The sequence below is a fragment of the Melopsittacus undulatus genome, chromosome 4 (genome assembly GCF_012275295.1).
Source record: "Melopsittacus undulatus isolate bMelUnd1 chromosome 4, bMelUnd1.mat.Z, whole genome shotgun sequence".
Lineage (NCBI taxonomy): Eukaryota > Metazoa > Chordata > Aves > Psittaciformes > Psittaculidae > Melopsittacus > Melopsittacus undulatus.
In genome coordinates this window covers 51,283,613-51,354,241 of record NC_047530.1, presented here as the reverse complement: position 1 = coordinate 51,354,241, position 70,629 = coordinate 51,283,613, and the positions used below count along the sequence as shown (strand labels likewise).

At 48.1% G+C, this 70,629-nt stretch overlaps 2 protein-coding genes across 2 annotated transcripts; both read left to right on the top strand.

The window, feature by feature from the left end:
- Window positions 1-7,704: 7,704 nt before the first annotated feature.
- On the top strand, window positions 7,705-11,319 carry INS (insulin). Its single transcript, XM_005149200.2, has 3 exons — window positions 7,705-7,733; window positions 8,281-8,489; window positions 11,183-11,319. Exons 2-3 carry the CDS (start codon window positions 8,303-8,305, stop codon window positions 11,317-11,319), a joined length of 324 nt encoding a protein of 107 aa, XP_005149257.1. The 5' UTR covers window positions 7,705-7,733; window positions 8,281-8,302.
- Window positions 11,320-31,657: 20,338 nt separating this feature from the next.
- Window positions 31,658-49,445, top strand: IGF2 (insulin like growth factor 2). Its single transcript, XM_005149201.3, has 4 exons — window positions 31,658-32,013; window positions 39,639-39,801; window positions 46,710-46,876; window positions 47,316-49,445. Exons 1-4 carry the CDS (start codon window positions 31,909-31,911, stop codon window positions 47,556-47,558), a joined length of 678 nt encoding a protein of 225 aa, XP_005149258.1. The 5' UTR covers window positions 31,658-31,908; the 3' UTR covers window positions 47,559-49,445.
- Window positions 49,446-70,629: the final 21,184 nt, after the last annotated feature.

Here is a 70,629-nt window from a genome sequence, read left to right as displayed (position 1 = left end):
ATGTGACTGCACCCCAGATGTGCTACCATATCCTTGCAGCACTTTTATTGTGCAGCGAGTAGGGTTGGTGATGGCAGGTCAGTAAAATGACTGGAGATTAGACATTTTTCAGACTTCCAAGTGTGTCTTTCAAATGAATGAGGGTTTCTTGATGTCTCTGTTAATTAATTCACTTAAACCATCTTGTACATGGTGTATGTCACCCTGGAGCAACTGGAGCACATGCACATGCTGATCTCTATACTGCAAGCCTTACTGAACCCTGTATGTCCCAGAGTGGTGATGCTCACCCAGACTCCTTGCGCATCCCCTATATCCTCTCCTCCAGAACTGTAGAGGGTTTGGGTCCTGATCTTAATTTCCCCAAATCCAAAATACTCCCTCCAGCACGAAACAGCCACTATCATTTGTTTCTGTACGTGACGTTCAGAGGTTTTGCTTGGGATGGAGCAACTGGCTTTGAAGCTCATGTGAAACACAGGTTTGAATTAGACCTGAACCACAGCGATGCAAGACAGGCTCAATGGTGAGCTGCAGCATTTGATAGGGTCAAGGCCCATCCTCACTGATTTTCCTGGAGAGATAACGATGCAAACATCTATTTTTTCACTCCTAACAATAGTTCTACTTGGTCTCTTTGCCATTATTTTCTCTAGGCCCAGCAGGGTGAATTGATCTACAAAATATTTGCAGGGATGGTGGAGGATTAAGTATCACACACAGATAGTTCAATGCAACAGTTGTTATGGAGAGAAAAACAGGGTGCGGTAAGGGAGTTGCTCATTTTCCTTCCACTAAGGTCAGCCTTAAATAACTCTCCCACCTCCCCTGGAGGCTGAGACAAGATAATAAAGACAAAAATGTCAGAGCAAAGCACAGGGCCCCTCTATTTACAGCAAAGGCCAAATCGCTAACCAACAGATCGGAGTTTGCATTCTAAACACCGATAAGCGGCAACTTTGAATTAACAGCCCCGGCTCTTCCACTGCTGTAAATCAGCCTGACCCCGACTGCCTGCAGCACCCCAGTGCCTACCCCCAGCCAGGGGCTCCCCAGCAGGAGAAGGAGGCTGCAGCCATGGGCTCACCCCTCCCAGCCCCTGGAGATCCCTGTGCCTGGCTCCAAACACCCCCAGCCTTCCCCTCCACAGCCTCCTAACACTAACAAGCCTTATCAGTAGGATTTACACCTCCTTGTCTAGGAACCCATAGGCAAGACTACAAACCAGTTACCGGTGTGCATCCAAATCCTTAAAGTAGCTTTAAGTGCTCAAAACAATCCACTTACCCGGTGATAATTAATGATATCAGACCTGGGAGTCCCCGTGCCTTGGCAGGGGATATCACAGCACTCTACTGTGGGGTCCAGCCAACCATGAGACTGTCAACCCTTCTGCAAGTCCTAGGCACCTCCCAGCCCTGGAGGAGCATCCCAGGAGCGAGGAATCACAAGTGTAGCTAGTGATAACACCAGGAAGATGGATACCTGAGAGCAGCCACTGCTCACAAGAGCAGTGGTGTGTTGGGTTTTATTCGCTGATGGATGCTGTGCTCAGAAAGACCCTTTGGCACAGAGTGTGCTGGTCAGCAAGCACCAGTTCCCATGTGGGTGATGCTGTGGGAGTGAGGGGGAAGGAGGAAGAAATCACAACTCCAGTCTCAGGTCCCAACCCAGCTGGAGGCATCTGAAGTGCCAAAGCTCAGAGCACCCTGCGAAAGAGAAGGAGTGAAAGACACCTCCAAGCCACATGTCCTGGAGAAAAGTGATACCTGGGGACAGTGGCATCAGGGCAGCGTTAGCCAAAATCTCCAAAAGCATCTTCATAGCAAAACAAGGGATTTAAAAGTTAAACTTATTCCAGAAAACAGGGTCTCGTGTTTAAACTTGACATGAAGTGTGGTGCAAGAATGAGTACATTGTTCTGCAATGTCCTGTTACAGTATCACTTGCAGACCCCAATTTTATCATTGGGGAAACTATGGCAGATAACAACAATACATCCACAGCTATGGAGATGAGCAGAAAACACAGAAGCAACATGACCATTTATTTTCAATTCCTGAGACCACTTCACAGGAGGGAACAAATCCAGTCTGAGCCACTGAAAACCATTCCTTCGTTTTCTGGCATTTCTCTTTTTATCCCTTTGCTGCCTCAGCTGGTTTTAGCACCCATCACTTTCTGCTATGTCTGCTGCTCTCTGGTGGCCTGCCCAAGCTTTCCAGCATCATGACCAAGGACCAGGTCTCCTCTATTTTACCAAAGGCTTACCCAGGTCATCCATGACTTTATTTCCAAGTGGTGCCTGTGATGCCACCTGCTGTGGAAGCCATGGTGGTGACACCATGAGATTTTGATGCCTACAGTTATGGACACTGGAAAAAGCACCCTGATGGACTAATGGCCGCTCTCATGGTTGTTCCTGAGGGCCAGGTTAAGATCCTATTTGGTTGTTCTTGTGGACTTTCACGACACGAAGAAGGACAGACATGGTACCAGTGCTGAAAATGTGTATTTTTTAATTGGTGCTGATCAAGTTACTTTTCCAGCACTTCTCCACTCTGAAAGTTATTTGTTACTTTTGTTGTTCATTACTTGTCCTCTAGCAGTGTGTCATCACCTCTTCTAATGTTTCTCTATCTATGCCAAGGATTACTTTTGGGCCATTAATAGCCACAGATTTCATCTTCTCCTCATTGATAAACAAACTAATTTGTTCTGCTGAGTCTGCTAATAGCTGTGTCTAGGAACTATTAGCAGCTCTTAGGTGCTATTTTCTCCTCTACCTTCTCAAAAAATATGCGGCCAGTAATATTTTAACAGTGTTAGAAGAAGCATACGTGTTTTTTCCATCTATATTTATAACCTTGCATATGCTTTTCCCGAGATGGATGGGAAAGATTTTTTGGGAGCTTTACTCTAGAGGTCATTAAATTTGGTCTATTTTGCTTGGGTAGCTGTACTTGTATAGAGATTTGAGCCTGCAGAAGCTGGGGAGGCCTGAGCAAGGTGCAGCCAAACGGATTTGCATGTTCCATGGTCCCCAGTGATCTGGGCTAGAGAAGGTCAGCATTTACCTGCCAAGAGGTGTGATGTGCTCAGGAGGGGTGGCCAGAGGGCTTGGGTCACAGGAGACTGTTCTCAGAACCACAGCACACCTGAGAAACTCCCTTATCTTCTAATGTAAGCTACTGACTCTTTGGAGTTGCTGCCTGGAGCACCTTCTGCCAGTGGGCTGCATCTTCAGAGGTGTGGATGTACTCAGGACCCTCTTTGCTGTTAGCAGCTAATCCAAAGTGGGTCAGACCTGGTTGGTTACACTGGGCTTTGGATTACACCCTCCATTTTGTGAGTGAACCCTTTGTGCTCTAAGTGACAAGATAATGTCCCTGGCCTGGAAAAGCCTGGAGAATTGTGAAATCCATAGTCTGGCAGGAGCCTGTGCCTAATATCTGGCAATGTGATGGGGCCAGCTCACATGCCCTGCACCCAGGCGGCCACCCGGATTAGTTTGTAGAAGAAGCTGAGATTACTTGTATCCCAGTGAGTGGCCCCCTTCTCTGCTTGCACAATGCCCCTTTCAAGCAAGGGCATCTCTTATTGTGTGCCTCCAGATAAGCCACAGAGCCTCACCCTTTGCTATAGCAGCCCCCTCTCCCTCCAGAGGCCATGACAGCTGCCCCACCTGCCACGGATCTTTGCAAGCATCACAGGATTTGGTTGTAAGTATTCCCATGATTACGGACCCTCTTTGGTGCCAGGTTCACATCCTTGCCCTTCAACTCACGCCTCTGCCACTGGTGGGGTGGTCACACGCTGCCACTCCATGGGTGCTTGGACATGCCAAGGGGAGCACAGCTGCTGGAAACCACACAGAGACAAGGAGCACCAAGGATGCCGACTTCCCCACTCCCATGCCGTGCGTCCAGCTATGAGCAGAGCAAAGCCTGGAGGTGACAGTTGCTGGGTCCCCAATTCCCTGTGCCGTGTGAAAAGCTACACCTCTGTAGCTCAATCAGCCCTTATGCTTGAATACACTGTCCCAACTATACATCCCCAGCTATTGGTGGCACCTCCCAGGCACTGGCAACCCCCAAAAGCTGCTCTTGGGCATGCAGAGTCCTTTGGGTGCTTCAGGCTGCTGGTGCAACACTGGGGTGCATTGGCAGGCAGTGCCTCCTTGGTGTGTCCTCTGGGGCTATTTGTTTCACAAGTCACCAAATTTACCCTGCAGAGAAAAGGAGGCAGGCGGTCACTGCCGTGTTGCTCTCTGCTCTGCTTTCCCGGCAACACACATCTGGGGACGGGCAGAGCAGCCTCAGTGGTGGCTGTGGAGTGTGAGAGCAGTGGCAGGGGGTGCCAGTGGAGTTTCGGGGTTCCTGGGTGCCCTCCAAGAACTTGCTTGCCTCCAGACCTGACCTTTGCTGTCAGTAAAACTTGCACAAACTTGTAATTGTTAACTAGTTCCCCTGTAGTGGGCTTGTTATTTTTTCAGGACAGGGTTCGAAAATGCTAGACATCTACAGTAGTAAAGATTTTATTGTGCTGGCAACTGACTATAAAACTTGATTACATGACACTGGGGATTGCCTAAACCTTGTTCCCACTGATGCAACCACTAGGGACTGGGGGGATGTGAGTGAAGGAGGTGGCTTCGAGTCACGTCTGGAGGTGGTTTAGCATGAAGGGCAGGAGTCAGGAGCAGCCCATTCCTACCCAGCTGCTCCCACCCTTTGGCCAAGTGAGCCCATCAGGAACCATCTGGGGGGGGTGTCACAGGAGGCATGCATAGCTGAAACAATGCATGAGTGTTTAGCTGGTCGCTGCCTAATCACATGAAACCCATAAGGAAGCCCAGCCTGGAAGGAGTGAGCTGAGATTTTTCTGTAGGAAAAGCTTTTCCATCAAGAAACAGGCTCCCCTGTTGGCCTTCTCTCTCAGTTCACTGCTGACATGGGAGGTTTCCCCTCTAAGAAAAACTTTTCCACAGTTTATATCCGTTTTATATCCATTTATATCACTGACAGCATTTTTCATATTCCAAAGGACCATTTATGGTAGGAAAATACAGTTTCCAATAAATAATCAAAGTGATCGTATTTTTGAAGGGGGAAAAAAATCATAGTAGGAAACTTCTTAAAAAAACCCAAAATGGTTCTTGCTAAAATTAGAGCCAGTGTGATATCTTTTTTCCTTACAGTAAATCTTCTGGCTTATTTCTGCACCCAGACTACAGCGAGCCAAGAGGAATTCCTGAACACTCGGGTACAGTCAGCCCTTCCCCTGCTGGGCCACACTGCAGAAATGCCATGAGCTTTTCAAAGCTACTTCCAGTATTTCGTTAGCCAAGAGTAAGAGAAGCAATAGACTTGGCACTTCTAACACAAAATAAAATAGCCATTTTTGTTATAACAGTGGGGTAAGCCCCAGGGAAGTGGTAAGACAACAGTGAAGCTGGCCAGAAGGGAGAAGATAGTGTGTAGAAGAGCCTCCTTACAGAGTCATACTGTCAGTAAAACATGAGTTCAGGTGAGCTTAGTTAATGTTCTAAAGTCCAAGAAGGGAATCCCTGATGGACAAATCTCAGTGTGTGATTAACTTGGGAACATCCTGCTCTGGAGCCTTTCCAAGTTCACCACTGGACTGAGGTCCATTGGACCTCACGCAGTGTGGTGACCACAGGAAAATGACTGCTACAGGGATCTGTGGGATGATTCTCTAAGTTGTTCTCTTCATGTGAGATGCTGGGTGGGGGCTCTTTGCTCTGGAGGAAATGTGAGTAGCACCAGGCTTTTGGTCCTGGCTTTGACAACCTACTTCAATTGGGGTAAAATGCTAGGCTTTATCTTGTGTGGCTGCTAATTCCCCATCTTCTTCTGGGAGAAAGAAGGTCTGAGTAAGTGAATTCCCTGTACTCATATCTTGCTGAAACCCAAGACCCTCTTCATGGGTATACCACTAGGTCATTCAAGTACATCCAATATCTTTTTTGAGGGGGAGACAGAGATAATGTTACACATAGTGCAGAAATGCTATTAACTCCAGTTGAGCATCACAACCTGGACTTATTAGCAGGAGGCCGAAATACCTACATGCCAGGGGATGTAACTGATAACCCTGTCTCGCATCCGTTTGAGCAAATGAATCCCCTTCCTGTATGCTCATTGGAGATTTAGCACTTTTCATGAGCCTTTTTGCAATCACAGTAATTTAGCAAGCATATGATACTTCACACTTAAAGCCATGACAGGGACATATGGGACCTCTGTCCTCCTAGATGCTGATGGTTGGAGTTGCTTTGGCTACTCAAGAAATCAAGAGTCTAGTTTAAGTACCAAGGCATTCTGCTGATTTTAGTGAATTTCCTTCTAATTTATACTGTATATGGGGAATCAGGCTTATACTAAGTTAAACAAGCAGCAGAGATCAAGCAGATGAAAATGTCTCCTTTTCAGGGGTGCTGAGCACTTGTAGTCTCAAAACCTAGAGGGGAAATTTGAAGATCATCTCATCCCCAGCACTTAAAATGGTCCTTTTCAGGCTGGGAAAAACAAAACCAAACCCAAACCAAAACAACCCACAAACAAGCATACTTTAAGCAGAAAAATGAACAAGCATATTGGTGACAGAAAAGTCAGGCACGGAGATATCAAAAAAATTGGGTAATGTTGTGAAAGAGAGAGAGAGACCTAAATCTGTTGCCAGAATCAGACCCGTGAAAGCAGTGGACTAACTTGTTTCATTGCCTCCTCTTAAAAGTGAGCTTCCCAGCCAGAATGGAGATAATCAGCTGTCTCCTGGCTTTCACTGGGATTTACCAGAAATGTTTCTTGGTGTTGAAGTCACAATTTCAGGCAGAGCCCCAAAAAGAAAAGCTGAGCTCTCACCTGCAAATGTCAGAGACTCAATCTCTGCTCTGCTTAATCCCAAACAGGAATTTGCAGGGGCACCTGGCAGAAGAAGGAAGGGACCTGTCTTTCAGTGGGTGGAGGGGGAAAGATGTATTTTTTCACATACAAAGCTTTAAATGCTCTAACTATGGCACCATGCTGAGCTAAAATGACCACCCAAACATCTGCTAAATGCAGATGCTATTTGTCCCCCCAGCCCAAGCTGTGGACACGTGTCTCTCACTGCGCACCACATGGCCAGGGAGAGGGGCTGCAGATAGCCTCAGCACAATGATGTGTTTTCCTTCTTCTAACACCTGACAGCGGCATGGTCTCACGACAACTTGGTCCCATCACTGCATACTTTCCAAGGTAATATAAATCAAACAAATTAACATGTTTTCCTTTAATTTGACATTTTAGAAACAGCTGTTGAGCTACCTCATTGACAGCAGTGCCTATTGCCAGCATTAGTGTCGTTAGTAATCATTGTGGCTGTAATAACACCATTATCTCCTGCTAAAAGGGTCACTGATGGCTCAGGAGGGAGCTTCAGGGAAGCAAAAACAGGTCAGATTAAATGAGATGGAAACTGCAAACTGTTGCTTCTGTCTTAACTTGCATAAGGATCTGTGGATGCTACGTAGAGGGAAATTGATGTGCACAAGCAGCAAAAAAATTGTCTAGATTGTCATTGAGGAGGTGGGGCTCGCACAAGTTCTTTGTGTTATTTGGGCTAATGTAAAGCGTATAAATATGGGAAAGAGACAATAGGGATGTTACTACCAACCAACCACTCTTCACCTCTCAGAGCAAACTTCTCTCCATCTCTTGTGGCCACTTCTTTGGGTAAGTCTGATTGCCACCTTTTTAGCTTCTGCCTGTTTCTTAGAGCTGTTTCCTTAAGCTGACATAGCTGTGGTGGTGACAAGTGCTAGCTTGTTAGATCAAGTCTCCTCAGGTCTTTGAGCACATTGGGCTGTTCTTGGGCCATCATCAGAAGTAACAGGTCTTTATGACTTCTCAGAGAGGGTTTTTCTTCTGAAGGTCTCTGCTGATCTCAGCTCTCCTGGGCACATGTGCTACAGAACTTGGTGGGATGGCTTTTCCAGTCCAACTTGGCCTTTTGGAGAAAAAACAGCAGGGAGGACAGGACTAATGTGAGTGTGTGAATAGAGGTGGATTTCTGATTATGATCATTAGTCACTTACTGTGACTTGTAAAGCCTGATGCAGAAAGCTTTCCTTTCCCCTCAAACTAGGGCATCTTTATAAAGTCTGTTTGCTACTTTGGTCTCATTTTCCTGCCCAAGGAGTTGAAGGACATAATTTGCTTGATAACAACCAATTTCTTTCTCCTAGACCTCCCTGTGTCTCCTCTGCTTCTTAACCTTAGGCCTCACGCTGCTAATCATGGCTCTCTGGATCTTATCACTGCCTCTCCTGGCCCTTCTTGCCCTTTCTGGCCCAGGGACCAGCCATGCAGCTGCCACCCAGCACCTCTGCGGCTCCCACTTGGTGGAGGCTCTCTACCTGGTGTGTGGAGAGAGGGGTTTCTTCTACTCCCCCAAAGCCCGACGGGATGTTGAGCAGCCTCTAGGTAAGTGAACGCAGTTGTATGCTATGTGATGCAAAATATAACAACCGCCTATCTTTGACAGTGACACCAGGAATGTCCTTGATGGGGAATGCCAGGAATACCTTTAGCATACCAACAGCATCACACTTCCAATGAAAAGCTCTTCGGGTTAAAAAGGCAGATGGGAGGGCAGGCAGGGAAAGATTTATGAGGCAAAAGGAATTGCGCCTGAAAGCTCAAACTCATATATTTCTTTGTGTGGCCATTACACTGGCCTGGGATCATTCATAGAAAATGAAGGTGGAAGGAACTCTTTTTGCACCAAGACAAGATCAGTTGTCCCCATCCTATTCCTGACCCATGCTTGTCTAGTGTGATCATAAAAACCTTCAGTGAGAAAGCTTCTTCTACCTTCTGAAACTGCCTGTTCCCATGTTTAACTGACCTTCTTCTTGAGTGTTTCTTCCCAGTATCAACCTGATCATCCCTTGCTGTAATTGTTTCTTGTCCTCTCCATAGTGGACATGCAGAAGAGCCTACTCATTTCTTCTTTATGACTGCTTTTCAAAATATTTGAAGATGTTCCCATGTCTTGTTTTAACCTGCTTTCAGCTAAATCCCCTCTATACACTCCCACTACCTTCTGAGGTCATATTTTCCAGATTTCTGTCCATGCAAATTGTTCTGCACTTGATCCACATCCTTACTGACTGGTGATGATGCCTAGAGAAGCACACAGGATTCCAGATGAGGCCTTGCTATTGCCAAGTAGAGTGAGAAAACTGGAAGAACAATATTGCATGTTTTTCACACCATGTTACTGTCTACACAGGCAGCTTGCTTTTTTCAAAGCAGCACAGCACTGTAGATTGACAGTGATTACTGTCTCCCTTGGATGCCCTAGCCTGCCTTCAGGTGGATCAGCATTCCTTGAAGGACAGCTACCACAGTCAAACCTTCATCCTGAATGAGCAACAGAGTTTTCCTGCCTACCTTTAGCATCTTTCCCATTTCTTACTGAACAGCATCCTGTCTTTTCAGTGCTTTCATAGTTTTTAAGGTAATTTTTAGTACTAATCTTTCTCTTCAAGAGGCTTGCAGCCCTCACAGCTTTATATCATCTTTTATTTTATGGTGGTGAAATGCTGGTGGAGCTGCCTTGGTTCCCCTTTCTAGGACTCCTGGACCACTGACAAGCGTGAGCCAGGAGGCAGGAGGAGATGACAGACATGCCTGCACACATTGTGGTGCTGGGTCACTGCCTCTGGTTCAGCACCTTATGTCTGTCTGGCAACACAGGTAGGATGAGGCAGCCCACAGAGCTCCCCTTCAGTAAAGTGTTGGCATCTAAATGGGGACAGGACCTGTAATGCTCCAGCTGTAAAGCAAGGATAATGTCTCTCCTAGAGATGGACACCACAGCTCCTCTCAGCTTTGGCTCCTCTAAGAGCCTAACAAGCACAGGGGTTTGTCATGATTTGTTTTGAATAGCCAGCTGGGCTGTTAGTTGCTCCCTTCCCTGATTACTTTTTTCTGAAGACCATCATGACTGGGTTGGAAGTTTTGTTACCCAAATATGGAGAACTTAATTAAGGTCAACCAGTCTGAAAGTGTTTGAGGACTCTCTGGTTTTGTTTCCAGGACTTTTGACTGAGCCACCACTTTGTCACAGAAGCTGGTTGTGTTTAGTCTGCTCACAACCAGCTTGAAGGATGGAGACAAGTAAATCACAAAAAATTGACTAGCTATTTCCTCTTCCACTTAATGTTGGACTAAATCTTTCCTAACTTTTCCCTCTAGCACACTAGCACAATGCTTCCTTGCTACTCCTGTGCCTTGTTCATTGCATCATGCTTTGGGGGCTTGGGGATTTTGCATCTTATGCTGTACTTTCATATTGCCCTAGAAACCACGTCTCATTCTTGTTTTCCAGGCATATTCTTTTTGTTGTTATGGTGTCTTCTCTCCCTACAGGAAAAATCACTGGTTTATTTGCCATTTTCTGTATTTTCGTTGGACAACTAAAACCTGAACAATTCGGTTCACAAGTTTTCCAACTCCCACCAGCAAACGGGGCATTTTGTTGAGTTTTTTCTATACCCAGATACCCCAATTCACCATTCCTTCTAAAACCTTGTCCCCAGATGTGAAAATGAACATACACAAATTCTTATGCCATCAGCTCGAGGCTACATCCAGACAGGCATCAGGAGCAGGCTGTTCAGGACCAGCTGGGAAATGTATCCAGCCCCAGGACTGGCCTGTCCTTGCAATCCCAGGGACATCCCAGTTGTTTGCCTTGACTCCCAGAAGAGTGGGTAACTGCCTGAGATGGGGATGCAGTCCCAAGGAACTCGTGTCTCTGGAGCAGAACAGCCCATTTTATCATCTTACTTACTTGCCGCTCACCCCAGGGAGGGTGCGGGGTTTCTCTTCTCCACACAGATTCCTCAGTAAAGCCCCTGTATCCCTTTGTATCTCATGTTGCTATCCACTCCATAGGACTCTGGGCACCATAGGATTATTCTGGGAGAGGAAACACAGAGCCTGAAGGTGCTTCAGCAGCATCAACCCAGGGAATCTTTTGCAACTTCACTTTTCCAATTACCTCTGGCTTAAAAATCTGGTGTCTTCAAAAGGGGTGTCTGCAGGAATCAACACCCAGAGATGATGTTGTATGATGTCCCATGGCTTACCCTTTTCTTCCCCAGCAGTGAGTGGTCCCTTGCACGGTGAAGTAGGAGAGCTGCCCTTCCGGCCGGAGGAGTTTCAGAAAGTGAAGCGAGGAATTGTTGAGCAATGCTGCCACAACACCTGCTCTCTCTACCAACTGGAAAACTACTGCAACTAGCAGCAAGGCCAGTGGCAGGGAGCCTGCAGGCCACAGGTCGAAACATGCACTTATGCTACTGCACCTTCCAGGCAATTGAATAAATGTTGTGGATCTATTTGAAGGACTGTGCCAATACATGTGTATGAGTCTTGGGGTGGGGGAACTGATGTTTAATTTAGGGTATTGTCCTCTGTGCTTGGATAAGGCAGTTTTAAAAGGTACTGGAGACACCCATCATTTCACACTACCCTTCTGCCATCCAAATCAACTCCCTGGGAGGGAGGAAAGGAGGAGGATTACACAGCACTGGAGTGGGTACACATTGCACCCAGAATCCCTAATACTGGGGAGACAAGAAGGAGAGGGAAAAGAGGTTTGAATGAGGTTTCTCTTTCCAGGGAAATGTTACAGGGAAATATCTGTGGCAATATCATGCTGATCAACTTCCTGCAGTTCACAGCCCAAATATAGCCAGGCAGCTGGGAGACCAAACTTCCTCAGCTGCGTAATGGAAACAGTTCAGATTAAGCAAAGAATGAAGTCACCTATTAATTGTACCCAGAAAAATCATGGATGACCGCCATGACCAATTTAGAAAGTGTGTCCAGTTCCCCCTTCTGCTTGTGGCAGGCCCAGGCAGACTCCCTGCTGTGGGACGTGCTTGTCATTCACAAGTATTTGACAAGTCACATGCAGAAAGACAATTTAATCTAAAAGGAGTATTGTGTGTATTGATCAAGAGCTGGGCACCTCAGGACAGCATCCCTGCTTCTGTTGATGCAAACTTCTTTCAAGTAACTGCCCCCAAAATCTCTGCTTTCTGAGGGAAAGCTGCCATGGAATGCCACCTGGCTGGGGTGGCAGACAGTGTGGGGAAAGGTCATGTCCCCTCTGCTGAGGGACTCCTGGGCCAGTGTAGTGGAAGCCATGCAGGGTCCATGTGGGATGGGTGCAATCTGGCAGAGGTGGCAGCAGTGGCCAGGGCTGTATTTTGCTGGTGGCAGATTTCGAAAGCTGGTCTCAGAGGAGGCTATGAGTTTGAAAGCCTCTATTCCCAAGCTAGACCTGACTGCCTCTATTGGAGCCATGCAAATGGAAGCTGCCATCTATCCCTCCCAGGATGCGTTGCTTCTGCTCGTATTATGAGCACAAAACTGGCAAAACCACTGTAAACTGGAAGAGCAGCTGGAAGAGCTGTTGAGAAGACACAGCCATAAAATGGGAAGGAAACCAGAAAGCACCAACAGTGGTGACGCTCCATATGGGCTCCCTTGGTGCATTCAACAGTCCATGACAAGGGCTCCCTGCTGCAGCTGCCACACCAGTGTTGCTCTGCCAGTGCTGCTCCCTCTTGACCACCCTTCTTCTGGGCCCTGCCAAATATTCCCAGCAGCACAGCTTGCAACTATAACAGGCACCCTTGGGCCAAAATCTTGTGGTTATGAAAGATGGCAAGACACTTGCTGTTTCTGAGGTACTTGGCTCCCACTGAGTAAGCCTCACCACATTCAGTTCTGGTGGTTTCTAAAGGGGACTCCCTAGAAACAATTCTCCTACCTGTCCTGGTGCCCCATGAGGTCCATGTGTTACTGGTGTGTTACTGCAGTGAGAATAGCAGAGACAATGCTCATGGTAAGACCACCATCATATTCAACATGTAGCAGAGTTCCGGCAATCCCATACATCTGTCCACTGCAAGGAGATGCCACTCTGATCCCAAGGGCAGAATGTCAGGTCCACTTGCATGGCCTGAAGGGAAAGCACATCCAAGAGAAATGCTGTCTTCCACAGCTGAAAACCCAAGACTTGTTGGAGTCACCCACACTTGTCCTACTTTACCTAGGACTAAGAACCTGCACTCAGCATCAGGGGTCCATGGAAAGCAAGGGAGGAGAGAAGCTATTCTGAGACAAGGCTGAGAGTTTCTAGTGCAAATCTGAGATTTCCATCCATACATACCTAAAAAATTGTACAGGTCTGCTGATGAGAAAGGTTGGAAGTATGAATACTGCTCCTACACCAGGAGCAGCCTTACATGACTGACTGCCAGACTGGTACTAGCACTTCTCCAAGTGCTGCATAGTGGTGATGGAAAAAGCTAGAAGAGGATGGATCTAGCCAAATCTGTGGAGATACCTCTGGCTTCTCCACGAATGGGGAGCATGGGTCATGCCAAGGACAGGCACAGTGTGGAGCTCTCTAGAGCCCTAATTCATAGTATCAGAGCTACATTTTGCATTACAGAGGTGGCCTACATGTGTTCAGCACCAAAGAGACCAGCACTCACTTGCAGTGAAGTCAAGCTCCCACAGCAGAGCATGGTGGTTCCTGAGTCCATGGCAGAGCTGTTTATCTGCTGGCACTCGTGCCCTGGCAGTGATGCCTGGGCAAGGAAAGTGCTTTGCCGATGCCCAGCTCATTTCCTGCTCTGTGTCATTGTTTGGTTTGCTCATTTGTTTGCTTTTTCTGAATACTCTCTATTAGGACTGGTTGGGAAATTGTAAATGCCATGTGTTTTTTTCCTGGAAAATGTTGATTCATCAAAATCAGGTCTTCCCACAGGACTGGACTGGTTTAAGCAAGGCAGGATTTGAAGGGATGAGGGGACATGGGAGTTCAGGTGCCTGCTCTGCAGGCATCAGAGCAGGGATTTCATCCTTTGTGCCTGATTTCCCAAGACCACATACTAACCACCAGGCTCGGGTCTACCCCGGGGTGGACTCTTCTTCTGCTGAAAAATTCCAGTAGGTTTTAGCAAATGAGAGTGGGAATTGTTTTGAAACCTCAAGATGGGGCAGGACCATCCTCTCCTACCCAGCTCAAGATGCAGCCCAATATTTCTTGGCAGATTTGGATGGTAGGTGAGATGGAGGTCTGGGCACATCAGAAGCCCAGCTGGGGATTACCTGGAGCTGGAGCAGAAGAGAGGAGCAGAAAGAGGCTCTTATGAGCATTCCCAATCTGTCCTTGTGCCTCCTTGGTAAAGCAGTCAGCAGGTCCCTTGGTAGAGAAGGGAAGAGGATGGAGTGGTGACCACCTAGGGTCAGGGAGGGAGGCATGGCCCCACATCCACTTTGGGGACACAGTCTGACTGCAAAGCACATGCAGATGCCACTGCTCCCTTCCTCCCCAAAGCAAGAGCTCTCCAGGAAGCATTAGGGTGAGCTACAGTGCTCTCTGGGAGCTCCAGGAGAAAATACTGCACCAATTTAAAAGCTGTAGGAAACCTAGAAATCAAAATAATACTAATAAAGTCCTTACAAATACACTTCGCTTTCCAGAACTGAAACAACATAAAGGGACAGCTCTTAACTTTCTAAAAGGTAAAGGCCAAGGGAGAATAAAGGTACTTTTTTCCCTTTTTATTGGGACTCCAGGGAAGGAAGCCTGAAGGTAACCCTGCATGCTTTCCACACTGGAGCACACGGCTCCTCAGTTTGCAAACGGGACACTACCACCTCACTGCCCACCCAACCTGAGGATGGGCAACAGCCCAGGATGTCCTTAATGGTAGCCTGGGATTGGATTTCTTTATAACGCCCCCCTCAGACCCCTGTGCTCTCGCCCAGGCCATCCTCTGGTCTCAGATATGCTTGGGAGATGCCAGATCTTATGAATTCCTGCAGAAGTAACTCAGGGACAGGGAATGCTGCATCCATTGACCTCCCTCCTTACCCCTCCTCCTGCTGGGCTTTGCATTGTGATCTTTGGGAAGCAAATGCATCCAGCCCCTTTTCTTCTGACTCAGCAGCTGCTTTGAAGTGATCTTTGCGGTAGCGGTGGGGCATCATGCCTGGCTAAAATATCTTGGCTCTGCTACTCTCTCAACCAGCATCCAAAGGTCTCATGCTAGCGGTGGAGGGCAATTTGAAGAGAATGCAAATAAAGGTTTCAGTTCATTCATGCTGCTTGAATAGAGAATAGAAAGCTGAGCCGCAGAGGAGTTTGCAAGACAAATTCTTTGGACTGATGAGTTGTTAACACTGCCTGAAAAGAAAGGACCAAAGTTGCCCATTTCCTGTGTGTGTGAACACTTACTCAAAAAGGCTCCACTCCAGCTTTGAGGAAAGGGGAGGGACAAGCACAGAAATGGGAATGGAGGGGAGACACTGTGGAGCACTGACCAACAGGGTCACTGGTGGTTGGGTGACAGGTCCTGTCCTCCAGGTTGCTGGATGGGCTGTGCTGCTCCAGCTTATCTGAAGAGGAAGGGAAGTCTTCCACTTTCTCAGGGCTAATCTGACTGTATTATTTCCTTTTCCTGGAAGCCACAGATAGGAGAATGCTGTCCATTACCCTGGGAACACACAGATTCACTTTTATGTAAGAAAGAGCCAGACTATACTCTGGGTTTTTTTTTTTTTCTTTCTTTTTTTTTTTAAACCATCTTATGAGCTTTTTAGGAAATTTTAAACCTGCTTACGGCCCCTCTCCTTATCTGCAGCGTGATTCCTTAAGAACTGGCTTGCAGCGATGACTTGACTTGGAATGCATGTACTGAGCACATTCAGTGTTAACAACCCACATTCCCTCTGATTTAGACTGACCTCACCAAAGACACCTATTTTGAACAAAAAATAGCCTTTCCTTCTTCTCCTTTCACCCTGGGCAGGAAGAAAGCTTTAAGTCAGGCTATAAATTGATCTGGAAAGTCACTGCCAGCACATTGTCTCTGGGTAAATTATTCCTGCGTGCCGCGGGGAGGAAGGAGGTCGTTTTTTTTCCAAGCCCAGTGCCAGGCTGGCTCTGGCTTTCCCCCTGGTCCTGTTGGGCAGAGAGGGTGGGAGCAGGTTCGGGACAATAACGGGAAGAAAAGCAAGCCTGTAGGAGCACACAAGGAAATGATCTGAGCCTCAATCCTTTCCCTCCATCCCCAGCCAACTTCAGGAGCAGCAGTGGGAGGTGAACAAACCATTTGGGCTCCTCTAACCTCCTTTCTGTTGCTGAAGGAATTGGCCAAAATATGGCCTTTTTTCTGCTTGGTAAATGCCAGGATTTCCGGGATAAGCATAGTTGTTCACACTGAAATTTCCTACTACATGTTTTCAGATTTTGGAAGAAAATAAAAAACATATATATATTTGGCTTTTGATTTCCAAGTTGTTGTCATTTGGGCTTTGTAATGCTGGATTTTAGGGATGTACAAGACTCCAACTTCTCTTTTCATCAGAAAATAACACAGCTTCCTGTTTTCTAATCATAAAGTGGAAAATCAAATACAAATGACACCACCAGCCCTGCACTGATGATAAACCATTCTGTGGATGTTTCTACTCTTTTTTAACACTTATCAGAAACCTCCAGATTGGAGTCTGGGACCCAGCAGGGTCCTGGCTCTGCAGACATGCTTGTCAGCAGACTCAAGTTTCCAGCTTTTCCTACCTGGTATGGGAACATTTGGGGGATTTTTAAGACTTACCCTTAATAAAGTGTCCCTTGGCCCCTGGGCTTCTGCTGATTCCAGTGGCAAGAGACAAATCATGGTGAAACATCTCAAGACCTGACCAACAATGCCAACTGCAGTCTGCTCCTCTCCTGCCTTTGAAATTCCTTTTCCAGTAACATTTTAAACATCTGCAACCTAAAACTGGCCACATTTTAATGAATGCTGACATCCTGTCCTGAAATAATGAATTTCCCCCTCAAATGAGGAAAAAACCTGACCTCACAAAATTCCGATGCAATGTAGAGAGTTATTTTTCAGTCCTAGTCCCAGCACAGATATTACAAGGCAGGTGTTCAAAGTGCATCAGTGTGCACCCAGGTGCATTTTGGCTGACCGAAGCATGGGTCTTTGTCAGTGGTGAGGAACCGGTGTCATGCAGCCGGGGTGGGGAGGGGGCACCTGGCTCAGCCAGGCTTACACCAAGGAGATGGTTAGTCCGCCAAAGGCTGAAGCATCTCTCAGAAAGCATTCCTGCAGTTGCACCTTTGCTCCTGCAAGATTACTGACCATGGGGACATCGAGCGGCACCGAGCACTGATGTCTTGCCCAGCTTTCCTTTATAGTTTTGACTACAGAGCCTCAATGTCATTCTCAAGATGCTTGACCTTAATCTTCACCCTGTGGAGCTGTTGCTTTGACTACCCCGTTTCACATAGGGCTGGGAGTGACTTTCAAGCCATTCACCTTGGCCCTTGCTAAACTTGCGTCACTGTGACTTCTTCATCTCCAAAAAAGCTTTTTACATCCTGATTTCTCCCTTTAGCCTGTCTGCAGTTTTAGTTTCTGGAACCTTTCCTGAGGAATTCATCTTCTCCTGTTGGGCTTCACAGTCCTCACAACCTGGAAAAGATCCTGAGGTTTCATATATCTGTTCAGAGCAAAGCAATTATCCACGGCTCTGGCACCGGAATAGGGCACCACAGAAATGATGGGAATCTGTAAAAGCCAGATTCCTGTGACGGCTATTCCTTCTTCTGCAGTCCCAGCTGCTGCCAGGGGATGGAGCGCAGGGTGGCCCACAGCTGGATCCGGCACTCCTGCCTGTAGTGGTCTGCACTGTCTAGGACAGTGAAAGGTGACATGGCACCAGGGACCCCAAAAAATAGGGGGGGAAGATTAATAAATACAAACCATACAGGGTGTTGGAGGAAAACTCACTGGAGATGGGATGCCAGAGTAAGACTTTGCACCAATGCTATGGGACTAATGGATCTGGGGCAGCAAGGTGATAGCAGGAGCAATGCAAACAAACTGCCTGTTGGCCCGTGTGTGGCTTCTGACAATGACACCAGTCCTTGCTGGCATGGCCGGTGACCTGGAGCAATGATGACTTGAGTTGCTGCTCCTCTTGCTCTGGTCTTTGTTTAAGGTTGCATTTCTCCAAGAAGGATTTTTAGTTGTCTTTCTGAATCTCTGGGCTCTTGAAGCTGAGACTGTGAGTGTGGCTCTCACTCCCAGGGTACCCCTCACCCCTGTTCACTTGCCAGCCTGCAGTGCACTCTGCCATGTACTCTGGGGAAGCTTTACCTGCCCAGTATTTCCCCTGATACAGCATGTAACTATGGAGTGTTTGGGCTGGATGAGCATCTGTTTTCAAGCCAGAAATCTCCTTTTGAGTAGACTTAGGTTTAGGTCTGCAATAAACTCCTGCCCCAAAGAGCTTGTGTTGTGCAACAAACCCCTGAGCTCTTCTGCCTTTCCCTGGCACTAAAGGACTGCCAAAGCATAAATATATCTCCTGAATAAAAATATTAATATTTCAAACAAATCTGGAATGTCTCTCCACCCAGCATTACCACTGGTGCTCAGATCCTTACTTCTGCCCAGCTCACAGCGCATTTCATGGGATCATGGGCCTCCTCCTTAGCCGTGACACAGCTCTGATCTGCTGTTCTGCTGGTTGGGATAGGCATTACCCCTGCCAGCACCTCTCCCGCGTGGGGATGAGGCCCTAACGAGGGGTAATGAAATTATGAACTGATGCTGCAGCCAGCAGAGGGAGCGCTCAGAGTTTCAGCCGAGCACTGGGACAGCTTGGATAGCGATGGGACAATGCATTAAACCCTGGCTGGAGCGATAGGGAGCTGAAACAACGGTTTGCCCGAGCTCAGCCACCTGCCTGGTGATGCTCAGTTGTGAGAGGATGAGGGAATGGATCTGCCACAAATTCCCAGGTGACCCAGAGATAAGGATCGCCAGGAAGGGATATGGTCAAGACTCTTAGACTTTAGTCATTTTGCAGTGCCTGCTTCAAGCTGTCAAGCAAAATTCCATTAATTCAGTTCTGGCTTTGGGTTCTCACAATTGCTTTCCAACAGAAGATGTTGCTGCAAATCAATTATCAAGGAATTATTCCTATAGCATTGTATTTCCAAATGCATTATACCTCCATCCCAACACCAGCTCAGTCCATGTGTCTCATGTTGGTGTCAGACCCAGGAGGAACGCAATGGGCTGGCAGTTGCAGGAAGCTTGAGCTCAGCTCTACCCATTACCTGAATGTTTTAGGTAGAGCTTCATTTAAATTTAGGCCAAACAGAGCAACACACAACTGATTTGTATTACTTTAGTGAATTAAATACTTCACACCTGGCAGCCTCTGTAACAGCCCCTTATCTAAGCAAAAGGGTCTAAATTATTCTTCATTAAATGCCTCAGTGGTGGGGGGATCTCTCCACTCACATACAGTAATAGAAATACAATTAGTTACCCAAGTGCACATTGGCAAATGCTTGTGCCCAGTCCCCTTCTAACTGTGGGGATCCCCCAGGTTTTTAAATGAAGACTCTTCAAGCACCAATGGGCAAATTTTCAACTCGTCTCTAAGCAGATCAGTAATGTAACTAAGTCAGGTGTCTGTAGGATTGAGTCAGGACAAGCCCAGGAGGGAATCCTGATGTGGATGAGATAAATATGTCAGTAAATCACTTGCAGAGTGAGGTTACCTAGGAAAAGCAGAGTGCTGAGTGTTGGGAAGATGTTGTGTATAGTGAGCACAACCACGGGGTGATTAACACCCCTTGTGAAGCTTATTGCAAGCCTGATAAAAGACAATGGGCCACATTTTCACTGCTAAATACATCAGGGATGAAAGAGAGCTGGGGAAAGAAGCAGAAAAGAGCAGCGGGAATGACCTGACCTGCCTAAAAGCTCCCTTTCTTCTGGAGAGCAAAGAAGCTCACTCATCAAAAAAAGGTTGAGAGAGACTTTGCCACAACCGAGATGGTGGGTTTGAGAAGAGTCCTCATGGTGCACAGTGGCCAAATGCCTTGCAACATTAAATGTCTGGAAGGTGAAGTTAAGCCCGTTTTGATTGGAATAGTGTTTGGTGGGCAAGAGGCAACTACTCAGTGAGATAATTCAGCTGTCCAAAGGAAAGATTTGTACTCCTTGAATCAATGGAAGATGAAGCTTGTTCAGTGGAAACTGGTTGCTCACCTCAGCATCAGGTCCTTGCTCTGAGAGCAGCTGGGTACAATCTTCTGGCCATGGCATGTGGAAAATCCCACTTTCTCCACTCAAAACCTGATGTTACTATTGTTCCTTTTCCTTAGCCAGGATCAAATGAGGAGAATAAACCCCAGGAAGGAAAAGTTCCCTTCTCCCTTCACTTGCTTTCTAATTAATCTTCCTCCTGTCTCAGGAGAAATCTCATGCAGCTCTGCAGCAGAAGACACTCTCTGCCTTAACAACTATATCGTGTGCTGGTCCCAGCTTTTAGGTGGTGACACTTTGACCCAGGACAGCCTGGTATTTCCAGTTTATAGCTACTCATAAAATCTGAGATGAGAGCCAGCACTTGCTTGTGATATGGGTGACTTCTTCAAAACCTGAGCCTGTCTCACTCACAGCAAACAGGGACTGGGAGGCCCTCAGAAACATGGGATGGCAAAAGCTGCAATGGGTTCAGTAAAGAAATAGAGAAAAAAAATCAGTGCAACAAGGCTCTAGCAGTGATTTGTTTGGACTTTTGTTATAGTTAGCTTCAAATCAGCAAGCACAACCATATTGTTAGCAAATCAGTTTTAGATATGAGCACCCCTCCAAAATCAGTCCTGCTCTATAGTATCCTCCACATGTGCTAATACACATTCCCTTTTTGGCAGCACCCAGTGCCTGGTGCAGAAGCAGGAGAAGACTTCATCTCCCAGGGCTGTGGGAGAGGGATGATGCCTTTCCCCTTGGCTACCACATAGTGCCCCTGTAATAAAACCTGTGCTGCAAACCACTCTATCCTACTATTTCTGATCACCGAACTGTGTACCCTCTGGGCAGCCCAGTGGAGGTATGGGCACTCTTCCTGGGCACTCACCAGGGCACAGCGAGGTTCAACACACCAGCAAAGGTTCTGCAGGAAACCTCTTGCCAGGGCTACAGGTCCCATGACTTTGTGTCAGAGATGGGGATATAGAGATGCTGCTGTCTGCAAGGGAGCTCCAGGCTCCCTCTGGGCTAAAGAGGTCACAATGCTCTCCCTATAGCACATGGTCTTTTGAAAGCATCACGGGATCAATCCTGGTGCTGGAAACTGGTAGGCAGAGTGAGGTAGGTCACAGGGGATGGCATATTTGGTACCCAGAGGCCATGTGTCACTGGCAAAGGGAAGTCTAGAAGGTGGCAACCACCACCAAAACTGTCTGAGCATGATGGAAGTCACTTCTTTTGTCCCAGGCTTCTGCAGTGTCCTTGTGCAAAGCCTACTTTCAAACTATTCATGTTCCCTGGCTCTTGACTTCCCATGAATTACCCATCAGCCAGGGCAGACCCTGCAATGTAATTAGTGAAGTTCAAGGGCTGGCTTCCCATTTTATTGTGGGAATCTGGGGCTATTTTGACTCCCAAGACCAGAACCTGTCTCCAGCCGTTGCTGTCCTGGCAGAATTGTGCCCAGAAAAGCATGCTTAATTTAAAAGCCAAGTGCCAACATCCCAAGCCAGTTGTTTGGACTAAATGAAAGGTTTTCATAAAAAAAACAGTCTGACTTAAATTCCACCCCACTTCCCCAGGAGATTGCTCCCTATCTGGTTGCCTCCCTGAGGTGGGAGCAAAGGCTTCACAGTGAGTCATCTTTCACTTTGTATACCCCGACAGTGCTATTACTGCTTTCATGTGGGTCTCCGGGAACGGTGAGGGTGGCTGTGGGTGGGAAAAGAGGCTGTGAAAAAGGCATCAGCCACGTGGAAGGGTTTTATGCCCTGACTGCATTGCTGGGAGGGGGGATGACACACCAATGAGGTATATCCAGATATATTGCCCTCTCCAAGATGGGTCTGGCTTGGGGCACAACCTGCAAGAGTGGGGTCTCCACCAGGGATTAGGATGGGAGCTCTTGAAGCACCCCAGTGACTCAGGCAAATAGCAGATGATGCCCAGGCAAGTCAATGAGGGAGCAAGGGCAGTACTCAGCCTGCCCAATTGAGCCTGAAGACGGTGCGCTGACTCCCTGGAAACTGAGGTTCACCCGGAAAGGGACAGGGAAATGGTTTTAAGAAACAGCAGTTGCAGGCACTCATCACCTCTGTTGACAGGAGCCCTGGAGTGGGACCCAGCAGGTCTGCCCTGAAATAATTCCCCAGCTCCGACCCTAAGGTTTCTTGGAAGAAAAGCAGCTTCCCTCTAAATGTCCCTTTTAGGGATGTCTGCTGTTCATTGTTAGATTTTTCTCTCTCCTTATATCAGATACAGAGACAAAGGAATTCACTCTATCTATGGCAAACATCTTTTTCTTTTTAATTTTTCCCCCCTTTGGATTAGGTTAGTGGAGAAGAGGTTGTTCCAGTCTGGCACCTCTTGTGGTTACTGTGCTTGTTTTGACTAAAAAACACCCGTGTGATCTGTACATATTTGAAATGGTTGCCTTTAATGCAAATAAAAATGAAAGAAATCTAAACAAAAATCTACTCAATGTACTTCCAAGCAAAAAAAAAAACCCAACCCAAACCAACCTTCTTCTGCCTGAAGATCTACTGATGGACTGAGATGTCTCAGCAAGAGACCCACCTGGAAAAATAAAAAGAGGACTGGAAGGCAGATTTGAACCAGGGATGCAATTTCCATTGCTGTAATTACACTTATTAATCATCAATCATATTCAGGTATTTGTGTAGCTACAGATGCTCACTGCAGCCACCTCTCATGACTAGGGATGCCCTAAACTGGGACCTACCGAGATCAAGAGCATTACTTTCACTCATTTTTGTGTTGTCTCACCAAACATTTGTTCATTCAGGTGTTTTAACTACTCTCTGGCTACCATGGCATAAGCAGCGTGTTGTTGCATTCAGCGCAGATACAGGCAGAGGGTCTGTTGCAGGATGAGGAGGGGCCATGCATTGCACATACACAATGTCACAGGGGATGAAGGAGCCACCTTCAGCTCGTATGGGTCAAGGCATTAGGGGGTTGATTGTAGGGGCTGCATCCCACGAGCTTCACAGGGGTTATAAAGCTAGCGCCATGGGTGGTGGCTGACGGTGTGTATATCCACGTATGGATTGTGCAGGGAAAGGATCGTGGGGGGTCTCTCTTCGCTGTAGTGATATCTTGCTTTGCAGATTTCTTTAAACTGTGGGGAAGTTGAATTAGGTGAGGAATTCCACAATTTCTTAGCTTTTCAAATAACATGTCTGTGATATCACCCAGTCTGACTTGCGCTCCCACCTGCCTTGGGAATTCAGTTAACCCTTTGCCTCTAGACTTTGGAGCTTGCATGGAGGCTTCGTGGAGGTCCTATTTGGAGCTTGTTATCTTCAGCTGATGAACAGGCAGGGACTCAAGTGGCATCACCAAAGTGGTGCCAGAAATAGGGGGTAGCATCTGAATCACCTGCCATTTGGCTCTACCTACTTAGCCAAGCACTCTCTCCCCCTCAGCACAAAAATACATGTGTGCACACACACGCCTGCACATGCTATGCAGGCATACCACCTGCTGTTTTGAAAAGATACATGCATTTCTTTTAGTGGGGGTTACCCTCCTAGTAATTAGTCAGCTTAGCATCCGAAAGGATCCTATCCTGTCAGGTCTCCTGCTCCAGCTGGGAACTGGGATATCTACAAAAGAGATCTCCACAAAACCTTTGCTTCTCCTATCAGACCCTTTCTAGAGCACAACCACAAAACACCTTCTCTCTCCTCACCCTACCCCAAATTGCACTATACCTGTTTGCCCTGCAGCACTACTTGGAGATGCCAACCCCATCTATACACCTGTCCTTGGAGGTTAAATAGCTCCCATGGCCGACAGAAGACATAGAGATGAGGCTTTCAAGGGTGTGTGATCCCAGGTGGAACCACAGGCAAGAAGCAGGAAGCCCAAAGCAGTCCCCATGTACTTTCCCCCAACCCTCCACCCGTTGTCCCCATGTGAGAGACCCTGGAAGCCTTCTGTTAGGATGTGCTGGTGACTTCCCCAAGCCCACTCTGGCTGGGGCCTGGCTTGGGGCTCAATCCCCAGCTCGGCTGCCTGTGCTCTGCCAGCACCACACCACACTATCACCGCACTCGGTGGATTTTTCAGCAGTACAGTATAAACATTGCTAGTGAAGTGCACTTAATGTAAGTTGCTTTGCCAAGTGCTGTTGCCTCCCTTCCTTCGTTATGATTACAAGAGAGTGTTTTGTTTAAGCAAGAAAACAAATTGCCCACACATCCTACCTCCCTGTGGGCATCCATCACCCATGGCAAGAATGTGGTCTGGAGGGGATGCTGGCAGCACTGGTGGGCACAGTGTATCCCTATGTCACCTGCTTCAGGAATGGGAAAGAGCGGAGGGTGCAAACACTGGGGACGATATTGCAAACTCCCATATACCCACTGCCAGCCATAGGTATTGGAAGTCCCAGCCCCTAAGCAAATGAAGCAACAGTGGACAGATTTATTCATGTCCTCAGCTGATGATGGGGATGCAAACCAGAAGGAAATTAAGATGATATATGGATGCAGTGGCAGAGGAAGGCTACACCTGGGGAACAGGAGCCCTGTGTGAGTCTACACTGCCCCTTCTCTGCACATCCACAGCCACCTTCCCGTGGGATCCCAGCCCCTTTGAGGTCTTCACTGCTCAGCTCAGACTGCTGAGCACCAGTGGCTGGGCCTGGTAGCCCATTTATCCTGCCCAAAAAGCTCCTGGCCTGAAGGAATGAGGGGGTGACCCCCACCACTGCAGGCAATCAGAGGTGAAGACATGGGTCCTGATAAGGGATGAAGCCCTGGCCTGGGGTAGATGCTGCCACCTAACCTTCTGCCCAAAGACAATGAAAGCTGTGAACAAAGACTTGCACTGAAGCACAGCAGAAATGCAAGAAGAAGAAGAAAAAAACAGAGGAAGAAATGCCTGAAAGATACATAGCTGGGATTCCTGAACCCCTCAGAGGTATTTGGGCTTAGCCAACAGGCTCGGGGTTTTTTTCAAAGCCATTAATTACACAACAGAGACATATCTACACCACTCCACCTCTCCACAGCAAATAAGTGCCCCATGTATATTCCCTAAAATGCATCACCCTCTGTGCTCAGTGCCATTGTCTCTCTCAGGCTCTTGGAAAAATAGCCCATCACAAGGGGATATTTCCAGCTGGCTCTTCCATTTGATTTTCTGCAGTCTTGAATAGGTGCTCAAAGCGTGTGAAGGGTGCACCTCCAAAGGGTGTATCTGAAATATGTGAGCTGCATCAGTAGCAAATGCCAGAGGACACAGCAGAGGGTTGGAAATACCATTCTACTCACCTGGACAGCTTTGCTGAGTGAGCCAACTGCATGATGAGGCAGTCATAAGGGGAAGCTCTCCAAGAAGCTTTACCAAGTTAAAATCAGTGCAAAGACTGCATCCATCTCCAGCAGGGCCCATCACAGGCATCTCCACCGGCCACTCAGCAATGGCTGCTCTGTTGAAGCAGCTGGAGAGGACCTCAGCAACAACTGCTGTATCTCCTTTTTTTTGAGGAAGGAGAATTTGTTAAGAGCTCACCTGCTTTTGCTTTTGAATCCAGCTACACGCAGCCAGACTGACTGGTTCATACTGATGCTCCTGGGAGCAGGATGAACCCTGAGTTTTCCGAGTGAGGGCAGAGCAAAGCAGTATGTGAGGGTGGTGGTGGGAGTGAGTGGCTGAGTGGTACTTAGTTGCCAGCTGAGATTAAACTCTGACAAAGCGCCGTGCTACCCTTAGTGGGCATGGTGTGCTCCCACTCAGAGGCAGGTGGCATCCCTGCAGCCCACCTTTCCACTGCTCAGCTCCTCCCTGGGGGACATGATGATGCCTGCTAACACTGCCATACTAGAGCACACTCATCAGGCTGTCCTTGCAGGGCGACAGCTATGCAGCACAGCCTTCACCTCAAACTGATTCTTGTCAGAAAGGTTTCCCACTGCCTCCCACAATGCATTTCATTCACAAGCTGTTTTGGCTCCGAGCTTGCTCCGTAGACAGACCCATATTTGTACAATGCTATAAAGAGCTAACTTCATCTCCTGGTGCTTGGAAGACCTAATTGTACCTGCTGGAGATTTTATTGGTCCTTAAACAAGCTTGGCCCTCTTCTTCCCCATGACATTCCAACAAGTATTTTAATGGAAATGCTTTAAAAAAAATAACAAAAACAGGAAATGGTGATGTACTTAGCTGTTAATATAGGCACAGACCCATCTTCCTTCCCTGGTACTGCATTTGTTGCACATTTTTGACACAAAAAATCAGACAAAACTTGGAGCCTTCCAGGCTCCCTCTGCAATGAGAAGTTGGGAGGAGGGCAGGCATTCCTCCTTATCTACCCTATTCCACCTTTCTCCAAAAACCCTTCTGGGAAGCTGCTAGCTGAGCTGGGGTAAACTTTGGCAACCAGGGATGACCCAGAGCTGTTTGCTGTTGCACAGGTCATGGGGAGAAAGGTGACACTTCTCTCCCTTTCTGGGATCATCTGACCCTGGGACCCCTTGGCCTCCTTCTTTTGTGCCATGCCGTAGACACCATCCTGACAAGCAGACCCACCACATTTCACTTGCTGAATGTCATTCTTACTTGAGCAATTCTTACCTCACACTTGGACACCATGACACCACCTTACATCTTGAGCCAAGCGAGGCTGCTCAGGCTGGAGCTTTTCTCTGATTGCTAGGGAGGTTGAATTTTAAAAGATGCTACAAGAATACCAAGTCTGTCTAGCCCACAGAAATGCATAGTTTGTCTTCCGCATAAACAGGGGTGAAAACACTTGTGCCTTTTACCGCTGTCACAAATTCCTCTGGCACAGTGTAATAACTTACCTTGGAATAACTTCATTTGTGCTATGCTCAGCACCTTCCAGGTCCTCAGGATGCATCTGCCAACACCCCTCCTGAACACCTAAGTCCAACAAGTGCTCCAAGGAATTGTTAGACCTGGGCAGAAGTTGCTACAAGAATCCCTCTTTCACTCTGAAGATACCAAAGAAACATCCTCTGCTGATTAGTAAGGGCATCCTGCTTTTCCACTGCCCATATAACAATCCTGCAGCAGGGAACCTTTGGGTTACAAGTGTGGCCCCAAAATGCTCCCCCCGCCCAGGGGTGACAGAAGCCATGAGCAGACCTGCCCAGACTCTGCTCTTGCTTGCTCCTTTTTGACCAGGGGCCCAGGTGAATTATTTCTCCCACACTTAGTTCTTTGACTTCAATTTCACACAGGGACCTTCTATATATCACATCCCCTTTTGCCAATGAATCTCTCCTGTTCCAACAGTTTAGTGTGCCCAGAATCAATATATTTTAGCAGCATGCAAGGACACGGTGTTATTGCCAGGTTCCTGAGTTGTACAAAACAAAAGGTATCGCTTTCTTAATGCCACTGAAAAATCCTCTGGGCCAAGTACAATTGCTCCTCTGCCATTAAACAGCTGTATATAGGACTCTGGCTAATCACTCTCCATTCTCATCAGGGATGACTTTTTCTCCTAATCTTCAATGACAGGAGACCCAAACCCAGGGACCACCCTCACCCTCCTTTTGTCTTGTTTTTGACATCTCAACCTGCAGTGCCCAGATCTGTTGGGCACACCAGCAAAGCAGTCTAATTTATCCTGATTGTACCCACTCTTGACGTATGAGAATATAAGGTGCTTTACAAACTGGGGTACCCTTGTAATACTGTAGGTACCTGAAGCAAGCACCTCAAATCTCTGTTCAGCTCACCCTGACATCTGTGGCATAATTGTGAAATAAGTCAAACGAGCATCACAGGGTGTCTTGGTTGGCTGGTATTAGGTGATCTCTTCCTTCTTTGGATTATAGGTGGAGAGAAAAGAAAAAGTCACGTAAATGTCCCCATTCCTGAAGGCATCTGCCTGGCTCAGCTCCCCGACAGCATTGCTAACATCCACCCTGGCCCACAATCACTGCAGTTCTGCAGCTATTTACATTCCTCTGCCTTTGCTGAAGCTCACATCCCTGCCTGCAAGGTCCGGGCTGGCTCAAGCCTTCCTGTTCTTCCCCCTTTCCCTGGAAAGCTTTCCGGCTCACTGCCGTGTGTTGGTGGCCACCCACGATCCGCTTTGATCAGCTCAGATGGGCAGTGCCATCAGGGGCCTTTGCCGTCTGTCTGGACACTTCCACAGCCACTGCAGCAGCAGAGGCTTTCTCTCGAAATCCCAGGCATCCCCTGCTTGTTTTAGGGCACCTTTCAGATGTTGCTTTTATTCCAGCTCCTGCTTAAGTTCCATTTAGTTTCAGCTTACTTTAGCTGACTTTGCTTTGTGAATGCTGTCCTTGCTCCTTGTGAATTTAATGGGAGCCCATAACCATGGTTTCTCTACAGTTCCTCTCCCAAATTGTGCTGATAATCATGGAGGTCTGACAACTGCAAGACATGGTGGGCTATTTTTACTGCATTTCCAGTGTTTTCAGGTGATGCTTTGCTACAGCCCATCTACTTTCAAACCAAAATGCTTCTTGGAGTGCTGTGTTTTGGCAAGCCCCTGGTGGTCAGTGCTGTGATCCAGAGGCCTTGCTCTCCCTCCTGCCTTTCTGTCCTTAGGTTAGCCATGTCCTTGGCTTTACTGGTACTCCTGCTTTCCTTCCACAAGTCCTCCTTGCAGGCAGTGCCAGGGGCTGGAGTTTGGGGTGGAGGCAGCTATTGTTCCAGCTATCTGCAGTGTAATGTTCCTTATGACTGTATTAAATGAAGGGCGGAGGTCACACATCCCTGGCTTAAATTAGGTTTAGGCTGACCTTTAACAATATTACACTCGTGGATCCTCTCATAACTCACCGAATAAACTCCCAGAGGGTTTTACCACCTCCCTCTTCCTACTGTAAGGATGCCCGAGGCTTAATGCGCTTCTCTCCAATTTCGCTTTGATTTCTAATCCTATCCCCTTCTCACTCCTCTCCCCGCCAAATACAGATATATTCACTCCTTTAAAGGCGGGGGGAAAGAACCTGTTCCTTTTCTCTTCTGGGCCACAGCTCTTTCTTTTGTGTCTCTTTCTTCCCTTCCCCGCCCCCCTCCTCTTTCTTGACACAATGCACTATTTATTTGCACTGAAGGATAACTAAGAAGCAATTAAAAGATCAAAAGGCACAAACACAAGTAGATCCAGTGGCAACTTGTGGGGTTTATTTTGCCGCTGCTGTTGCTGCAGCAGCTTCACCAAACTGCTGCCTTGTTTTTCGCCCAGCCGGAGAGACACCTCTCTTGTTGGGTCGCCTCTTCCTCCAAGGCGACTTTTTTATGATCGCTATTTTTCACCCCCATTGTTTGCTATTGCAGTTGTTTACTGGAAAATCAGTTGTTTTTCTCAGGGAGATTAACCCTCCAAGCTTTCTTTTGTCTACTCTCAGGAGGTCCTTGTGGTGAGCTGGGGGAAGGGAAAGGAGCTGGGTTCCTCAGCTATTAACAGTAGCTTACAGCCCTGCTTACCCCCCTGCCAAGGTTGGGTCCTTCCCTTTGATGGGGTTTTGCTTTTGCACTGAGGAAAGGTGGTTAATCTTTGTTGAGGAGACCAGCTCTGCTGAGCGGTTTGAGGACCCACCATCAGGGTTTACTAAGTCCTGGGCATCTAGGATAAACTCCTAAAGCCCTCGGTAAGCATTGATGGAGATGCCTCTTTTCAGGAAAAGTCTGGAGCCCCGACACATGCCAGCAGATGCTCAGTCTCCTTGATGGCCAGGTCACTTCTTTACATGCTTAAATATCAGTGTAGGAACTGAGACTCGATGCCTGTTTGAGTGTGGTGTGCACAGAACCGATTCCTCAGCATCACCTCTCTCTCCCAGGTGTGCAGATGTTTCAAAGCCAGCAGCCGTGACACCAGGTTGGCTGGGTACGATACCCAGCGACCCAGGCTGGAGAAGCACAGCTGAGAGGACAGCTCAGAGAACAGAAGGATGCTGGGGAAGGAAGGATGTCCAAAGCCTAGTGAGAAAGGACATGTCCTGCACACATTTTCTTAGGCATGTTTAGGGCAGTTCATGTTTGGACATGTTCAGAGATGCACCAAGCCCCCATCCTTGACAGAAAAAAGTGTAAACTTGAAAAAAAGAGAAAAAATGTTTTCCTTATTGCACTGGCTGCTGTACCCTTGGCCTTTCACACCACTAACTATGGCAAGTGCTGCCCGAGATGGACCAACCTGCTGATCGATTTCAGGCAGCTTCGCTCCTCTCCACACCAAGGATGGTGTGTGCCCCTGCAGAGAAGCACCCACCCAGCAGCAGTCAGCCTATGGGCACTGGGGTACTGGCCAGAGCTATGAGTGGGGTCCTTTCCCTTGCAACAGCTGCTTACCCAGTGGGGCAGACTTGGAGGGCAGGTCTTTGGGAGAAGGTGAGTTTTGCTTAATGTAGCACAATGTGACTGCCATGCAGCACGGGCAGAGCCGCTGGAGCGCGTTCAGCCCGCGCGCTGCTGTACACGCACGGGGAAGCCTGGGAAAAGTCCCTGTGCCTTAAAGGCAACTGTGCTCGCTTGCGGGAAGCAGAGGTGACCAAGTGAACAGAAACCTCTCCCGCTGGGGCGCTCTGAGGGGTGCAACTGCTGCCCTGTGGAGGGGCAGTGTCCGCGCTATCCGCACGGACACACACGGGTGGATGCAGGGCTCGCTGCCGCCGCTGCCTTCCTGCACTGGGGCACTGAGCGCGGGACAGGCGTGCAAGCCCAGAGGAACCCTGCGGCCGGCAGTCCTGAATGACTGAGCCCTTCGGAGCAGCTCGGGGCCGGTGCGGAGCAGGACGGACGGTGCGGACACCTGTGCCGTGTGCGCACCGAGAGAGAGCCCCGGGAGCGGGACGGGCAGAGCAGACCTCCGCTGTACCCTCTCATCTCACCCCCCGCAGGGCTTGGGGCTCGCTAGTCGGCAGCGAGAGGCTCTCAAACGGTGTCCCCCAGTATCTGGGGCATGGGCTCGGAGCGCAGCCCCCCACCTCCTCCCCTCACCTGCGGGGATGGCGGGGGATGCTCTCAGCCTCCCCCCGCCTCCACCCTCCGGGACCAGCCGGGGTGGGTCGAAGCCCCCACCCGGGAGCAACCCGCGGAGAAACCGTGCGGCAGAAACTTTCTGTCCCCTCTTCCCTCCCCGAGCTGGACTCCGGAGGGTTACGAGGGAGAAGGAGGGAAGAAAGGAAGGGAGGGAGGGAAGAGAGGGGGTTAGACCGCTCTGCAACATTATTGGCTGCGTGGCCGGGCTGGTGCTCGCTGGGGACGATAGAGCATGCCCATTGGGGGGGTATAAAAAGGGGGCAGACGGAGCGCCCTGCCTGTCTCCTCGCTCGTGGGGCAGCCAGCCGGGAGCAGCGGGCAGTCAGGCAGCCAGGCCCTCCGCCCCAGCCAGGGGGACGTAGTCAGTAAACACAAAAGTGAGAGCCACCCAAGGGGCAGCCAAAGCAGAAAGAGAGAAAGAGAAGGGGAAAAAAAAGGAAAAAAAAAGAAAAGAAAAAAAAGGAGGCGGGGGGAAACCGGAAAAAAAAAAGAAAAAGAAAAGAAAAAAAGGAGAAAAAAAACCAAAAAAAACGGAAAGGAAAGCGCTCGCTCGCTCTCTAGAATAACAAGATACCTGATCGTAACAAAATAACATCCTTCAGACAAAATCCAGCAGGGACTTGACATACCAAAAGGCAAGGCGAGAAGAGCGAGCCAGGGCGCGGGAAGGCGAGCCAAAGACGCGATCGCTGCCAGGGCAGGAGAGCAGCAGCATGTCAAGCGCCGGGGCACACACGGATGAGCGCTGCCGGCAGCCTGCCTTCCTCCCCGGCCCGCCGCCGCCGCCAGAAGTTGAGAGTAGCAGCGGCAGCTCCAAGGTAAGCGCCGCTCCGCTCCGCGCGGCTCCGCGCAGCTTCTCCGCGGGCAGGGACAGGAGGGCGCCCTGCGCCGCGCCGTGCCGGGCAGACCCGTGCCGTGCCGTGCCATCTCGCACCGTGCCATGCCGAGCTGCGCCGTCCCCGCTGCCCGTCGTCCCCACGCGTGTCACTAGAGGGACCCCGAGAGCCGGCCGAGGCGCGGGCTGGCTGCGGTGGGTGCGCGGGGCATCCCCGGGGGGCAGCCGGCGGTGAGGACGGTCTGCACCTCGGCTCCGCACCCGGCGCTGCGGGTCGGGACGGGGGCACAAGCAGTGGGACCCCTTGCGCACCGTCTGCGCGCCCGAGCAGCGTGGGGAGGCGCGGAGGGGCGTGCGGGGTCGGGGCTACGCGAGGTCATGCGGGGGTGCGCGGACCCGGGCGCCCGTGGCGGTCCCGGCGCTCGCCGGGCGGTGTGGGGAGCGGGAGGCGGTCGTAGCGGCGTGGTCCCGGGCAGGGACAGACAGTTCTGCGGCCTCGGAGACCGGAGGGGTTGTTAAACTCTTGTGCAAAACACTGCGGTGTGTTGGGTCTCGGAGGGATAAAAATACAGAGAGGAAAAACAAGAAAGCGAAGCCAAAATGGAGTGAGAGTTAATGGTTGGCATGCAGCCTTCGACTTTGTGCGATTTTTATTTTTTTCTTCTTCTTCTTCCTGCCCAATTGCTTTCCCCTACAGTAATTGTTTTAAGAGCACAACTTGGAAAGGTTTTAGCACTGTGTTGAGCAGTAGGGAATTGGGGCACATGAGGAAACTCGGATTTAGCGTAACTGTACCAGCAGATGTGGCTGCCTTGCCTTGAGCCAGTGGTACTTTAGCAGGGTTTCTGGTGCCCCAGGGCTCCCTCCGGCAGTGTGGAGCAATCAAGTGTAAAAACAAGGGTTGTGGGGGTGGTTTTAAATAGACACCTCGGGAGAACCGCTGCTCTCAACCCTTGAGCTGAGGCTTCCTATACAAAGTCTGTCGTTCTCTTCCATATGCTGGGATATGCTTGGGAGGCCGAGGCCTGGTTTTCTTTGGGTTTGTTGTCAGGTTGTGTGTGAGTGTGTGTGTGTGGTTTTCCCTTTCACTTCACAGGGTTCAGCATGTTGGTTTTTTTATTCCTCTGCTTGCCTTGGTTTAGAGGGGAGTTGAGGAGCCAGGGTCGCGTGGTTTTGTGAGGGTGACTTTGTGCTAAGGACATCTGGAGGAATAAAACTGACTGACACTTCTGATTTGAGCTTCACTGAGCTGTTCTGGACCTAACTTGACAATTTTGGTGGGGGTGACTGGGTCAGAGCTGTAAATCTCGTTCCATGTTGTCGACACCCACGCAAGTTCACTCAGCCTTTCAAAGGGGCTATCCCGGCTCCTGTGAAAATTCATTAAGGGATAAAAGATTTGACACCATGGGTCCCTTCCCACCGCCGCATGAAACTTGAGAGCCAAAATGTGTCTGCGTGTGTGTCCCAGCGTTTTTTCTGACAGGTGATCCTTTTTGCAGCCCGGCTGGAGGGCTGCTGCTTTGACCATGCAACCCGGAGGTGTCAGTGCGTGTCTTCCCATTGATTCCTATGGGCTTCAGCGCGAGCCCAGCTCGCCTAACAGAGCACCAGAGAAAAGCATTTCTGTACTTTTCTTTTTTTAAATAAAGCAAACACAGCAGGTGAGGTCTTATTTTTAGAGGGACCGAGGAGCTGGTGTGTTTCCAGTAGTGCATACGAGCACTGTAAGTGGCCCACCCTCTCCCTGCTCGTGTCCTGGGACTGACCTTTCCGATCCTTCTTTGGATTGCCTTTGCTTTTAGAGGCTGCTGCGTAGCTTAATGGGGGAAAGAGATACCGGCCTCCCTCAACGCATTTGAGTAAGGGGTCAGGAGAGGTGGGGGCACCAGGGCAAGGAATCTGTCTTGGAGTTGCAGCCCAGCTCTGAAAGGGTTAAAACCGCTCTGCCAAGACATAAAGCAAGTTCAATGTGTTGTGGGAATATCACTTGCCAGTAGACTCCAGTCACCACAACTTCTGATTTAACAGCTTAACTTGCTGTTAACTTTCCCTGATATACTCCAGGTTTTAGATGGGAATGCAGAAAGGAGAGAGGAACAATAAAGAAAGGAGTTAAGTGAGGCTACTAAAATGGACTTAAATCCCTGCACTGGATCCTGCCAGCTGTCTTTAGAAGAGTTAAGCAAGATTGCGTTTCCTTTTTTTTTTTTTTTTTGCAATAAATCAAATGTTTCTGGGCTGCATACCAAAATTTGTGCAATACAGCCTTACTCCCCAGTGGGGTGAGTAAATGGTACTGAATACCCCATTCACCTTTTTCAGCTTGATTTTTCCATAGCTATGGTAGTTCTTGCTGCGGCACGTATAGACACGGAGTGTGGGCAGAGCTCCCCTGTCCCCAGGCAGAGGAGGCAGGTGCCTCTCCCCTCTGGCCTGGAGAGAGGCTCAGAGACGGGAAGGTGACCCCTGATGTGGGGTGGGCTGCTGATGGGGATGAGCAGCGAAGACAAAAAAGTGAAGGCTAAAAATAGTGGCAGCATTGCCAACCTCAGCCATATGAATGTCATGCGAGCCAGGTGCCAAGGATCGGGAGGTTTTTATTTTTTTCAAGCCTGAGCTAAACAGCAAAACCTCTGGTCCCGGGTCGGTTTTGTTTGCCTGACAGCTCCATGGTTGAAAGTTTTGTGTTTTGAAGCTTGCTTCTTCCAATCTGTGGGTTGGAAATGTCCTCCTTTCTCTTTTAGATGGAAAGGAAGGCTCTTCTGCAGCACAGCACGCAGTGGCTCCTGTCCCTCTGGGTACCTCCTCCTGGTGCCTCTGCCCAAGATGCAGCCTCTGGGTGTTTTTCAGCTGCCAGGACACCTGCCTCTCCCTGCTGGCCTCCAACAGCTGTTTGCTACTTGGCACCTTGGGGTGTTGTGGCCCGGTGCCATGCGTGAGGTTGCCTCTGGGCAGGGGTGGCATTCACTTGGCACGTGTGAGGTTGGCATGTACCACTGTCCAGCCCCTCCAGGAGAGCTGAGCTCAAAACCGGGTCAGCTGCCTTCTCTGCTGAAGCTGCCCACCAAGAGGAGTAGCACAGAGACATAGATGCTCAGTGTCTCTCACAGGCAGTCATCAAGAGGAGCACAACCTCAGTCTGCCTGCTTTGTCTTAGAGGGGTGGAGGCTGATGGAGGCTGGGATGTGCAACCTGGGGTTTTCCCCTCCTGCACACATCACTGGGTTCGGGTTGATGACTTTTAGCTGTGCTCCCTTCTAAATGCTGCACTGCTCCACAGAGAAGTGAGATTATTTTTTTTCTTTTTGCTGTCCAAATCCAAATTTTGCAGACTGGGCCATCTGTCAATTCCCTCCTACGTTGTTCTGTTCATATTAAATTGTAATGAAGGCCAGACTGAAGAAGGAATTAGGTCAGACAGGAGGTTTAGTCTCTGTTTTTGGGGAGATGTTTGTTGCCCAAGAGAGGCATCGTGGTTTGGTTGGCTCAGGACAAGCCTGGATGCAAGGGATGCCTGAGCTGTCCTCTGAGATTTGGCAACTGGGCTTTTTAGCACATTGTGGCCTCTTGGCCCCTACTCCCTAGCAGCTGGACAGAAATCGCAGATCCAGCTGATTCTGCAGCAAATCCTGAAAAAATCCTTTAACAGCCTCAGGTGGGAGGGTGGCTCTGCTGTACACCTGCCCCTTGGGCTCCCTTCAGGAGTGCCACAGCCACTCCAAGAAGACCCTCTCTGTTGGAGTGTTCCTGCTGGCTGGGTGGCTGCTAGAGGTGTTTGGGGGTCCCCAGCCGTGGGTGCAGCAGTGTGGACTGCAAGGGGGGAAATACACAGGAGTCAAGGCAGCAGCAGCATCCCAGGTATGGCAGCTCAGCTCTGAGCTGGCTCAAGTGGCAGCCTGGGGTCATGTGGGGACTTGGGGACATGGGAGAAGGTGAGAGAGGGACACAAAGGATGAAGAGCAAAGCAGATACTCTCCAGGCAAGGAGAGGTGAGTGGTGTGCTCCAGTGGCTTGCCTTAGCCTCTTTGGCACCAAGACGGCTACTCTCAGACACGTGTTCTTTAGAGGAGCTTTAAGTGCAATTCCCAGGATAGTAAAGAACACCTGTGCAACCAAGAAATTCCTCTTGCATCACCCTCCGGCACACTGCATGGGGTTCTAGCCTTCCTTGGGAGGAATTTGGCACTCAGGTTGTTGGGGATCCAGCATATCTTACACCGCTATTCCCACCGCCCATGGTTAAAACTGGATCCTGAAGCGTTTAAGCTCTCTGCATGCACATGAGTTGGAATGGCAGCTGGCCCTGCTGATTCAACCCATTTTGGCAAGGACAAAACTTCGGTGGGTGTAGCCTCTCTCCTAGCAGAGACGGGACCTTGTTCTTTCGGAAAGCACCCTGCTGCCTTATTCCTGTTACGTCTCACATGAGAGAGGCGTTCTGATAAAAATTGAAGGGTTTTCCAGCCATCGGTGTGAATTTACTGCTGTCCCACAGCTGAGGGGGCTGTCCCTGAACAAATGCTTGGACTAGAATCCAAAAGCAGTGCTGTCACACGTTTCCAGTGGAGAATGAAAGCTTGGATGGTATCACAGGGCTTTGATTCATGATGCTGAGCAGGATTTGGCCATGACAACAGAAGCCGCATGCAACCTGTGCAGCTGGCATGGTGCTTGCACTGGGTCACAGGCTGCAGGTGCCCAGCCTTGCCCTGCCACCTTGTTTTGGGGAGCAGAGCCTGCTCCAGCAGCCATGGCAGGGTGGGTGCAAGCTTTTGTGAGTGGGATGCTGCTCATGCTTGCTAAAGAGGAGCAGGAGTGGGAAAAGATCAACTGAAAGGTCATCAGGATATGCTGAGCTGGTGATGGCACCACGGGAGCCTCTCCAGACTTTTGGGTGAACCCTGGGGCCTTTTTTCTGTAGGTCCAAAGCAAGAGGGAAGTGTTTATGGGGTTGGGTTGGGTTGCACCTCCATCAAGCTGGAGAGAAACTGCAGCTCTGGGTAGTAAATAAAGATGTTTTTTGATTTGCTGCCCAGTTTCTTGCTATACAGCTGCTGGAGGGAGTGGGGAGACACCAAGGTGACAGCGGTGAAAAGGACTGGAAGTTGATGCATGGGCAAAGGGGGACATCAGCGCGTCGCATACCTCCATGTTGGTCTGGCTCTGGATGACGGCGTTGGGGCCATACCTGTCCTTATGGCTTCTAGAGGACTTCTTGGCCAGGGTTACAGGGTGCCTGGTCACCCTAAAAGAGCTCACACTGGAGGCAGAGAAGGCTGCCAGGGGCCACCTTGTGCTTGTGGTGCAGGTTGTGCGGGAGCGGGTATTTTCCAAGGAGCACAAGATTTTTTCCAGAGAAGGTATCAGGTCTCCCCAGCATCAGATATCGCCCCGCTGACAAAAATGTGTTCTCCCCTTGCTTCAGAGCATCTCACCCCTTTCTTTAGACTGAATGTGGAAGAAAAAATGCCCTTGTCACCTGTGCCACCCAGCAAGCCCCTTCTGGGCGGCCGTGTCTGGCTTGGGGGAGGCCAGCAGGCAGCCTGCTTGTTAGCCACAGTGCTCACAGCCAGCATGAGCCTAATTGGGGATGAGGGATTATTTGGGTGTCCTGAAGTACCGTGTCAGCAGCTTCAACAGCGGCACTGGCTGGCACACATCTGCTGCCCCAGCAACGAGCTGCCAGTGCTTCCTGCACCCTGGGGACACCAGCAATCAGAAGCTGCATGGAAAAAAAGGGGGGAAAAGCATCACTGGACTCTTGTCAGCTGGAGATCTGGCTGCCAATTCTGCTGCACCAGAGGCATGACTCAAGCAGTGAAGGTGATGCTGTGGTCATAATGGGATGCTGTGGTCATGCTGGGGAGGCCCAATATACACTTGTTGGCTGACCACTTGATAAAAACATCAAGGTGAAAAAGTGTTGGTGGCAAAACACTGCAGCTAGGAAGTGTGGTACAAGCACAGCCTAGTGCTATCCCTCTGCTCCTATGTAATACAGATCAAAGCCCCCCCCCCAGTGTGCTCTGGGGACTGGTGCTACTGGAAAAGCTGGTCCAGGTCCCATCACTTGCTGGTTTGAGCCCTGTTTGTTCCTAAGGCTGCTGCCTCTCTTGTCCAGAGCCCTGGAGGGGTTTTTCCAGCCTTGCAGGTCTGTGCCAGCACAGGCTGAGCAGTACGATGGGCATTGAAACACGTGCAGGGGGGATGCCCCTCCCTCCCCACCCGGACAAAACCTCTGTTTTGGCTTTTCTCACTGCTGATCCCCATCCTTCCGCTGCTCAGAAGAGTTTGTGACTTGTAAGCACAGCACATTTCTATCAGCAACGATTTGAGCTATGTGCTAGTAAAAAATTGGTAGCAAGGGTGGCTTTATTGCTGGCAGGACTGTAGCGGTGCCCCGGGGGAGCTGGGCTAATTTCCTGGCTGCACTGCAGACTTCCCCTGTGACCTTGGGCGAGTCATTTAATCTATCCTGGGCTTCGGCTCCATCTCTGAGCATCCCGGGGGGGTGAGGTAATATTCATTAACTGATATTATTCTCGAGTTGCTCAGATGCTATGGTGATGAAGGCTGGATGTGAAACCCAGCATCTTGTCTGAGTGTTAGCAGGGAGCGGGGATGCTCCACTTGAGATTTAGCATTACCCCATGCCAGCTGCTATCTTACCATGCTTCCCCTCTTCGTTTTGTGTTCACCTGTCTGGCCACCATCGTCATTTGGCTGTATATACACAGTAATAGTCATCACTGAGGGACTGTAATGCCTTGATACATCCAGGGGTTTTGCCTCATCCAGTGAGGCAATAGTACCCTCTCTTTACACCTGCAGAAGCTGACATGGAGGTAAAACTGTTTGCTGGAGCTGAGTCAGGGGAAATCTTTGGGTTAGTTAGGAAATATCCAGGGAGTTTCTTTTGTAATCCTTCACACCAGCTAATACCCCCTTGGCCCTCCTTGGTGATGCCTAAGGCAACTTTCCTGTGGGACTGCTTTGCTTCTGAGGGATGTCTTCTTGGTCCCAGCTCTCATCAACAAACACAGCTTGTGCAATCAGCCCCTCGATTGCCTGAGCCTCGGCTGTACAAGTCTCTTGCACGCCTGGGGCAAAGGCCACTCCCTGGCAAAACCCGGCTTTCCTCAAAAGCAGCTCTAGGACAGGTTGAAACTTCATTTCATTCTGCTTTGGGTGAACATGTGTTCATGTGGGTCATGAAAACCTATAATCAGAAGTGAGAAAAAAAGCCCAAACCTTCCAATAATCATTTGAATGATCTCTCATGAAAAAGGGGTGAAAAATAAAAAAATCATGCTGTTGAAAGACCAGGGGGAGTAAAAGCCTTTCAGAGGTAGACTGAAGTGGGATTTTACAATATAAAAACTGCTTCAATCCAGACCTTGTCTGACTGGAGCAGCTGACTGGTGGGGCGAGAGCAGGGAGCCAGCCTTGCACCAGTGGCCAGCTCAGCACTGCAGGTCCTGCCCTGCAGCATCCTGACATGTCTGGACATCGAACCCCAGGCATGCTGTGGTGGGGTGCTTTGCCTAGTGTAGGTGGCAGAGAGGGGTGTCTCGTGCCACATTAACACTGTGCCTTTGTCCTCAGGTGCAGAGGATGTGTGCAGCGAGGAGGATGCTGCTGCTTCTGCTGGCTTTCTTGGCCTATGCACTGGATTCAGCTGCAGCGTATGGCACGGCGGAGACCCTCTGCGGCGGGGAGCTGGTGGACACGCTGCAGTTCGTCTGCGGGGACAGGGGCTTCTACTTCAGTAAGTGCTGGGCAGCTGTTGGCAGTGGGCACAATGATGCTCCCACCCCATGCCTTGCTTCAGTGGAGCTGGGATGGGAGGGAAAGGAGGGGTTTCCCAGTCTGGCTGGGAAGGCTTTTTGTGGTTTCCTTCTGCATGGTGGTAGGCCTGGAAATGAGTGAGAAAAGCAGTATGCTCAGGGTGACATGCACCCATCTTGAGCTGATTCTGAGGACTCTCTAGTCCCATGAGGAAAGTGGGTGCAGCATTTGATGCTTGGGAAAGTCAAATATCGCTAGGGAGCCTTAGGTGGTTGGCTTACCGAGGATGTTAAAATAATGAGGATGTCTGCAGCCAGCTCTCTGCTGAGCTTGGGCTCTAGCTTATTTTTAAACCTTGCTGCCTATGTGCTGCACCTGAGAGCAGGCAGGGATCTGGGCACTCCCCCTTTCTGTTCAGGCTTTGTTTGGGAATGGCAGCAGTTTCTAGGCTGCTCCCAAAACATGCTTTTGTGGCCTGCTGGGTACCCAGTGGTGAACCTGTTGCTGAAAAGTGATGTCTTACCATTTTTGCAGCACAGCTTGTGCAAAAAATGCAGTGTTTCAGTCATCCATAGAGTGCAGGTGGCTTCAGGACAGTTGGCTGGAATGGGCTTTCCACCAGGATGCTTAGGGGTTTGGACTGTTGACATTAGCAATACAGTGGCTTAGCTGGCAAACAGGGAGGAAGAGAAAATCACTAGCAATGGACACTCAGTAATCTATCAGCAAAGGTGTCTTGAGTTTCATGCCTTGTTCTGGTGTTTCGGACCTCTGCTCATCTTGGTAGAGGGAAGACCCTGTGTCTTGCCACCCCCTGAGAACTGAGCCACAGAGTGACTGACTACAGGAAAGATGCAAATGAAGCAGGGGGAAGAGGAAGGTGATACCAGATGTACATGGTGCTGTCTTGGCAGTCTTGCCTCTGCCTTGGGAAAAGGAAATAAAAAGTCATTTTCACGTAACAGGGTGTTTTTTGAGTAGTGGAGTTGAGAGCCAGCCTCCCTCTTGTCCCAGTGTGCCTGTGCAGAGAACAGGGTACTGCAGGAGACTACCCTGGATGGCCCTTCCCAGCCTAGGTCCTCAGGCAGACTTGGCTGAGGTTGAGCAGGGAGCAGCACAGGAATCCTCCATCCACCAGCAGCTGTGTAACTTTGGGCAGGTGGTCGGGCTGCAGGTGGCTTTGCAGCTCACTGGGGTGATCCCCCTGCCCTATCCCAGCTGAGCAGCAGATGTTCACACTGTGCTTGGGGTGTTGCAGGCAGGTGGTTCTTTTGGGGACACCCTGGGAACGCTTCCTTCCTCTTGCTGAGTGGCAAGGGTTTGCATGTCAGCTCCCCTTCCTCTTCTCGTCTCTCCCTTTCACCTTTCCTCTGCCAACAAGCCCTGTGCAGTAGCTCAGACAAGGCAGTAAGTCCAGGACTGGCCTTACTGATGCATTGAGGAGGCAAGCTACTGTCCCACTGTCACACCTCTTCCTCTCCCTCCAATATATAGAGGAGAACCTGTCTCCCTCCCATGGTTTCTCTTCCTCCTCCCCCTCTCTGGGGATGAAAGGGAATGGGGCTTTTGTTTTACGGACAAACTGACCTCCTTTCACCTCAAGTAACCCAGCAGTCCAGGCCAAAATAAAAACAACTTTTGAAGGCAGAGAAGTTGCTTGGTGCCAAGTGGCCAATCTGATGCTTGCAAGGGAATTCTTGCCTTTTTTGGGGGTTTTTTTTTGTCCTCTCCTGTCCCCCCTTTTTCTTTCTGCGTATTTCTGCAGAGCTCAGGTACTGCGGGATGAAACAAAGTCCCATTTTAACCACTTCAGCATCTGACCAGCCTGTGCTGTGCAGGACTGAAGACATTTGGGTGATGGCTCTCTTTGAAGGGTTTGGACATCCCCAGCTTGCTTCACTTTTTCCCCTCTACCTCCATCCGTTGTCCTCATAAAGTGATCATGCTCCTGACCATACTCATCTTTGCTCCTAAACCCTCATGGCTGCACTATTGTCACCATGTAGGCTCAGTAGGGCATCGGTTATATTACATGATCATGGGCTTACATCTTAAAACTGGACCTGGGTTTGTCATGAGTACTTCACAGCATGGGACATGTGACCTTGTGTTAGCATAGGCTGCTCATAGTCGTTTGTACAGGAGGTAGATTACTTGGGCAGCCTTGTCCTGCAAGTACAGGTGGGCCCTGCTGGATAGGGCTTGTTGAAAGTATCCAACTGTTAATTTTGGAAATAAACCCCAAAAATGATACAAATATGCATTATCAGTTTTCTGCTGCAGCAGTGATTTAAGATCTTACAATGCTCTACATTCTTATAAGAGAACACTCAGCTGGCAAAGCTACCTCTGAAATGCAGCACTGTTTGCACCCATGCAAGGGGATGCAACGTGCTGACAGTGTGCCATTCCCCTGGCATCTGGCGACGGGGTAGTATGCAGCCCAGACTGAGGAGGGTGCACCCCCTGATAATGGGGGTGCCCATGTGTCTGCTGGCTTCAGGAGCAAGTCTCAGCCCCCAGGTGCCCTTGCAGGTACCATGGATAGCTAGTGCTCAGGGCTGAAGATGTTGAAGCTGACTCTGAGAGCTGCGGCTGTAAAAGGACTACACCAGCAGGGGAAGGAGCGGGCAGTGCTAGTGTTTCTTGCCAAGGGACACAGGGTGAGCATGGCAGGGTGCACCACTCTAGCCCTGTACGGCATCCCAGGGGTGCCTGGGCAGGCTGCAGCTGGAGCCATGCCTGCGTTGTTCTCTGCCCCAGCTGTGATTCCTCCCTTCTGTGACTTTTAAGGCTTTGGGAACCTGATATGCAGGTACCAGCAAGGTGGTAATATCCAACTGTGGCTTTGCTCTGTTGGGACCCCCTGTCCCTGCTCACTAGCACCCATCCTGGGGATGGCAGCATGGCCCACTGAGGGATGCTGAGGGCAGACCGAGAGGAAGCCCTGGCCGCGAAGTTGCTGTCATGCAGTGCTGGCAGGGAGGGGAGAAGGGGCTGCAGGGGGAGAGGCATCAGACTTCTCTGTAAACAACAGCTCCCGTTTCCTCCTTTCCAACAGCTGATAAGAATTTAGCTCTTTGCAGCCGCTTGTGCTGACAGGGCACATTCTTGCGCACCCGCCGCTCCTCCGAATAATACTAGGAAAAAGCAGGGGGGAAAGTGTGGTGCCGGGATGGGGGAGGGACAGGCCAGGGGCACTGGGACGGGGCCCGGTGCCGCACAAAGGCCCCCTTGTTGCTCCCAACATTCCTGCGACAGGGGCGCAGGGGCTGTTTACACCCAAAGTCCCCTTCCACTCGGCTTGCCGCCTGATTGACCGGACAAGAGGGGACCCAGCCAGGGTGGCACTGGCACCACGCACCCTTCCCTGTGGCCCTGGTGAGAGTGGGGAACCTGGAGCAGCAGGGTGGTGATGCCAGGGAAGGAACTCTCCTGTCCCACTCCAGTGCAGAGGAATAGCTGTGCTGCAGGTACGCGGCCACCGGGTTCTCCCAGGAATGGGTTTGGCTTTGTACTCCCACTGGGATGCTCAGCTCTCTCTGTCAGAATAGCCAGCTGCCAGATGGGAATAACCCTGGGCAGCCAGAGGGCTTTGAACCGTTGGACTTTGCATCACTGGGCTTTGCACTGCAGGGCTTGGCCCCTCAGCAGAGCTGTGGGAGGCTGTGGTGAAGCACGACTTGGAGAAAAGAGAGCATAGCCATTCATTGAAGGCCGAGAGGAAGCACACTTCCTCAGGAGGAGGCGGTCATTGCTGCAGTGGGAAGCGGCTCATGTGGCGATGCAGACCGCTGCCCGCACAGCTCTCCCATGTGGGCAGGGGACAAAGGAGCAAATCCTTCCCTGGGTTTGGCAGTGGCAGTAATGCAAGATGCCACCCATGGGCAGAAGCCAGGAAATTCAACCTTTAGTCTGTGCGTAAGTTGTGTTACAGAACAAGTGTTTTTCCCAGTCCAGGTCAGCAGCGATATTGCTGTTAACCACCTATGTCCTGGCATCTCTTCCTGGGGTTGTTGTCTCCAGGTAATTTCAGGAACTAAATCTCTGTTTTGTTTGCCTTGGTTTTTTTTCCTAAAGTAACTCTCCCACAGAGGATCGCATTGACATTTGGTGAGATCTGTATGAACAATTACGTAATGGAAAATGTGCCCTATCGGACCATTGTGGTGGAGCTGGCAGCAGTGCCAGCAAGGGGAACAGCATGCAGTGGCTTTATGCAAGAGAAGGGGCAGTGCATGGGGCTAGTGGCCGTGCGTGTGCCCACAGATCTGGCAGGGCAGTGAGTGGGGAGGAAAGGGCCATGCCACCACAGTCATCCCTGCCGGGAGCTCAACCTGGTGGTGCCACACCGGGGTGTTTGCAAGCGTGCTGCTGTGATCTTCCCACGTGCTCCCATGCCACAAAGTGCCCGTGTTGGCAAGGTGGTGAAATGGTCCCACTTTCCTTGGGGTTTTTTTCCACCCTCTTCTTTCCAAACAAACACGTAGCTGCGAGCGGGCAACTTCTGTTTTTGAGAGGAGACGTGTAACCTTTCAAAACCTCAACTTCTCCCCAAACTGTGCATGTTGTCACTTGTGCAACCTTCTGTTCAGCGGGAGTGTGAATGCAGCCCTGTGGGGATGTGCTAGCAAGAGGGGGTGACTTGAATTTTTTTCTCTTTTCCTTCCAACCTCTCCTTCTGCCCATGCTCAGGATGCCTTTCTGGAGCAACCTAATGCTTCAGCAGCCTGCCACACACACAGATTTGGGCAGTGGGGTCGGTAGGTGATGACTGGGGGCCATATGTGTTGTGGGATGCAGCAGCAGCAGTGCATGTCTCCCATACACCTTGCTGGGCATCGCATGCGTATAGAAGAATACATGCACCTGCCTCTAACCTCATTCCTCTCCCCCATCTTCCTTGGGCATTGCAACCTGGATTGCCTTCACTGGTATCATTCATACGGCTGTAGGCACCCAACACACCTGCCCTGCCTTCAAAGGGAAGGACTAATTTAGTGTGCTTGTTGGCTGCAAGCATTTACAGAGAGAAAGGTAAACTCCTCAGAGTGCTCCCTTTGCTGAGCCTTTACTAAGAGGGAACTGTTTTCACCTTCCTGGAGGGCTGGCTAAAGGTCATGTCTGATTTCTTTTCCTGAGAAAAAGAAAAGGAGGGTGGTGGCTCAGGGCAGATGAATGTGAAAAGCAAAGCATTTGACATGACTATCAAAGGTGCACTGCATGTATGGGTCAGCTGCCCCATCGCCCTGCTCCCTGATGCTGCACTTGCTCTCAGGACCTATGAGTGCAGTGGCAATGCAAGGGCATGAAGCAGAGGGCTCCCTGCGGATGGGGGCACAGCTGATTGTAACAGAGAGTGGGTATTCTGCTGCCAGGGGCTTTGTTCTTTCAGAGTCCATGGTGAAGTATGGTCGTGGGGTTTTACATGCCAGAATTAAACATGTGGGGTGCATTGTACATGCAGGACTGCACTGAACATGCATGTCTGCATTGCACATGCATGTTCATATTGCACATACGGGGCTGCTTTTCACATGTAGGGTTGCAGTGTACACACAGAAAACTCCTGTGCTTTGTACTTTGTCCTGAGGCACTTTGCATGGGCACACAGATGGAAATTTCCCCCAGGGAAATTGGTCAGCACCTTGCAAGCTAGGGCCCCAAAATGTTCAACCAGGCCAAATACTTGAGTGCTGGCTTCATCCATGGTGCAGGAGTGGATTGCAGGTTGTGCACGGGGCCCTTGTGGATCGTTTTGTTTGTTCCTGCAGGGAGGTGGGGACTCAGCATGGCATGGTGAGCAGAATTAGACATTGCATTTCCACTACTTGCTCTCAATTTTTCCCATGCCCAAATTCTCCAGGATGGAATATGGTACAGGATCCTGTTTGCAAGCCCCGCTGATGCCAGCTCTGCCCCCCTCCCTTGGAGCACCTTGTGCTGGGAAGAGGTGCTGATGGCAGTGTTTGGAGCTGTGGCTGCAAACCCCAGAACAGTGCAAGCACATAACATATCATGCACAGAAATGAAGAGAAAATCCCTTTGTTTTGGGCCAGCTTGTGTTTTTGAAGTCACAATTCCCAAGCAAATTTGTTTTGCATGAGAAATTCAACTTTGCCCAAGTCTTTTATTTTTAGAGTGGAAGGAAGACCAGTAAAACTGATAAAGGGTTTTCCTCTGGAATGCTTTGGCCATCCTTAAGCAGTGATATGAAATGCACATGGTTGTTGCTGCACTGGACATGGGCTTTCTCATCCTTCTGCAGGCAGAAAAGGGAGAGGAACCCTTATTAAAAGATTAAGTTTAATAGCTATTCTTGGCAGGTGCGGGAGCCTGTATTCTTTCTGCAGCTGTCTCAGAGCTGTCCCATCTGGTAAAATTTAGCCGCCTTGGTTCGCTTCACCTGCCTGAGTGTCGACCCGGCGGAGGGAGGTTGGCAGCTGCAACGCTGTGCTGCTTCTTGCTAATGAAACCTGCTTGCCAGGATCAACATCGGAGATGGTCGCAGTAATCGGCGCACTGCTGGCGGCGGGGCTGGGCTTGAGCTTCCTTGCTTTAGCTGCACCCAGAAAGGCTGCCTGAGCCGAAGGTATACGAGGGGAATAAATCACCACCATAGAAAGTGCCTTTAATTAGTGCTGCGCATATGTGGGTTGCCTTGTTGGCATTAACAGCATTCGTCTGGGACAGTCTTAATGTGAAACTTGTCTGGTTTGCAGGCACGTGTTGGCTGGTTTGGGAGAAGTGCTGCTGGTTTTGAAGTGTGGACCCACCAGTCTCTGGTTGCTGGTGGAGAGATGCCCACAAGGGGATGTTTTTGCTGTTGAGGTGGCAAGAGGGTCCAGTCCAGGTTGGCAGCTAACAATGGGGTCTCTGCTGTTGCAGGTAGACCGGTGGGACGAAATAACCGGCGGATCAACCGCGGGATCGTGGAGGAGTGCTGCTTTCGGAGCTGCGACCTGGCTCTGCTGGAAACCTACTGCGCCAAGTCTGTCAAGTCCGAGCGTGACCTCTCCGCCACCTCCCTGGCGGGCCTGCCGGCACTCAGCAAGGTAGGAGCTCTGTGCCAGGATGGCAGCCCTTCTCCGAAACAGATAGCAAGAGAAAAGGTGTGAAGGCCATGGATGGGAGAGGACAAACCCCAGATGCAAAGTCTGTTGCTCTTGCAGAGCCTTTGAGATGGTCACTGTTGGCAACTCATGCTAAAAACCCTGTGGAAAGTCAGCTTTAATGAGGTGGGGGGCCAGAGGTGGGACAAATCATAGAGTAGTTTGGGTTGGAAAGAACCTTTTAATGTCTTCTGGTCCAACCCCCCTGCAATGAGCAGGGACATTTTCAGCTAGACCAGGTTGCTCAAAGCCTTGTCCAGCCTGACCTTGAATGTTTCTGGGAATGGGACAGTGTTTCCATGGGACGGATGGAGTTCAAAGAGGGGAAGCCCATCCGGAGGGCTTGCGGAGAGGCTAACACTGCTATCTCATCCCCTTGCAGGAGAGCTTCCAGAAGCCCTCACATGCCAAGTACTCCAAGTACGATGTGTGGCAGAAGAAGAGCTCCCAGCGGCTGCAGCGGGAGGTGCCTGGCATCCTTCGGGCTCGCCAGTACCGGTGGCAGGCGGAGGGCCTGCAAGCGGCGGAGGAAGCCAAGGCTCTGCACCGTCCCCTCATCTCCCTGCCCAGCCAGAGGCCCCCCGCGGCACGAGCCTCCCCGGAGACAGCCGGCCCCCAGAAATGAACCCTGACCGGCTGTCTCGAGTTTGGATCGCCCGGGGGAGGGCGGGAGGACTAGTGAGACCCGGCCCCCGAGCCCCTCCGTCCCCGGGGCTGCCGAGCTGAGGAGCGGGGTGTCGGAGCATCCTCACGCCGCTCCGGCCCCAACCAAACAACTGACACAGCAAGGAGGGGATGGCGGCGAGCGGCTCCCGCAGCATCGTCCTTTGGGGTGGGGGGGAGGGTTGTTTCGTTTCCCAGGCCTGTTTCGTTCCCCCGCGCCCCCAGTATTTCCAAGCCTGTACTTGCAAAGGGACAGTTTGGCACTTGAACTTTTTGCTGCCGGGCGCTGCGTGACATCCCCGGTGCCAACGCCAGAAGACAAAAGAAAGAGCAAGAGGGAAAAAGGATTTGAAGTTAAAAAATCTTTTTAAATCTTTTATTTTTTCTTTTTTTTTTCCTCGAGAAGAAGAATCCATTCCGTGTCTTTCTTGACAATAAAGTGAAAAAATAAAGTAAAATGGGGAGAAATACTGAGGGATAGAATTTTTTTGCCTCATTCCCACCCCACTTTTTTTTTCTTCTTCTTCTTCTTTTTTTTTTTATTTGGTTTTCTTATTTTTATAACTTTCTTTTGCACCTTTAAAAGAAAAACGTACCTGAGAAGATGTTCTGAGGAGCCCCCATCTGCATTTTTGTGTGTGTGCTTCATTACAAGATTCCAAATCGACTTGCACCTTTTTGAAATCATCGTGAGAAGGAGAGGAAGAGGAGAGAGAAAGTGAGAAAGATAAAAGAAAAAGGAAAGGAGAAAGAAGAAAAAAAAAGTGAGCTGTTGCTCACTTTAAATGGAGGAGGCGTCTGCATTGCACATTTGCCACGGATTTAGTTGATTTATATATATAATATATTATATAACTTTTTTGGCAAAAAAAGCACTATTTTTATGGGACATTTTGTGTAGTATCTGAAGAGGGATTGTAATGTTTAAAATGTGTTATGGTGCTAAAGTAAGTTGGAAGGGAAAAAACCCAGAAATAGCAAGGGAGGGTGGGGAGGGAAGGACAAGATAGCGAATACTGAACTTGAAATTTTAGCTTTTCGTTTTAGGAAAAGTGTGATAAATGTGTTTCTTTTCTCTTCTGAAATATAGCTTGGTCATGACCATATGAGCTAGTTGGCTGTTACTCATGTACACAGATGCACGCACACACAGAAATACATCGACACGCATCCTTTTTTTTAAAAAAAATAAAAAAACCCAAAAAACAACCAAAACCACCACAATTTAGACTAAAAGGGAACTGTTCTAGAGACAAACTATTTTGAATGGTGAAGGTATTGCCAGTTACAACTCAAGGCCCTGCTTCTGCGTGGACCCCCGGCAGAGCTTGGCTTCCAGAGCCACAGGGGACCTACCACTTTCCTCCCCACCCTTCAGTGCTCCGGTGGGACAGCGGCCACCACCGCCAGGCCCTGCAGAAGTACCAGCTCCGTGCCCCACCATCTCCTTTTCCTTCTCTTGCCCCTTGCGTCCTTCTTGCCAGACCCACCTCCCTGCCCCATGCTCCCCACCCTTCTCCTTGTGCCCCCCCGGGGCTGCAGAAGAGGAGGGCTGCACCGGGTGGCTGCAGGGCTGGGACTGCTGCGTGGGATGGGGGGGAAGGCAAGTCTCTGGCTTGAGGCCTGGGACTCGGTGAGTGGATGGGTTTGAGAGGTGGTCAAGGGCTGTAAAATAGGTTGGCTTTAAAATAATATATATTATCTGTCTAGGAACCATAAAAAGGGGGGAATCAATTACATCTCCCTAATATACTCTCACTTGCTAATAAAATGGGGACACTCTGTTAACCAGTTCTGTACTTGCTTTGTCTTATATATCCATACATTTAAAACATAAAAAAAAAAAAGACTACTTGAATTGTATTCTATTTCGTGGTTTGGAGGGGAGGGCTAGGGGAGTCTTGAGAGGGGGAGGATTTTAATGTATAATCCTTTTGTTTGTTATTACCTTGCAATGTTGAGCCATGAAGCCTTTGTTTAAAAAAATATGGCACTGCAATACACAACAAAGAAAATCCTTTATTTATTTTATTAAATATATATGGAAAGAATGAAAATCGGTCCAAATTAAAGGGGGGGGAGCGGGGGAGGGAAGGGGAGTGGGTGGGGAAGGCAGAAAAAACAGAGCAATTGCAAATGATTGACTTTTTTTTTTCCTTTTCATGTGTCTTTTTTTAAAAGAAACCTAGTTTTTATTTTTTAAAAAGAGAAGTAAAAGCTTTCCTGGATGCTTTGTACCAAAAAAGATTAAAAAAAAAGAAAAAAAAAAAGAAAATCTGTTTAAGCAAATAAATATCCATCCAGAATATGAAGCCTGGCTTTTTCTTTTGCTTTTCATTTATTTTTGCTCCTGGGGTGAGAGTTGGGTGGGAAGAAGGCCACGCTGAGTGCCGCTCTTTGTGGAGGAGCAGAGTGTGTGGCAGCTTCTCTTTTTCAGGGCTCAAACCTGCAACAGAGGGTGATGTGCCCTTAAAAACAGCCATGAAACCTCAATCCCATAGCAGATGTCCCTCTGAACCCACTGAGATAAATAAGCGCTTGCTGATTCTTCATCAGATTTGGGGGGTGTTTCCCAGTGGTTGTTGGTATTTGCTTAGCTTTTACTGGTTTGGGCTTTTCCCAGATACCCTGAAGCTGGACAGGAGCTGAAGATGTGCCAAAGACAAAGAAAAAAATGTTGTATCTAGTTGGGTTTCATAGTAGACAGTGCTTCTCTGGTTTCTTGGGGTCGATATAAGCCTCTCTTAAGCTTTCAGGGACCCTCATGTGCTGCTTTCTATCACATGCAAACATCATGCACAAATAGGTAAAATAATAGAGTTCCAGGCCGGCAGTAGAAAAACTGATGGACAAAACAGTGCCCAAGCATCCCTAATCCCCCAAATTGGAACAGTTCATCTGGCGTGGCCAAGACCCCAAGCGTCACTGCAGGGTAAGGGATGTGAGTAAGGACTTCACCAAACCCAACCTCCTGCCCCAGATGACTTTTCCATCTTAAAAGTGGACTTAGGCACTTAAAAAGAAATGTTTCACACCAGTTTCCTTTAAAAATATCACAGTAAGCAAAACAATCTTTTATCTCAGAATTTGGAATTATTTTGTGGTTGGTCAGGAGGGTTTTTGCATAGATGCAGGGCTGGCTTCTTCCTTTGGACGTGTTTCATTGCAGGTGGAGAAAGGATGGGTTTGCCTTCCTGTCCCTGTCCCATCACCTACTGCAGACCTCTGGTTTTCTTTGCACTGAAAGGTGTCCCTGTGAAGGGTGAGGACTGAATTCATCACAGCTTCTGGTAGCCACTGCTGGAAATTTTGCCTTTGGAAGCTTTCTTTGCTGTGTAAACTGCTATCATGGGGGACATTTAGAGATGATAAAACCAAGCAAAACTTCAGCTAAATCCCTTGCCTGCATACCCCCAAGGAGCAAAGCAGCAATGCTGGAAGCACCATAAGGGTGATGATACAGTTTCCAAGCACAGCTCATCTTTAACACTGCTTTCTGTCTTATCCATGGGGCCAGATCAGAGCAGCTCATTTCTTTTTTGATACCAGGAGACTGTTCAAAATACACCATCCTACCTTTTGGCTTGGCAGGGACTGCCTTCACTTGTAAGGAAAGACTCAAGCAGCCACAGGGACCTCTGAGCCTGGTCCTGGCCAGTGGGTGGAAAATGGGGTGAAACTGGACCTTGGCTTTAGGTCAAGTTTATCCTGTTGCCTGCAAAACCGCTTTGTAGGTTGGCAAGATAAATCATGGTCTTAGCTTGAAAATCTCAGACTGCAGGCTTGAGAACAAAGCCAAGATACCATGTTTGCTCAGATGGCTGGGCAGAATTGACTCTGATCTTTGTTATGATGCCTCTGCACACAGATACAGCTCCAACTGCTTAGCTGCTGGGTAGCAGAAGCATGAGAGGCTGCAGCAGCAGCCAGCAGTGATCTGTGGGGATGGACACCTGGAAGGTCTGGACACTCAGCACACTTCCACATTCAGCCCAGCTAGTCCAAGGACTTCCACATGCTCCTCTGCTGATATACAAGAAGGTGGGGAGGCAAAGGATAATTTCAGCAGAGAAGTCCTAAAATGACACCTAAGAGTCCCAGAAAAGACTGTGAAAGTCAGCCTCTCACCCTAGCCCAGCCCTACATCTGTCCCCTGGGTCTCAGTATTGTCATGTAGCTCTGTAGGCTAAAAAGGCCAAATTTTTTGCCATAAAGCATCTCTTCAGAGAGCATTTTCCCAGTATGATACACACAGGGATACTGGGAAAGAGGGAAAGTGCAACTTGCTGTACTGAAGTGGACAGAGTCTTTTCAAGATCTGTAAATCAGTGTCTTTGTATAGGGGCAGATAGAGGGGGAAAAACTCCACCAATGAATGCACACTTTTCCCTTCTTTTTGCCTTCTACAGTATTTTTAAACGTTTTTATGTTATGTTATGTTATTTTCTTTTTTATTCCAGAAAGCAGCCGAGCTGTTTTCCCAGCTTTCAGTGAGTCATACTAGTGCCATCAGGATGGACTGAGCCTCCAAACTGGTTCCTGTATCTTGGTATCTCATAGCAGCTTCATCTCTTTCATTCCACCTGCTCTCAAAACATTGTTTTTTCAGTGATGTACCTGCACTAAATGAAGGGAAGAACCATGTTTGTTATTTTTAAAAATACACCTGATTTCCTTGTTGCAAGTATTATTGTCCACTGGTGTTTACATGGTTGTGGGGAGGCCTGGGAAAGGTGTTAATGTATTGGGGATTATTTCACTTGCATACACTCAACAGTAGACAAGACTCAGATGGTTTTTTCATGTATTGCGCTTCTCATTTGTAACACGGTATCTATCAATAAAGCAAAGCAGCTATAACAACCTTCTGACATCTGGCATCTCTTTTTTTCCCCCCACTTTAAGAGCAAGAGAGCTGTAAAACACCTTGAGGCTGGGATAGCACAGCAATTCCACAGCTCCCAGTGCAGGCAATGGGGGAGCCCCAGTTTGCAAAGACAAACAGACCCCGTGTCCTGTCTGTCATTGCCACTGAGGGGCTGTGAGTGGCTCTCAGCCCTTCAGGGCACTGAGGGTGCTCTGGCTGTCAGTGGGCAGTGTGCTGTAGGAGATGCAACTTCAACCTTGCAGATCCTGGCAGGAATCTTGGCCCTCTTCACTGCTGCACTCCCAGGTGTGCATATCCCAAGGAATGTTCATGCAAATCATGTCAGCATCTGCAGAGAGCCCTGACAGGGCCTCTTTCCTTGTCTTCTTCTTCTATCTTCTATCCAACAGTGGACGGAAAGCTGAAGTTTCCAACCTGCCAGACTCTGGCTCAGCAGCAAGCAATAGCCTGGAGGCAGGAAATTTCTGAACTAGAGTGGTTTTTGGCTTGGGCAACATGGGAGGTCAAACTTGACGCTCAAAATGGGCTGGTTTTGTCTTAATCTGGCTGTTTGCCGCCCTGGGTTTGGGTTTCCAGGACAGGCAGAGCGTGCAGCAGTAATTGGAGGTGAGCAATCCACTGTAGAGCATCCATTCCCATGTCTGTTCTCTAAAGAACAACATGGCAAGCAGCATTGCCTAGAAAGAATAAAGCATAACACAGTTTCAGATAGAAAAAAGACACTATTCAAAATATCTGAGTAATTGACAGATAGCAGCAAGAGACAGGTGCTGAACTTACACTTTGTCACTGGCAATAGATAGTTTCTTTCACTTTACAAAATTACTAGAGATAAATTCAGCTTGCACTGATTTTCAGAGCTCTCACATCTATTTCATGAACATGTTTGTCCTTCTTTGCTGGCCAGCTTTAGGAAGAGCAGAGCTCACAATCTGGGACAGTGAGATGGAATAATAAAGCAAAGTATTTTCATGCTTTTCTGTGGGAGAAGTGCTGGGACAATCTCTGTGCCTTCCTGTCCTACTACCAGTTTGTTTAGATGAAGGCCATGCAGTAAAAGACCACAAGCTTCCGCTGTGTCAGACTTGAGCTGATTTAGGAAGGCAGTCAGGGCCTGTGGATCTTGCTATAAAGCTTGTTATTGGAAACAAATATTAAAGAAATTAATAATGTATTAATAGAGTTCTTTCCCAAAGCACCCAGGTTTCTTGCCTCATTGCCTCTCCTGGCAGGCCGATGGTGTCTTATCACATCTGGTGGCTAGAAACCATCTCCTGATGACCAGATGAAGCCATCCTGATGATATCTGTTCTAATGTCAGCCCTGTCTTTTGTCTTCTCTCCATAGGTGAAGGAACCATTTCCTTCATTTCACCAAGGTGCTGTTCCAAGCTTGGCCAGCATTTTGGATACTATTTTCTTAAGCTCCAAGTGAGAAGAACAGGGACCTCTGACCACCCCTCTAACTTCTAGGGCAAAGTATCTCCCCATCATCCCCCCTCACAAAAAAAAAAGAAAAAAATTAAAAAATCACCAGGAACAGGGATTTTGGAAGTTGGGTTTTCCCATCTCAAGCCAGAAGGGCACACTGATAATGGTAATCTTTGTTTTTTTCACAGCTGGGGCATAGCTGCAAAGGGAGGGAGGCAATTAAGAGAATATTAAGACTTCATCTTGGAAGACGTTGTTGCTTCTGTTCCTCCTCCCGCTCCCCTCTGTTCCCCATGCTTAGCAAAGAAAGCGGCAGGAGTATTATTTCTCAAGGCCTACACTGACGTCAATACGCAGGGTATTTATTTATGAAATCGAATCTAACAGTGGGGGAGAGAGGAGCGGAGGAAGATGGACGCGCAGAGCTAGCAGCTGCCAAGTTATAATAGAGCAGCAACCTCCCAGGATTCTTCTACCTTCTTTCTGGGGGAGGGATGCAGTGCCCAGAGCTTTGGAGGCCCAGGGAAAATGAGACAGAAAAGAGGAACAGTAAAGGCAGGCTTAGCACTGAGAGCAAAGGGATGGTAAGGGGAGGACCTGAGCAAGATAAATAGCCTGTTTCTGGTTCTGGGATATGTAGGTTCAGTGCTTGTGCAGAGAGGTTAGTGCTGCAGACACTTGCCTTCAGGCAGGCTCTGACCAGGCTCTAGAAACTCTTTCCTCTCAACCTCATTGGTATTTACAAATTGGTATTTAAAAACCAGAGGGAAATTCCAGCCAAACAAATCATTTCTCCTTTTGTTGACCCATTCTTGCTCCCTGTTTCACACTCAGGCAGCAAAACAGCTGTCTGGAAAGCCCTGTACTGAAGTTAACATGAAGATTAAATTATCCCCTGCAGTCAATGAGAAACAGTTTGTCCATTGATGTTACCATATACAGAAGCATAGAAAGATGAAGCTCAGAAGAGTAGTTTTTTTTCTTTCCCAGGAAGATTACAAGCCCCAGTGAGAGCATCAGATTGGGGAGGAAATCCTGAGGAGCTTGAGGAGCACAGATGACCATGATAACATAATGCCTTCACCTTCAGTTTTTGCAGGTGATGGGAGAAAGTGCCTTTGGGCATCCCTCACCAGCCTGGAAGTCATGCATGCATATGCACTCCTTCAGGGATGGAAGTTGAGGAGGACAACTTTTGCCTTTGCCTCACCTGCTTGTAAACATAGGTAGGGCTGGGCAGGGGCAGGAGGCAAAGTGACCATGGAAATCAAGTTCCCTCTCTTTAACCCTCTGGGCTCCTTCAGGCTTATAAATGGAAAGCCTTCTCTGTACAGCTCCTCTCCCAGCTGGAGGAAAGCCTGTTACACAGCATGATGTGCAGCTCAAGGAGCCCAGGTCTGTTGTCTCTGCCTTTCCTGGGATTCCCTTGCTGATTTTCCATTACCATGCACAAACAGGAGGTGATGCCCTGGGTGAATTCCTCCATGCAAAGGCTCTGTTCATACCCTTGCAAACAGTGTCAAGGTGTCAGCCAGCTCTAAGCTTATTGTTTCTTCAAAATAAGGGAAGAGAGACATGTTCTGGAGATCCGTTTACAAGTCAGACTATCTCCAGTTATATAATGGCACAAGCCTGACTGCCAGCAAATTGTTGCTCCGAGCCAGGGAAGACAATCAGATTGCCTTTCAGGGCAGCCAGTATGCACAATGCAGGCTTTGTGCCACCCTGCCACCAGCCTCAGCATATGCAAGCGAGCCTGGCTCACCCATCATCTTTGGATGAAGAGGTGCGGAGGGAAAGGAAAAGACCCTGGCTGCAGAGAGGCAGCACTCATACCTCAGTGGGTACCCCCGCACCCAGGCAGGGATCTCTGCAGAGGGCTGGGGCTGCCAGGGATGGAGCCTGTCTGCAAGCATTTTCCTGTCCCATCAGTGAAGGGGTGATGGTAAATTGGTTGTTGCACTGCAGGGCAGAGACAGCGCTGACCCCTCTGCTGAAAATGGGATGGGAAGTTTCAGTGTCTGGCTTCCTGCGCTTCCTGGTGCGCTGACAGATTTAGGCTCTTGCTGAAAATCCTGGCACTGCCTGCATAGTCAGTGGAAAAAATGTGGTATCTAGAGATGGGAAATACCAAACGTGTTCAGAAATGTGCCGGTGGAAAGGGAAAGGTGGTTTCCGGGTGAACTTGCATTCCTGTCCTCAATGGATGTGGATGGGAGCAGGGCTTTGGAAAATTCAGTCTGGACTGCTGCAATGCAACCATTGATGAATGATAGCTGGATCCTGCTCAGAAACACACCTGAGCCACAATATGCTTCAAAACTACATGTCTGGCTAAGGGGGAGGGACCTGCCACTGCTGTCCCATTGGCATGGTGGGGCTGGGATGTGCCACAGAGCTGCATATGGAAGGCATCTCTCAGCTCTCCTACCTGCAACAGTGGCCCTAGCAGGCTATAACGCATGGAGAGAAAAGGTGGCCTGAAATAAAATATCTAATGTTGTCAACAGACACAGATTAATTCAGTGGAATTGCTAGTTGCTGTGAGGAGTTAGTGAAAGAAAAACACTGGGAAAAGAATGGCTATCTCTCGGATGAATAAGGGCACACATAGCTGCATTTCACAGGGGAAGTGTTGATAAACATCACCAAACCCTCCTGCTTCTGAGGAGCTGAGTGCTGATAGCCCTGGGGCAGAGGAGACTTCTGCTGGCAGCTTGCTAGGGCACTGCAGCCCACACTGAGCACTTTTACCTTGTCCTCTGCAGTGTTGCCACTGGTTCCTGGGAAGTGGAGTATTTAATTAAATGCACCACTGCTCTCAACCCATCAAGAGGTTCCTACTTGCCTGGACAAAGGTGACTATAGCCTTTTTTCTGTCAAGAGCATGCCAAGCATCCTTATGATAGTGACACTGGTTGCAAAAGCTATGTGTAAATATCCTCACTGCAGAAATACAGGTGCATCCTCTGCTTGAAGAGCTCCTTCAGTGTTCATAAAGCACACCCTCTCTGAATGCCCAACATAGCTGTTTACTGGATGTTCAGCCCAGCCACACATATGTCATTAAACCCTAATGGCAATCATGTACTTGCCTAACACACAATACCACCCTCAGCCCAGTCCAGCAAAAACAGTTCCCTCTGGAAGTGAGTCATATTTCTTCGTCTTTAGAACCACTTCAAGCAATTTATCTTGCAGACTTTCTGACTACATTTACATAAAATGCATCCTTCCTCCCTTTCTATTCCTGGTTCCATGCATGGGGTTATTTTAGATGGTGTGCTCAGAGATCACTGTGACACACAGACACACACACATACACACAGAGCAGAGAGCATTCTGTGCATTTGGTACGTACTCAGCAACATTTATGCGGGTAGCAGATTCTTGGTTTCCTTGGGCACTTACAATAGATTTACACGTCAGTGCAATGAGAGAAAAGGTTAAGATGCTGGTCACTGCCAGAAACTTTGTAAATTTGTCTACAAAGTGCAGCTTGTATGCGTGAATAATGTCACAAGACCCCTGGAAGTAAATCTGGGAACATGGGTTACTGGCAAAGTTGGGGAGGTGTAAGGGAGGTTGGGAGGGTGAAGATACTTCTAGCAATGGCTCATGCACCCATACAGAATGGTTAGGAACTGTTCCTCCCTGGAATTGAGTGCAGGCTATTAATTATATCCCCATAGCTCTGCCAGCACATGACACTTACAACATTAGAACTGGAACTCAAGCTCTGAGCAAGCTGGAGGTTTTCATTCACAACTGCAAGATGTAATAAGACCCTTTGGAGTCTGAGGACAAGTGAGGCCGTACATAAAAATAGCTCAAGTCCTTCACAATTTCCACATTATGGATTAGTTTTCTTACCAACTCAAACAGGTATCTTCAGGTAGAAAAAGAAATGACTGGAAGGTATATGAGAGAGGTTTCTGAGTTTGTGAGTGGCATGGGAGCCGGAATGGCTAGGCTTTGCTGTCTTCCTGTACAAGAGCAGGCAGATTTACATGAAGTTAGTAAGAGGCAGGCTGAAAAACAAACAGAAGGAGATGGCTCTTGATGCAACAGGTAGAAGATCAGTGGATCTTCTTACCAAAGGATGTTGTGGATATAAGAAGTTTATATGGATTCAAGGAGAGTTCACGGAAGAGAAATCCATTGAGAATTACTAAATACATAGAAACTGTATCTGGCTCAGGAAGTTCCTGAACTGAAAATAGTTGGAGGCTAGGAGAATACTGAGGGGAAGTATTGTATACGTTTGCCCTTGTTCTTGCTTCTCCCTAGGCTTCCACTCATGGGCTCTGTTGGGGTCCGGATGTTAGGTTAGACAGACCTCTGGTCTGACCTGGTGGAGCCTTTTTTATGTCCTTATGTCCCTACATGATCATGAGAGATGGCTCTATCATGTTGCATGGTTACTTCCCAAAGGTCACCATCTTCAAGCATCCTCATTACTCTACATTCACTGCAGTTCAGGCACCACAGACACCTTTTTCCAGGTCGCAGTTGACAGAGCAGTTTATATGATCGTGACTGCTGGTAGACAAATCTGTTGAGGCCATCACTCTGGGGTTTGATGTTATCGAGTGTTTGGCAATAATATTTATGTTGGACACTGCTACCCCTTTCCTCCTTGTTGTCCCATTTGTCTCTATCTCAGCAATGTCGAAACTATTGTGAACTCAACAGTTTGCAATAAGTTATAATTTCGTTCTGGTCACCAGTTTGCCCACTTTGTTCCGAGTTTGGCTATGGAAATTAAGTCCTTTTTGGCATTTGTGTTAAAACATGCTGAAGCTGCCAACACAGTGCATGTCTTAGATGAACTGCTTTGGGACTTTATTCATCCTACTTGGGATATGTTTTGAAGGCTTTATTTGTAGCTACAACAGCCAGAGCCTTTCTCACCCCTCTCTTCCCTGAAAAATAGTATTTGAAAGATAAAGTCTTTGAATAAAAACTGAGTAGCCTTGTTAGCCTTCCCTTCACATCTTCCCAGTTGCTCCTTTGAGGTCTTCTGTCCTAGGTCTCTTTGAGAAACTGCTGCAAACCAGGAGCAATCAGGGACCCCTGACAGGGAATTAGGGAAAAATGATTTGGAAAACAAACAAAAAAAAATGGAGAAAAGATGTCTACTTGGAGCCTATAGATCCTGTCCTTTCTTTCAAACAACTAGAAGGCAAAGCAAGCTACACTGAAAGCTATCTTCTGAGATAAATACATCAGTTCAAGATTTTGGGGGCTTCATAGCAAGCCATCTGTTGTGGAAACAGAAAATCTAGCTCTATCACAGTTCAAAACTCGCTGGGGTTGATGATATCTGATTGTCAGCATGTTTGCAGTACTGCAGGGATTACATGATGCACATCAATTGCCCTAACTTTGCTACCCTTTTTGTCACACCAACTGTGGATCCCACTTGAAGGAGCTTCAAAATTAGCCAAGTGCCACCCAGAGATCTCCAGTAGTGGATTGCTGTTGTGACGGGTGGAGTGGGATTTCTGCCTCCGGTAGCATTCACATTGTTCATAGGCTTTTTACTTTTTGCTGCTGCTCACATAATGGCAGGAGCTATTCTTAGCCATGGGGAGCCTAATCTTTAAGAAAAGAAAAATCCAAACAACCAAAACACCCCTCTGTGAGCCATTTCCACAACAATAACTTGTAGCAGGGAGGAAAGAGGGTAGGCCAAAATATGTAGCCCTCTTCACCAAATAAGGACCCTTGTAAAGGCAGCCCTGAGTGCTGCGGGGCTTTAGGAAGGACAGGGAGGGCTTTGGAGTGGAAGAGTGAATCAGCATGGCCATCAGGTCACACCCACATGAATAATACCTCTCACTTCCCTTGAATTGTACATTGTGATAAAAAACTAGCTGCCTTTTTTGGTATTCCAGCGTCTGCCTGAGAAGAGCCAGAGTGAAATTAGGTTTCCTGTACCTTAATAGATTAATTTAGTTTGAACTAAAAATGAGGGCATGAGTACTGTCGGGAGCCAAGGGGCCTCAAATGACATGTCTCCCTTTCAATCCTTTTTTCTGTGTGTGCTTGGTGAGTCTGAACATTGAATAAAACATGTTTTCTCCAACATTTTTAAAGTTTACCATTACAAGCAACCCCACTGATTGCATGCAAGTGCATGCATCCCCAAGGTGATATCCACACTCCCATCTGCTCAGCTTCTTGGGACCCCATGAAGGCATTTCTGTACCGCTGGAGAAATATTGACTCTTTCATTTGTTATCCTTGAAGTTTTCTGCCTCAATAGCTGTACTGGCCCCATCAACTATCCTGACTTCCCTCTGAGCATCTGAAGGAGAACACCCTGGCTCGTGTTCCTCTTTTATTGTGCCTCATGGCAGGAAAGATGCAGACCCTATGTCTTATCTACTAACGGATATTACAGCAGAGATCCTGGGTGAGAACATGCAAATGAAGCCAGGATACAACTGTACTTCCAGTAGAGAATAGCAAAATCTTCATGTTGAAATGTTATGTTTTTCTTCAGAGACCCATAACAAGTTTTGCTCTCACAGAGGCAATATGGATGGGAATTTCCATGGTGCCTATGAAGACACCATCTGTATCTGAAGGTAACTCAAGACAAACTTGAGTTTTGGAAAAGTTTTCCATGCCAACTGGTGAAGGCTGCTAAACATCATGGACAATCTGACTGAGCTTCCTTACACTTTTAAGCTCTGTCCTTCTAAAAGAAGTGTTTGCATTTTTACCATGAGATTAGCTCTGTCCCTTTAGTTTTACAGGTATAGGACTGGCAGGAGACTAAAGCGCCCAGTTAAAAATGAACATGTATTATTGCTTGCTTCATCCAGATGATACCAATCTGAACTTGTAGCATGCAATATAATGAGAAAAATATGGAATAAATGTATAGATAATAGGGTTGTCATAGTAAAGGGATAGTGTCAAAATAATCTTCGGGTCCACCTTAAAATTGTCTTCACGTCTTAAAAGCAACTGGTTTTTGAAAATTTTCAGTCAAAATTGGTGCCTGCTCTGATTCATAGACAAGACTCTACTGCATGAGGTCTTTCTGTAGTTTCTACATCTCAAAGGATATAGAAACTGGTAGTTTGACAATATCTTCAAATACCAGAAGGAGTCATAAGGCTTTTCACCATTTTTTTTCTCCCTTTTTCACCTGTAAACCCCTGCTATATTCAGCAACTCAGTAATATGTCTGGGAGTGGACAGAGGGCTCTTCTCCTGCCAAGCAGAGTCTTGAAATCTTATAAATAAAACCTCATTTTTTGGGGTGGGGTAAACCTCAGTTATCCCACCAGCTCTGTATTTGGCTAACCTACTGGGTTTATGGTACAGGTTTTTCTGCATTGGTTCTCTGGTTGCAGTTATAAAAAAATCCATTAAGCCACTCCTGTTATGATAACCGCCACCAGTCACCCGGTACCACCCGCAATGACAGAGCACCAACTAAAGGTGCACCCCAAGTCTTCTCTCAGGGCCATGTTGTACAGTTATGTATTGACATTGTCTTCCGAGACTAACAAACTCAAACTTTATTCTTAATAAAGTGTTAATCTTGTGCTGTTCAGAAATGCACCTTCCCCAGTGCACCGCTCTGCTGCATCAACTTACTGCTTCACCCTGTCATAATAAAAGATAAAAACTCCTAGTTCTTGTGTTTTCCACTAGTTTCCTTGCCTCTGACCAATATGTTTTTGTGGCCACCCACAGGCTCAGCTGCTAAGCCCACAGAGGAAAGGTCCCTCTGAAAGCCTTAAGCCCTGGGTCCACAGCAGGAGCCCCTCCGTGGTACCATACTCATTGCCACCACCTCCTCCTCCCAGCCGGCTGGAAGGAGCCCAGGGTTTCCAACTCTCCTGTCCTTCCTTTTTAAACTGGAATTTCAGGGAACTGTGTCAAGCCAAGAGTCTGGGCCAAAAAAAACCAAAACAACAAAACCAAAAAAACCCCAACAAAACCACACACACACCAAAAAAAGAACCACCAAAACACCAACGAAACCCACAGAAAAAAGCAACCATCAGGAAAATCCTGGAATTTCCTAGTGATTGCTGATAGCAGATGAAAGCCAATGAAGAGCAGCATCAATGATTACAATGATTAATGTCTCTTTCCATATGAATACTACCAAACGAGGAGAGATTGTGTGCCTTGAGAGAGCAGCATTCCTTTGTCTTGCTCATCTGCCCCTCACACAGACCTTACTCTGTGTTTTTAAATCTTAAAAATGGCTCATAAGAAGGTAAGTCCTCCCAGCCTTGCAGGTTGTGTTGCTATTCTAAGCCTGTCCTCTGCAGGCTGATCAGAATTAAACCGACAATATTTTGGGTCCTTTTCCTCCCCTTTATTCCCCTTTCTGCTAAGGGGATCCATTTTAATTATTATTTAGGAAAAGACAGCTGCTTCCTGTTTGTATCATTAATTTATTTTGTTTCCTGAAGGGAAGCTTTGGTGAAAAGAATCTGTGGATAGCTGGAACGTCTCACAAAATATCACTGGCTGCATGGGCCAAGGTTAAATACAATAGCTAGGTTTATTTTTAAATGATTATTATTTTTCTAAGTCCATGCCAAAGCAGAGACTAAAATTCTAGCACACATAACTAAGCTTTTACAGTAAATTCTGCCTTTCCTACATAATTCCTCAGAAGGGAGACAGGCATTCTTAGTTGCAACAAAAGCTAAAACACCAGTTTCCCTCCAACTATTATGAAAACCAAGGCCGGAGGGAGAAGAGGTGCGGTTCCCTTTCTCCAGTTTCTCAAAACCTCACACTCTGGTGAATCTAATATGCTGAAATCATGCCTGGCCATTGTGATAGCCTTCTACAATAAGATGAGTGGCTCTGTGGATGAGGGGTGTGCAGTGGGTGTTATTTATGCCAGTTTTAATGAGGCTTTCGGTACTGTCTCCTAAAACATCCTTATAGACAAACTGATGAAATATGGATGACATAAATGGACAGTGAGGTGGCTTGAAAGCTGGTTGAACTGTCAGGATTGTGATCAGTAGCATGATGCCCCTCTGGAGACCAGTGGTGCACCCAAGGGCCAGCACTGTGTAACATCTTCATCAATGACCTGGGAAATGGGATTGAAGACACCCTTGACAAGTATGCAGGTGATACATAAATAGGAGGAATGATTGATAGAGCAGATGGTTGTGGTGCCATTCAGAGGGACTTCAAGGGGCTGGAGGCAGGGGTCATTAGGAATCTCACACTGTTCATAGGGAAATGGGCAGTGGAATAACCTCACGGACTGATATGAACTGGGGGCTGACCATCTAGCTGGAAAGCAGCTCTGCAGAAGATGACCTTAAAGTCCTGATACACAATAAGCTGACCATGAAACAGTCACTATGGCCTCATGGCAAAGATGCTGAGAGCATCCTGGGCTGCATTAGGAAGAACAAGTCGAGGGAGATGTTCCTCCATTCATAAGCTAGATTCAGTTCTGAGTGCCCCAATACAAACCAAGGATGTACTGGAATAAGTCCAACAAAGAACCCCAAAGATGATTGCAGCATCTATCTTACAAGGAGGGGCAGAGAGAGCTGGGACTGCTCAGCTTGGAAAAGAGAAGACTCAAGGGGAATCTTATCACCACGTATGAATATCTGATGGGAGAAAGAAAGATGGCGAGAGACTCCTCACAGTGATGCCCAGTGGCAGGAAAAAACACCATGAACACAAGCTGAAAGAAAGGAAATCCCATTTGAACAAGAAATGTATTTTTTTTTTCTTTAGCTGTGAGGGTGGTTGTACACTGGCACATGTTGTCCAGAGAGATCGTGGAGTCTTCATCCTAGGAGATACTCAAACCCCAACTGGTCAGGGTTTTGGGCCTGCTCTAGATGACCCTGCTTGAGCTGGGCACTTGGAGTACATGATAGCATGAGATACCTTCCAACCTCAGCTACTCTGTGATTATATGAACCCAAGACTAACAGGAGGACCAGGAGCAAATGAGGTGTTACACCTCTTCCAGACCGGTGGTGAGACACGAGTCATACCCCTGATGCCACCACTGATTATGTGAGGAGATTGGAGCTCCACCTTTTCCCTAGTCAGTTCTGTTACAGCATTTCTGAAGGCTATTAACACCATCCATTTCCAAGGCCTCCACTCAGCCCCTGTTCAATGTCTCATTGTTTCGGCAGCCTCATCCTTTCCATTCATTTCAGCTCAGAGGTGCCCACTGGCCCCAGCAACCTCACTGCTGCCCAGTCTTCCTGCTGCGAGGAGTTATTTGGCACCAGTACTATTGACCTTTTCACAAGACCAAAGATTATGGGAGGTTTTATTTATTGCACATGAAGTAACCCCTTGCCCCCTGCCCTGTTTTTCCTGGTTTCCTTTCTTATGGTTTGTTCTCTCCTTCACTAGGAGCTTTCACATGCCAAATGACTTTGATGGAAACCATTAAACTTGAGAAAGAAAAATTGTACAAGTCTACTCACTCTTCTTATACTATGTATTGCTTAAAATTAAATAGTAAGCATTTGTTTCCTTAGAAGAGTATTTGCACTACAAATTCAGCCATGAGAGGTAGGATATGCTAAGACATACTCCAAAGAACAGGGTTGTAATGGCTTAACAACAAACTGGGCAAGTTTTTATATATAGGGAAAGCTACACATTATTCCTTGCACATCCAATGACTAAAATGACTGATGGCTTGCTGCATCATTCTCTTGGAAAAGAACTTCATCTTGAAGTGAACACTTAGTTTGGCAAAGTTAGAAACTACCAAAAAGCAGCCTTTTAACAAAAGTACCAGATAACTTTTGGTCTAAGCTAACATTGCTGACAGCAAACTGCTGCAGGGTTTTCAGCAGAAAGTGATTCCTACACATCATGGGGCTTGTGTAGAGAGAGAAAGGTAGGGTGAGCATTGTGCTTGAGAAGACATGTCCTCCTGCACCACAGAAACGTGGCACCCTTCAGCTGCACATGATCAGCAGAATGAATGAATGAGCACTGCAGCCACACACAGGATTAATTTCTGTCACATCCCAGGAAATGGTTCTTTCCCCGGGAAAGAAATGACATTGCAATGTGCGTTAATGAGCACTCAGTGCAGGCAGGCAAGAACTGTTGTTTAAAGTTGTGACTGAATTTGAGGCTTGCCCCTCCCGGGGCTAACTGCAACCAGTTGAGATGGTTTCCAGCTTTGTCTGCAGCAGGCGCTGGGTCATGGCTTGTGCCCCACCAGTTAACACATGCAGTGCTGCTAAGCCATTTCCCAGCAGTGCCTGTGTCAGAGGCTGGGCTCCCACTTCACTTCCGCAGCTGGGTGAGGTAGAGCCCTGGAATTGTAAGAAACTTGAACTTCCTTTTTATCTGGGAGATGGGAGGGAGTCTTTTGATGGTACTATTTCCTGCCGGAGGACAGAATTAAGAAGAAAAATAGAACTTTAACCTCTTCACTCAGCTATAGAGAAGACAGTCTCACCATTGGGCAAGGTTTATTCTGCTGGGAAGCTCAGACTATTCCCATCCTGGGTATAACACAAGGTCAACAGCAGCAGTCTCCAGGAATATTAATCTTTCACCCCTCAGACCGTGCCATGGGTAATTAATCACTTGATTGCATAACTTCTTGTAAGACAGGAAAAATAAGCTGCCTTTGCCAGCTTTTTGGACAAGTTATTTCACATACATTTGAACTTTCTTCCAGTACTTGTTGGGTTTTGATTGCAATGAATGAATCGCATCCAAACCCCTTCCCAGCCACGGAGGAGCCAGACAGCATGGAGGCGTGTGATGTCCCAGTGCAACACTGGGGAGTGGGTCACTGCACTCTTTTGAGGGGATCCCTCTGGCCTCCCAATGGGTGGGGGAAGGTACAGCATCCAGTGGAGCAGCTCAGCCCAGGGGAGAAAGCAGAGCACTGTGTTACCCTGTGTTTTACATCTGTATGTAATTGAAAGCAGGATCTGGCCAAGTTGCTGTTGACTCCAGAGAGCTGAAGCTTGCTTAAGAGCAAGGAAATCCTGGAGCTTAATCCTAGAAAGTGAGGTTTTGTTTTGCTATGATCACCTGGGATGTACTGCTGAGATGGGCCCAGCTGCAGGAGACCCTAAGGCCCCAGAGATCACGTAAAACTGTGAGGGGTGTTGAGCCAAGCGCATTGCTGGAGTGGCTATCAGCTAACCCCATCTCCCCAACATGCTGCTGGACTCGCTCTTCGTTTCTACAGCTTTATTAAATGGCATTGAAATACACAAGGTTTTCTTTAAATGTATTTTCTGTCATATATTAATAAATGGGAAACAGTGCCCAGAGGCTACCTCATGCCTCATGCTCCCATGGACACCAACCAGCCTGCTTCCAACCCTCTCTCCAACTCTGTCTGGAAGAGAAGGCATCCCTTGGTGCCTCAACACTGGGGCACCCCTCAGCAACCCCAAGCATCCCACCACCCAACTGTTGCCTCCCAAAGCAGGTGGTGGCTGTCCTTTGGCTCTTTAGGTTGCCTTAGCTATATATTTAGTGAAGCTTAACCCTCACCTCTGAGTGGCTCAGACCTCTTTCTTCCTGCTCAGCCAGAGGCTAATGATGACACAAAGGGGTTAAACCATGAAAGAAGTGATGGAGTTAAGTGATGGAGTTAAGTGTCCCCCTAAGTTCTAAAAGTGGAGAGCCCTCAATGATGCACTGAGAGGGAAGCTGAAAAGATTTTATTGGCTACAAGAATCAGGACTAAATCCAACTGATGGAGGAAAGTGCTATTCTTTAACAGCTCCTGGAAAAGCAGTCAGGAAGCTTGTTTTGAAAGCATTCCTGTGAAAATCACTTTATCCTTTGGCTCTAGGTAGCCTTTTGGTAAAAACTGGGAGAAATATTTCCCTGTATTAAGTATTTTGAGAACCTTGAAGGAAAGATGCTAACAAAGTGTATGGCTTAGCAATCATAGAATCAGCAATTAAGGCTTACTGTATGCTACAAGAGTTAAGGGTGACGTGGGGAACTGGCACAGTGAAAACCAGTTTTTAAAAGCCACAATGAGTGGGATATCCCATGCAGGCATGCTGAACCCACTGCTGTAAAGGGTTGTTCTTCCACATCAACTGCTTAACCCAAGGCTTTTTGGTGCTTCCCACCCCCACCCCACAGTCCCTAAATATCTCTGGAAGGATGGAGGCAGAGAAAAGGTGTTCACCTACACTGGGCACTGGAGACCTCCAAGAAACACCCTACACCTTTTTATCTGGTTGCTCTGGCTTATGTTTTGTGGAGTAAAACCATCTATCAAATGAGCTGCGATGAGAGCTCTGACGTCTTCCCAGCAGTGCACACTAACATGTTCTCCTCACCATGCAATGTGTGGCCACAAGCGGCTCACGCTCCATCTGGCCATAGTTAAAGGGCTATCAAGAATAGGTCATCTGCATGAATTCCGGCCAAATCTGGTATTGCACCAATGTAATGACATGATGCTGCTGAAATACAGACAAATTAAAACCAAGGCCAGGCGCAGCTATTCCCCAGGTACGATTCATGTGAATAAACAAGATAAAGCCTGGGAAGAAGAGAACAGGAAATGGTTCTATTTACAGCTTGATCACACATCTTCCAAAAGCAACTAAGCCAGCTGGACAGCTTACTATCTTCAACCACTCTCCTGCTGCAGGATGCTGCCCCTCCAGATTGGTTGGCAGCACACTGAAAGTAGCTTAGAAAGTAACCGCCCAAGCAGTTCAGACAGCATATCAAAAATATAATAACTTCCAACAGACGATGGTGAGATGCAGGTAAGGACAGAATAGAGGGGCTGATGCCTTCAGCCAGAAAGTGAGTAACACAGCAGGCAACTAGATGATTTTGAGGCAGCAGCAGAAGAACCAGTAGGAACCAGTTCACCCAAATATCTCACAGCTCATGGACCATGAAGCATTCCAATTTCCATCTGTGGAAACCCTGCTGCTTGTTCAGTTTTCCTGAAAGGAGAACCTGCTTAAACCAAGGTTTAGCTACTCCCATGACAGGCACCACAGAACCAGCTTAGGTCAGAACTTGGGAGGCTCAAAGCAGCTGTAAAACTTCTCAAAAAATAATATTTTATGTTTGCTGGATCAGTGCAAGAAAGTTTTACCCATCCTTTTCCACACCTTCTCTACAACTCCTGGAGAAGGAAAGAAGGACTGCATAGTCTAATCAGTTGGGGGATTGCCTTATCATGACCAGCCACAAAGGCTTTGGGAGAACAGTATGCCATAGATGGGAACACATCAGTTAAGCTATGTTAGAAATAATTTTCAGCAGAGTGAATGAGGAAACACCCATTTCAGTTCACACAGTTGCAGCAGTTGCACTTGGAGCATTCAAGCTGAGTAACCTACTGATTGTTTTCTTGAGCAGAATTCAAATAGACAGCTGAATGAGTGATCACTGGTCACTGCTGAGTGACATCCTTACCTTGACTCTTGTCCTGTGGTAGACAAAGGTGGCTTTCAGCCAGATGTCCAGCAGCACCAGGTCCCTGTTCTCCTTCTTCAAGATGCTGAATGTCAAAGTCCTATAATCTGGATTTGAAGGAATTGCGTTTCTAAGGTCAGGAACTACTATTTTTTTCTTGGCTGATTGCAAATCAAATGTTTAGTTTTGATAAAGTAAAGGTTAAAACATTCCGGATTTTGCACATGTTTGTATGAGTGTGGGGATGTGTGAGTATAGGCTGGAATTGTTGAAGACAGCATAATTAAGAACACTTCAGGTTGCATAATGTCTGGAGTCTACGAGTTAGTATGGCACTGTTGCTGCTTCATGCATTGCAAATTTTCCTGAGCAACTTCGTAAAGCATTGGTGGGGTAGGGGAAGATTGTGCTTTTCTTACTTACAAAACAGTTTAGCCAATAAGGCAAGTGAATCAGTGGCTTTGATGGGACACCTGCTGCCCACAGTGGTGTCCCGGAAATAAAAATATCTCTGGGGTCCATTTTGGAAGTGAGAAGAAAGAGCTGTGAGCACACTGTAATGCTTGTGACTGAAGATGATGGTCCAATACTGACTTTACTGATTGTTTTATCTTCTCCCACTTCTTCTCTCCAAGTTGGTTGCAAAGAAATTCCAAACTCATTAGGTTATTAATGTCTAAATACCTGCCAAACATTTTCATTGCTACCTGTTTACTAGGAACTGGAGGAAAAACAATCCAAGCTTATTTCCAACTCAGACAACATGAAGTTGGGTATCCCCTATGGAGGACACTGATTAGTTGGGTCTGCAGATTATCTTCTACTCTTACTTGTTTGCTTTGTTTGAGCTTCTAACAAGTTTTTTTTCCCCCTCCTCCTAGAATCTTTCTGGTTACATGAAGGTTTTGACACAGGAACCAGGAAGGATATGAAGACTTACCATCAATCTTCTAGTACTAGACTGTATAGCATTGTAAGGGTTGCCACCTCCCATGGTTTGCACAAGTGAAGAAAGTCCTTATGTGGCTGGACAGTAAAGACTTTAAGAACGTGAATGTCCCCATCAAACCAACATGCACGTCATTTAAAAGAGCAAAATAAATAGTTACTTGAACAAAACTATACTAGCAAAAGGGTATGTGAGTCATGAATTGTCACTGCTAGCTTCCTTTCTTCAGGCAAAACTTGCTGCTAGCAATGGAATTCATGAAGGTAAAAGAGGATTTCCAGGAACATATGTATATTTCCAGGGATACCTATTAATTATCTTACCTCCTATATGTTCTAGGCCAGACAGTTGAAAATAATAAACCCTCAAGGAGCTTTGCTCAAATTGAGCCAGTTGCTTCAAAGACATCAATGCACTGGGCTGGATGGGTGATCTGCAAATTTGGCTGCAGAAGTTCAGTAACCAAGAAGAAACAATATTTTGGTTGGGAAACATTCAAGTCTCTGGTTTGGTTGGAAACACTAGACATCCAGTTTTTCTGCGAGGTGCCATTAACCCTCTCACCCTCCACACCCCAGTCTACGCTCATTTGAACTGGAGGACCAGACTGTAAGTTAGCTGAGACACAGCTGTGCAACAGCATGATGGGTTGGCCAGGGTGCAAACCCCCCTGCTAGCTTGGCTGTGTGGTTACTGTTTGGGTGTCTCAAGGTCTTCAAGTAATTCCACTGGCTTTGGTGGTGTGGTATTATGCAAAAGAAAAGGCATTTTGCCCACCAATCTGGTCTTTACAGAGCAGCTGCTTTCTGTCTCCACAGCTGGCTGCTCACTAATGGGCTCCAAAATGAAAAAAAACCTGAGCTACCTGTCTCTTAGCCCTGAGCTTTGTGTAGTCATAAGACAAGGTCATAAAACTATTGCGATGCCAATTGAGGGAAGCCTAGGATCTAACCATAATCTTGGCACCGCGATCCCTGTGTAATATCCCCCACCACTCCAGGGTGCGGTGCCTTTGCTTCCAGCCCTTCGTGTGCCAGGAAAAATGGAGGCAAGAAGGGTAAAAATAGGCATTAAACATAGGACAGTTGCCATTGCATGATAGCAATCTTGCCTCCCTGCTGCTTTGGAGATGGCGCATGGAGGAGACTTGGGCTGTCCCACAGCCGTTCTTGGATCAGTTTGTAGGTGGAGTGATACACATGCTTTTTCAAGGAGAGAGTTTTTGTTTGCCAAAATGCTTTTGGAGCCTGTGCAAATCTTTCTGTCAACCTAAGTGCTCACATACACACTCATATTGCTATTCATACCACCTTGCAGTCAACACAATACCAAGGAG

What these genes read in the sequence shown, in the direction of transcription:
- INS (XM_005149200.2), top strand. Translation starts at nt 8,303, where the DNA reads ATGGCTCTCTGGATCTTATCACTGCCTCTCCTGGCCCTTCTTGCCCTT. An exon ending in GGATGTTGAGCAGCCTCTAG is followed by an intron (nt 8,490 to 11,182) that starts GTAAGTGAACGC and finishes CTTCCCCAGCAG; the next exon opens with TGAGTGGTCCCTTGCACGGT.
- IGF2 (XM_005149201.3), top strand. Translation starts at nt 31,909, where the DNA reads ATGTCAAGCGCCGGGGCACACACGGATGAGCGCTGCCGGCAGCCTGCC. An exon ending in GTAGCAGCGGCAGCTCCAAG is followed by an intron (nt 32,014 to 39,638) that starts GTAAGCGCCGCT and finishes CTTTGTCCTCAG; the next exon opens with GTGCAGAGGATGTGTGCAGC. An exon ending in GGACAGGGGCTTCTACTTCA is followed by an intron (nt 39,802 to 46,709) that starts GTAAGTGCTGGG and finishes CTGCTGTTGCAG; the next exon opens with GTAGACCGGTGGGACGAAAT.